The following is a 72,089-nucleotide window of genomic DNA, read 5'->3' on the forward strand; positions in this document are numbered from 1 at the left end:
TTCTTGTACGACACTCTGTAATAGAATTGAGCTTGCATGTCCGCAATCAAGACCGATACATGAATGATTGACATATCTTTCATCAGCGGCTTGATGCAGTTGTCAGGTTCTTTTGGCATCCAGTTTTTGGTGGTCTTGCATCATACGTACGACGGTGCATGTATGTCGCCCTTTATTTTCATATTTGCCACTGTTGAGTCCTCTGTATAAATGTAGATCTAACTTTCTAACCGCACCCTTTGTCAGTCCTTCAACATTCCCCCATGTATAATGTCGGTGTAGACTTTACGACCTTGTAATCAATTGACACATTCATACTGTATTTTTTTATGGCAAACATGCAGTCCACCTTGTTCTCGAATCGTTTCCCAACTAACAACTCTTCCAACTAATAATTTGATGCTAATCTATGAGCAAGAACTATATCAGCGTACTGAGGGAACTCGGGTGCATGCGCTGCATCTAGATTTATGCTCAACATGTGGGCCCCAGGGTTATTTCGTAAAATAATGTCACGACTTGGGTTTTCGAAATAAGTCATGAATATCTTCAACCTCCTATGGGTCTTCATCATCGATATCGTCCGAAACCTTATCAAGATCAGGGTCACTGAAATCTTCAATATCGTGATCAGAATCTTCATCATTGTTGGACCCTTCTTCGACGTCTACATTGGTGCCTATCACCTCCGGATGCATTTGTAGACGGGGATCCGGGTACATGGTTGTTATATGAACTCCCACCATAATTTGGACTTTCAGACATTTACGATGTTCCTCCACAGTCTGACTGATTTGTCCATCTAACATTAAGATCAAAGTCAAACCTGCGATGTTGACTTATTGGGCTGACATTCTCAGCAGGCTCGAAATTGGATAACTCAACTGGTTGGGAGGGGTTCTAATTCCTAGTCGACAACCATATTTTCATCATAGTGACCAAGTCATCATCATCTAACAGTTGCATCTCCTTAAATTTCCATGGATCTGTAGAGATTAGAAACTTGTAAAATAATTTGGACATCGCCCTTCCACAACAAATAGCTATTTTTGCACTGATATTTCTTTTTATTTGTTCCAGCTTCACAGTTTTATTGAATCACAACCTTACTCTCTGTCGACATTGAAATACACAACCAACATCACCTTCTACAATTTCTCCATAAAAAAGAATGTACACCAAAAATACTGAGTTATTCATCTTCACCATAATTTATGAGCTCTCCTACTAAACATAACAGTTTCTCTTTTTTCTTCTTATCTAGTTCAACTGTTACAAGAGTATCAAAAAAATTTGTATATATAGCACCACCAAGGTCGTCAAGCCAAAGAGAATGGCTCCACCAAAATAAAAATTCATTTTTTAATTAAAAACTAATTTAAAAAACTTCAAAAAAAATAATGGCAACTTGGTGTCACACCATTTTCTATAACTCCACCATAAAATAATAATTTTAGTTTTAAAATAAATAAAAATCACTTTAAAAAAATTCTAACATAACAAAGGTGGCAGCGCCAATCTATTTGGCTCACCACTATTATTTATTTTTTGTCAGCCAATGATTGGCTGACGTGGCAAGTGGGTGGCGCCAATCTCTTTGGCTCCACCAACTTTCACTATTTATTTCAGGTCATTTACGTACATAATAAAAAAAAGAGTCATTTTTATAATTAATAAAAAAATCAGGTTATTTTTATAAAATAATCACTGGACTTCTTTTTCTATTTTCTTCTTAATTTAATTTTAGAAAATTGCACCCAAGGTCATTAAATTATTAGTAAGTTTATGTTTTGGTCATTCCACTTCAAAAAAGTTATAAAATGATTATTAAACTTTTCGAAAGTTTTTATTTGAGTCACTAGAATGTTAAGTTTTTTTTTTTTAAGTTTAGTTAGTTAGCTTTAAGTGACGATTGATGATTGGTTCAGTGGATCAATATATATCGACGAATAAAAAAACATATCTTAGATCCTAGTTGATCTGATGGTTAATGTCGGAGATCAGAGAAGACTACTATTTGGATTTGGTTCGTAGATTTGTGACGTTCAAAACTATGTCATGAAAAAAAGTTGAACTATAAAATAGAAGATAAATGAGAGCTTTCTATTGGTGAAAGCAGTGGAAATAGAGAAAGCCAAACAATAGTGTTATTATCAACCCAATGACTTAAATTTTAAAAGTTACTAGATGGTTATTAAACTATTTCAAAGTTATCATTTGAGTAATCAAAACATAAATTTTCTAATAGTTTAGTCACATTGGAGTTTAAGTCCTAACCAAAATTATTTTTCAGCCACAATTTTATATCGGAGGAAACCAAGGGAATATCAGTAATTTATGTTATTAAATTTCTTAAATAATTTTTAAATTATCCATAAACTTTTTAAAATTTTAATTTAGAGGATATTATGCAATTTAAACCCACAAGGACTCAATTGCTATAACCTCTTGATTCAATGGCAAAAATATTATATTGTAAAAATGACAGTTTAAATTGGATTCTAAATCTCATTCCTCTCCCCTAAAAAAACTATAACAAAAAGGTGTTTACTGAATTAATACTAGCTATAAAAGTCATTAAATTATGATTGGTACCAGGGAATGATTAATTTTTAATTAATCTTATTTTAGAAAACAACCATGATATAAAACTGTATCACCTTGATGGCAACGTCTATGGAAGTCTTTCAATAAGAGAGCATTTGCATTGCTTTACGTCAAGGGGAAGAAGCTCTTTTCTTTTGGTAAAGTAATGGCCAAAATAGTGTCGTGTTGCGTGGCGGAAGCTTCCAAATGGCAGGAAGCACACGCGAAAGAGAAACCAGACACCTCCCTTTTTCTTTTTAAAAATTAAAAAAATAATAAACACAAACAAACAAACGTTGATGTACAAGGAAATTAATTAATATTTACCAATGAAAAGAATCTCATAACATCAATCATCAATATGTTTTGCCCGAGTATAAACTCCGTCCAGGTACAATATTACTGAATTTCCAGATTTATATGTTGCTTGCTTCCTTGCCATTGCCTTGAACTGAGTATCCATATATCAGAGACTTGCAAACACCATACTAAACTAAACTCTGCAAGAAGCGATAAAAAGGAAGTTATGAAGTTGCAATATCTGAAATGAAAGAGTAATTAATTTATAAAGGAAGAAGAGGGGGGGGAGTACTACTAACTGTTGGAATTCAATGTTGATGGAGTCCATGGGTATATTGGTAATTCCGCCAAAAGCAGTTTCGGAAAGGACAATGGTGGTGGATTGAGCGGAAGGTGGGGAGAGAGCGGTAGGAGCATAATCAACGATCTTGACCTGGATAGTTTGGTCGGGGACACAAGTCCCTGGCTGGGAAGCACTTATGCATCTCACCAGGTATTGCCTTCCGCATGATGCTCCATTGTCCCATATCCCATCTCCTGCTGCTGCGAACAGATTGCTTGATGGGAACTGGGTTTGATCTTCCCCAAAGCACGCCGTAGCTGCATCCCCATCATCATTTAATTAAAATTACAAACAGAAACTAGCACACACTATGATTTGTGTAGATCTTATTTTTCATGCTTGGGTTGGGTTGGGTTGGTACTCACGTAAATATGGAGGGCTGTACTGGGCAGCAGTCCCAACATCACCATGGCAGACGTGGAAAAACTGGGAAACTGAAAGAAAATAGCATACAAATGGAAGGAGTAATCGTTTCTTAATATCCATCTTCGAAACGGAAAGAAAGCAAGTAAAAAGGATTTTGTTTCAATAAAAATTTGGTAGCTCATGTCATGGCTTGACTCATATATATGAATTGTCAATCAATGCCAACTCATGACGCGGAATTCTATTGTTTATTTATTTAATATAGACGTGGATGGTGGGTTTTGACCATTGACCCATCCATAATTAAATTACCTTCTTGTGAGTGAGATCGTACGCTAGAAGCTCAGTTCACTTGCAATTTTCATGCTTCAAATTATGATGAACTGAACCTGTGATATTCCAGGGGTTAGCAACTTTTGACCACATTGTTGAATGTCACTGGCTGTTCAACTACCCCCAGTATATGTTTCACATGTCACAATTTGGTGCTCTTCTCAATACTTAAAATAAGATTCTATTTTAACACACATCTATAGAATCTTATAGTTATAGAGATGAACGTTTGATCGAATTAAATCAGATAAAATAAAAAAATTTTGAGTTAATCGAGTTGACAAATCATATTTTATCATCTTAATTTAATTTAAAATTTTCTTGAATCGAGTCGAGTGAGATGAAATTCGAATCGAATCAAATATATTTGTTCGAGTTAAATTTTAAAAAATAAGTTTAGGTCCTTCTAACCACTGTCACCCGTCGTAACAAAATTTGTCCACCTTAATCAAAATTTTTATTAACTTTCATCACCTCATAATTTATTTATTAATTTTTTTATATACTGGTTAGCTTCTTTGCTTGCTTAGTTGTTTCAATTATCTTCATATTCTTGTCACTATGTATTTTGAAATTAAAAAATATATTAAATGTAAAAATATAATTTTTTAATAAAAGTTATTTTAAAAATAAAATATAAAATTGATACCAATATAAAATTTTAACACAAATATTTTATGGCATAATTAATAACTCAATTTTAATATAAATATTAAATATGACTAAACAATTCAATAATATAAATAATATAAAATGTGAAATTTAATTTAATAATATAAATAGTAGATATAAATAAAATTATTACTATTTATATTTAGTGATTTTTTTGGATAATTTTGAGTTTTTATTTTAGAGTAAAAGGTGAAAAATAAAAGTTTACAAAAAAAAAAGTTTTTGGGAATAAAAGTTTGAGGGAAAATTATTAGGGGAATAAAATTTTGGAGAAAAAATATTTAAAAAAATTGAAGGGGGGAGGGTTTGAAGTAGATGAGAGGTGGGATCGAAAGAGAATAAAAATTTTAGGAAAAAAGTGGGAGGGAGTAAGAATTTTGGGAGAAAATAAAAAGTTTTGAAGGTTTTTAGGAGTAAAATTTTGAGAAAAAGTAATTAGGAGAGTAAAATTTTGATGATAAATAGATTTTGAGTAGATTGGGAGGTTGAGAAGGGAGTAAAAGTTTTGGAAGGAAAGTGAGAAAGAGTAAAAGTTTTGATGGAAAAGTAAAAAAGTTTAGAAATTTAGAGTAAAAATGTAAAATATTATAATTTGATATTTGAATTATTCAAATTATTCGAATTCGAAAACTCAACTCGATTCGAACTCGAAATTTGAAAAAAAAATTCGAGTTGATTCGAATAACTCGATTCGTTTAACTCAAAATTTAAATTTTTTTTCAATTTTTTTTGAGTCGAATCGAGTTTTACTCACCCTAGAATCATCTTATGTTACTACTTTAACGGAGTCAGTTGCCTGCCTCCATTGTAAACCAAGCGCTGTATGTATTATCCACAACTCTGCAAGTCAAACCAAGTTGTTCATTTAAAAATAATAATAATAATCCTCACCTAGCAACTCTGAAAGACAGCCTTGTCAAGAAAGCAGATGCATGGTACCAAGCATAACGGCAAATTGTGTACTAAATAGTCGATACATTGTGTTTTGAGTATTGGGATGAGGTTTACACATGTTCCATCTTTCCCCAAAACAAAAAAACGTAATCACTTCCAAAGCTTCCGTAAGGACATGTTTTTCTCGGTCTCCTTCTTCATCACCTTCGCCACTGCCATCTCAAAATCTTCTTGTGTTACATGGACTCTCCTTTCCCTCAATGCAAACATCCCTGCTTCTGTGCATACCGCCTGCCAAAATAAACAAGACCAATTCATCATAATTACAAAAGTTCCATCAAAGGCTTCTAGCATAACATCGAAACATATGAGATTATATTTCATAATGACATCGCTTGAAACATAAAAATCTTCAAACTGAATCTCTCTTTGCTTAAGAGGTTAGGGACCTAGAAGGAAAGATGCTATTCCCAGCTTGCCACAATATTCAAACCAAAAGATTATAGTTTCTGTTTATCCAGTAAAACCAGGCACCATTTAATTAACCGAGTATCTGTAAACATACCTTAAGCTCTGCACCAGAAGCACCATTCATCTTCTCCGCAATCTTCTTTAGATCAATCCCTCGCATCAAGTTCATTCTTCTAGAATGTATTTTTAAGATGTCCAGTCGAGACTGCATATAATTGGACACAAAACATAAGTACCAATAGCGCTGCAAGCTCTCTAAGAACAGAGAAATTCAAGTACAACTATAGGCAGCAAACCACTGCCATTATATGATTGCTCTTATTCCCTGCAGATTCTTCAGGATACCGAGAAAAGATTGATCACAATGACAAAAGAACCTTAACAACTACCTCACTGAAACTTTTGCCTGTATAGACAAAGTCTAAAATGTCAAGAATCTTCTATTTGGTCAGTGGCAGAGCATTACATGAGCAACAACACAATAAGAGATTAAAAAATCATTCACGTAAGGAATCACCAACTGCCAGAACATGACAGAGGAAGTTGCTAGACAGTAACTTTACTAGATCTAATACAAAACTTGACACATAACACAATAATGCAATAATTGAGAAATGAACTCATCAGAGTGCAATATTTTCAGTTCAAATACAACCCGTGCATACCTTTTATTCTTTAAAACATATGTAAGAACAAGGTAGCAATGAGGGAGTGGCCTTTCTATGGGCCTAACCTAAAAAAGATTAATGGCACTAAAATGCTCACAGGAACATAACAATGAACAGAAAATGCAATGTTAAGTACCTCCTCATTGGGATTTGGAAATTCAATCTTCCTGTCAATCCGTCCTGGCCTAAGAAGAGCTTGATCCAAGATATCTATCCGATTTGTGGCCATCAGAACCTGTTCATTAGAGTAAGTTAGGAAGTAAAAAAAATGTCAGTATGCAAACTACAAAATGGTCTCCCTAATTCATTACATTAGTACTTCAGTGAAGTAACTAATACACTACCTTGATCTTGTTAGATGCTTCAAATCCATCAAGCTGGTTGAGAAGCTCCAACATGGTACGCTGCACCTCGCTATCACCATTTCCACTTCCAGATTCCATTCGAGCAGATCCAATACTGTCTATCTCATCCATAAATATAATTGATGGAGCATGCTCTCTGGGAGAAAATGAGGAGGAATCACTTAAATAAATACAAAGCAAAACTATGACAGTTTGATAGATAATCAGACAGAAGCAACCCTACTTTGTGTTTCATGCTACAAAATATTTGGCTATTTGCTAAAGCATAATTCCAGATAATAAGTTTTGCCTTGCTAGTATCTATAACATGATCCGCATATTAATTTGTTTAAAATTAAGGACACCAAACAAGGAAGAACTTACCTGGCCATAACAAAAAGTTCTCTAACCATTCGAGAACCCTCCCCGATATATTTCTGAACTAATTCAGAACCAGAAACCCTGATAAAGGTACAATCAGTATGATGGGCCACAGCTCTAGCCAATAGTGTTTTTCCTGTACCAGGTGGTCCATAAAGCAGGACACCCTATAGTTTATGACAGGGAGCAAGATTTAGTTTTACAGTGAAATCATATGAGAAACAAATCAACATAAAGATATCACTTGGCAAAATAATAGTACCTTTGGCTGGGCTATTCCAAGGCTTTCAAACAATTCAGGATGTTTAATTGGAAGTTCAATAACCTACAAATTATACCAGAAAGTAGGTGTAAAAAATTAAACCAACCCACATCTGCATATGGGATTAATAATGAACCATAACACTAAAAAGAAAAAAAAAACAGAAAGTGATAATCCATAAATGAACAAATCAAGCAAGTTCAAAAGCAAACCTCTTTTATCTCTTTAATTTGTTGATCAAGACCACCAATCATATCATATGTAGAATCTGGAACTTTTTCAACTTTCATAAGGTTAACCAAAGGGTCTACTTTGCTAGGTAAGATCAGATGGAGAACATAGCTGTCATTACGCAAAGCAACTCTTGTTGATGGTGTGATTTTTGTGATATCAATATTCTTGTCAATATCGACAACATATTTTCCTTCTGGATGGACCTAGAGAACAAATTCAAAATATTGCCCAGTAAGATTGATGACACTCTAAATCACACCATAGATTGCTGAATGAGAAAATAATTAGTTCCAGGATTAAATACTGAAACATCAAGTTTTCTGCCTATAACAAGATATTGTTCCCATTAATTAAGTCAAAGAGAGCTAAAACTAGGAAGGATAAAAGGATAACATACCTTGACTAAAACCTTGTTTTTACCCATAACTTTCACAACCTCACCAACATAGGATCCAGGCTCCTGAAGCAGCTGCAGTTCCTCTCTAAGCATTCTAACCGTCCAATGTGCAAACATTTTAAGTACTTATATAACAAATAGACCATAAGAAGCAAATTTAAGAAAAAATTATCTTAAAAGTTCCACCCCTGAATATCAAGGCTCTACAAATGTGTGTTTCCAAGTTGATGCTATAATAAAGAAGAGGCTAAAAAGAAGGCCACATAACCACCAGCACAATAATTTCAGATGTATAAGATGCACCGTCAAGTAAAAATGCAATGATAGTCAAATACGCACACCCTTTCCAATCATAAGTATACTAATCTAGTAAACAACAAAGCATGTGGCAACATATATATAGATCATTACACATCAATGACAAATAACGAGCACTGGTATGAGCTTTCTATTTCAAACCACACATAGTTTCCAACCCTAGAGAAAAAGAAAATTGGATTTATGATGTATATTTTATTGACAAGATAAAATGACGCCTTTTTCTTGCAGTTTTTACTTGCAAAAATCGAGGCCTTCAAATTTCAACAAAAAATTTGCATAATCTACTATCAATTCTAGTTAACAATTTTAAAAATGTGCTGAATCAGAATAAATATTTCATTGAAATAACCAATAATTACTCTTACATCTAGACTAGAACAGAATTAAACAACCTCCAAGTCCTATATAATCCTTTGTTCCGCTGCTTTTTAAATTTATCAAATAAGACAACACAACTCCCAAAGTAGCAAGCAGATAGAATCACCGCTTTAATTTCTACAATTTACCAAATCAATAACATTCATCTTCCCTTACTAACCTTAATTCAACCATATATCACCGTTTTCTCACATATTAAACCACCAAGATAACAACATCCCATAAAAATCAACAAAACCCTCATCACATATCGACAATCTCAAACAAGCCAATTTGTTATTCTTTAAAAAAAACAAAACAAAAGAAGAAACTAAGAAAATAAATGGAGGCAAACCAAGAAATATTAGTATTAAAGTACCATGAGAATTGAGCTCGTTGCGTTGGGCTTCGATTCGGTTCAAATTGTGGGTTTTTTGGCGGAGATTGAGCTGGAGCTCGTGGATGTGTTGAAGATAGTATTGTCGGAGGCCCTCCCCTTGCTTGGCACCGCTCTTGGCGGTGCACATCTCTTCCGCAGATGCCTGTTGCTTCCTCTCGATAGCGACCGTCGCCATTTGAGTTTACTTCTAGGTTCTTGATTTTGGAAACTACAATGGCACTCAGATACTTGGTACAAGGGGATTTTTCTTTGACAACAAGTTTTGATTTGGAATTGGAATTAAAATGGTGTTTTTGTTTGGGGTTATATATGCAATTTACAAAGTCTTGCCTCAGTTTTGGGTGAAATATTAATGGGTTTCGCGGTAGTTGGGCCTTGTCAATTTTTTCTATTACTAAAGACTCGGCACCTGATTTTTTATTTTTAAATTTTTTTTTAAGATCGTTTTCGTAGTTTTATCATTGCTGTTTGAATTTAAAAATAAAAACTAAAAAAAAATCAGGTGCATTCATATTATTATTATTTATTAAATAAGTCCTTTTTTAAAAATAGATCCACTTATTATACCCTCAATGACTTATTCTCTATTATTATTACAATTAAAAAGTACTTCTCAAAAATACTTTTTAACAAAAATAGTTTTGAGAAGTGTGATAGAAAAATGCTATGAAAAATTATGATTTGTATAATAATTAACTAATTTAATATAATAACACATCAACTATAAATTTTAAATAGGTACATAACAATAAACGAAACCAGTCTGCATAGAGCTCCCCATATGAAAATCTGTAGACAAAAGCAAATATCAATACCATTAACCTTCAAGGCTCGATCCTCAGAAAGGCACACACCCATCCCGTCTCGATGAACCTGGCCAGCAATGCACACTCGAATCTCTTCGGTCCAAACAAGATCATCATCATCAGCTGAGACATCTTACTTTGAGAGAATGTGAGCCGCCTGATTTGCTCCATCACAAACATGGCAAAAGACGCAAACCCATCAATCTCAGGCCGTAGAAGAAAGCTTTTTAATGACCGTTAAACTACCACCTTCTAATATGACATCTTGGTCATAAGTGAAAATCATAGAACGGATGGCAAACATAGCCTCAGCCGCGAAAGGGGAATGCACATCCCATACACGAACTAGAGTCATCTCAGCCATACCCGAAGGGGCACAGAAAGTCACGTCAAAATTCACCTTGTAGATGCCAGAAGGTGGGGGAGTCCAACAGAGGGAGCAGTGCCAACAAAGGAATGATCCTGAAGGTGAGACAATATCAACTTAACAATCTCAATAAGTGAAAACCTTTTACCCTCGTGGACATACAAATTACGAGCTTACTAAAGACACCGAATAGTAACTGAAATCTTCAAGCATCTGAAAACCACCATTCTTGCAAACAATAGGCAAACCGCGCAAGTATGAGGGCATCCAAAGCAGATATGGGAAACTGTCTCAGAAGCGAATTGACACAAGCTACGCGAAATAATCCGCCTAGCAGACAGCGCAACTTTAACAGGTACAAAGCCCTTATAGAATCTACAAACTGTAAGCAGAATCTTCTTAGGGAGTTCTAAATTCCATAACCTGTTATAGAAATGTTGATCCATACGATCCTGCAATGTATTAGAACTCAAATCCAGAAGCACCTTGTAACCTGAACCAACACTATAGACCCCCGAGCTATCATGCTGCCATACCAGAAAATCATCCATGCCTATAATAAGGTTTGCCTCACTAGCATCAAATAGGTAAGGCAACAAATCCACTTTCCAAACCAGAGACCAAAGAAACAGAGAGGTCATGTTGAACTCTTTGCACTTTGCAGGTAGATGGGTGAGGGAGCCATTTATCATCATAAATATTTATAGGATGCCCAGTACCAACCTGACAACGAAGACCCGATTCCAACAATCCACGGGACGACCAGATTCTTCGCCATGCCAAAGAAGGACCACTAAATTATATCACTTTTGTCCATTTCTATACTTAAAATTTTATTTTGGCATTAAAAAAAAACAACAGCAGACTTGTTGCAACTTTGACAACATATCACATGACAGAGCCAATTAGAACAGAGGCGGATTCTCATTAAAGTACCCCAAAGTTTTTGAAAATTTTAGTTATACCCTTAAATTTTTTAGCAAATTTTAATTAACCTCCTAAAATTTTTAAAAATTATTATTAAACCTTTGAAAAATTTTAAAAATTTCTATTAGGCTCTTCAAACTTTTTATTTATTAAAATTTTCATAAAACCTCTAAAAATTTTGAAAGTTTTTACTAGACTTACCAAAATTTATGAAAATTCTCACTAAAGCCTTCAAAGATTTTAAAATTTTTAGTTAGGCTTAGAACATGACGTGGGTCATTTATATGTATTAAAATGATATATATATAAAGATTCAAAATAATTTATAAAAATAATTAAACACTTTAGAGAATTATTTACAAAAAAAATAATGAAAGCCTTGTCTATTTAAAAATATAAATATTTATATATCTAATAAAAATATATAATATATTGTATGTTTTGAAATTTCCTTACAAAATAAAACAATTTTGATTTAGTAAAATTTAATGCTTATATTTGAATAATTGATAACAACATGTTAATGAGGCTTTGACATATTTGGATTTTTTTTACATTATTCTATGTTTAATTTTATTTAAATCCAAATTTAGGATATATTTCTATTTTCAACTCATAGTCATTCATATTAAATTTATTCTAATTCTGATTCCTATAAACTTCTAAAATGAAGAACAGAGAAAATGATAAGTGGGAGATTTTTTTCAAAACAATGAGGGCGAAGTGGAACTTTCAGCAACCTTCCGCTCAGTGCGGATAAAGTATATACCATCTCTTTTCTACCTTAAAAATAGAAAGTTGGAATTAGTGGATTAAGTAAACTGGAAAGCCAGCCTATAAGATGACATCCATAGCAGGTTCCCCCTTGCGCCTTAGCCACGCCCCTTTTATATTCATTGCTCTGTGCCTGTATCCCATTTGTTTCATTTTTCCCTCTTAACGTTTTCGCATCAGAGCCCGGGATTCATTAATCATAGACTCTTCTCACCTGTATTAAACTACCGCCACTCCTTTACATTTTGATCCCCAAAAGAAAGGCAAAAAAAAAAAAACCCAACTTGTCTTTTTTTATTCTTTGGGTTTGTGTAGATTTGTTAAGGATTGTAAGGTTGTTCTCTTGTTTTGTTTTGTGATCAAAAAAGGGTTTTCTTTTCTTTTGTTTTTTCTCCATTGGTGTTTGGTTTGTAAGAAGTAAAAAAAGAAGGAAAATGGACAAGAAAAAGATTGCGGTCCCACTTGTATGTCATGGCCATTCACGTCCTGTTGTGGATCTCTTTTATAGTCCTGTCACTCTAGATGGCTTTTTTCTCATTAGTGCCAGCAAAGGTAATTACTATTTAGTATTTACTTGGTCTCTGATTTTTGTTCTTCTGTAAAATGCATTATGATTTTGTTGTTTATTTATTGTCTCTGGAAAGGGGTTTATATACAAGTAATTGATTGTCTTAAATCCACTTTTTAATCCCTTTCTAGGCTTATTTGTAGTGTATATTTGATTGATTTGATTATATAAATCATTATATGAATATAAGTGGTGGCTATTAGTACATTATAATGTTAAGACCTTAATTTTCCATAGAACAATGAAAGATATGTAGTTCTTTAGAGGGATAAATTGATATTGATCTCATGCTCATAAAAATGATGTTTTATTTGCCTGGTTCAGATTCCAGTCCCATGCTGAGGAATGGTGAAACTGGAGATTGGATAGGAACGTTTGAAGGACACAAGGGAGCAGTGTGGAGTGTTTGCTTGGATACAAACGCTTTACGGGCTGCTTCTGGTTCTGCCGACTTTACTGCGTAGTTATTCATTCTTGATCGCTGTTATTTGCTATATGTTTTTGTACTCTAAAAGTTGTTTGTTTGTTTGTTTATTGTTTGTGATTGCATATATATGCAGATTGTGTATATAATACGGGAGGTCTTTGAACATCTCACTATAAATTGCCAATTTGTATTGTTGCTTTTCTTGTGCCTGCTCTATACGATTTTCTATCTGCTGTTGCTTATTGATTCTCAAAAAATGTACTATCACTTAAAAGTGGACAATACTTTTAATAATGGTTTGCTTACCCTACATAACTGCTCGTGCTTCAATCTCCTGCTGCTATAGTTTGAATTGAGATATTTTAACTTGGAATCTTGGACAGTATATGTTGTTTCAACTGCTGTTTCTTTATGGGGTTGTTCATTGATAAAAGGTTGATAGATCTTGTGAAATGCCATTTCTTTTGTGCAGGAAAGTGTGGAATGCACTAACAGGTGACATATTGCACTCATTTGAGCATAAGCATATAGTTCGAGCTTGTGCTTTTTCTGAGGTAAATTCGGTGCTTTTCATTCCATTTAAGCTTTCACTTGGATGAACTAGTCTAGTTGATACATGGTGGAATATGGTAGGGCAAATTAAAGAAAGATATGGTGTTAGAAATGTGAACAGCTTATGTGGGTTCGTGAATCATCGTTCTTTTGATAAAAGGATATTTATACGATATATTAGGCAGGTTGTTGAACAGCTTTCTAGGTTACCCTTTTTGTCATTATTACTATGTGAAAGTAATTTTAATTGCTTACAGATAACCTCTGTGGTTCTTGTGAGTAGTACTGATTGTTTCTAAATGCAAGCTAGTAGTGCAACATTTAATGGCTTCTCTTGATCTTTAGTTTATTTGGTTGCCTTGACAAGGAAATTTAAACTATGTTTTGACTTCTGAAGGCCTGGTCAACATGCAATGAATTTTTGTCACAATTATCATAATATTTTTGTTCATTTTGTTATTCTTGTAAGGAATTTATTAGAATACGAAGGAACCTCTACCTTCTTTGCTATTACAGATATAGGTGGACCATTTCTCCACTATTAAAGCCGTAATTGTTGATACTATCATATTAACATGGAAAATCATAAATAAAGACATTCTGAATTGACTTGCGTAAATTTGTCCATATATGAAGTCATACTCATAGGAGTCATGGTGAATGTTGGGATTATTGAAAAGATAGTGCATTGTTCTATCTTATCTGAAAATAGCACTAGTTTTCAGTTTTTCTTAAAGGCCTTTTGCTCATCATTAGTTAAGTTCTGTTGTGGAATTGTTGATTTCTTTGTACCCAATATTAAATTTTGGCCAAGAACTCTAATTGTTATTGCCTGTTTTACTTCTTGCTTGTTATTCACCTCATTCAAGGGTTTCTGATTTTGAATCAGGATACACGCCTTCTTTTGACTGGAGGAAGAGAGAAAGTCCTCCGTATTTATGATTTGAATCATCCAGAAGCACCTCTGAGAGAAGTAGACAAATCTCCTGGATCAGTCAGAACGGTTTCATGGATGCATAGTGATCAGACGTTATTAAGTTCTTGCACTGATATGGGGGGTGTCAGGTATCCATCTCCCTCGTTTAGAGGTTCTTTCATGTAACTTCTGTAGCATATGTAGTTCATTGTTCTTTAAAAGAAAGCATTTTGCTTGCTTTTGTTGTTATTTAGTATCGATTCCTATTACCTGTTTGGATACCATGACACTTTAGTTGGAGGGTTTGAGACCAAATCTGTAGATGCATGAATTTCAGTGGACAACAGTTTTAACTTTTGTATGTAAGCTTATTTCAGAGGGAGGGAGAAAGCTGAATAGCACACGACATATAAGTAGTTGCAGTCCAGATGCCTGCTTGTTGATTCAGTAAATTTTTAGTTAATTTAAAGCATTTTTACAGGGTATATAACTGTGTCAAATTTATCTCATATGTTGTTATTAACCTAGTGTAATGTTTGTCATGGTTATGGCATCTTTGCCCTCTCCTATTTCTGAATTTCTTACTGGCTGTACAGATTATGGGATGTAAGGAGTGGTAAAATAGTTCAAACACTAGAGACCAAGTCACCTGTGACCAGTGCTGAAGTGAGTCAAGATGGCCGATATATTACAACTGCAGATGGAGCTACAGTTAAGTTCTGGGATGCAGGCCAGTAAGTTCCAACTTCAACTGAGATTGGTCTGATTGTTGTGCGAGAATATCTACTCTTAATTGATCTTTGCATTATGCCTTTACTCAGCTTTGGGTTGGTAAAGAGCTACAACATGCCTTGCACGGTTGAATCGGCTTCATTGGAACCAAAATATGGAAATAAATTCATTGCCGGAGGAGAAGATATGTGGGTTCGTGTTTTTGATTTCCACACCGGAGATGAGACAGGTATGTTCTCAAACGTAATATGTGGCTTTGCACAATAGATTTGGTGCTTGAATCCACATGTCATATGTGATCTCATGTTTTTAGTTTCCATTTTTTCCCCATGACTGATTGACATCGGGGGTGTGCAGCATGCAACAAGGGTCATCACGGTCCTGTACATTGTGTACGTTTCTCACCAGGAGGGGAATCATATGCCTCAGGATCCGAGGATGGAACTATCAGAATATGGCAGACAGGCCCTTTGACTGATCATGAAGAAACCAAATCACATGCAGCAAACGGATCAGTTGGAAAGGTGAAGGTATCAGTGGAAGAAGTTTCGCGGAAGATTGGGGGCTTCCATATTGCAGAAGAGGGCAAGACCAAGGAGAAAGAGTAAACAAGAGGGTGATAATATCGAGCAGTCTGCAGGCATAATTGCATTCAGCCAACATCTTCAACATAGTTTTTCATATCAGACTTTCTTTTCTATTTTTGCATAAATTCTAGTTTTGAATTTGATATATATGTAAACTTGGACTAATGTTTTGTAAAAAGTAGTAATGACATCTATACTTTAAATTTATGGTGTTGGTGTGATCACTCACATCCACAAGTCATCCAAGGACTACACTATAATGTCTTACTGCTTGCCAAGTCTATCAGAAAGCAATGGATTTATTATTAGCTCAGGGAACGTTTTATGATAAAATTGCATGTTCCACGGTCAGTTGGCCGCAGCCCCTGATGAGTCCAAAGATCAAATTTTAGAGATGATTATCGTTCCAAGGCATGTGGAGGCTAAGTGTGGGTGCATAAGCTAACTTAATCAACCACAGTTAATAATCAAAGCGTTGGCTACATAAATCAATTGAATTGAAGATCAACCAAATTTGAGTTATTTCTCATTCCAATTCAATCTCTGGATCATACGATGAAATCTTGATACATATCCCAGGCCTCTCATGCAGTGATATTGGTAAAAAAAAAAAAAAGCTCTGATGGTTTTTCCATAACACCCTCAAATCAATGCATCCCTAATTTGTTACACATTAGTAATCCCACTCAAGCTATACTTGAAACCAGATATCTAAATGCAAGATTTACTTAGTCAATGCTGAAACTACCACTCATTATGTTATGAAAATTTTACCACAACAGCAGCAAGTCTCGAAATTAGATGGATGATACCTTTGGAACATCAACTGGGAAATTCTGGATCTCATCCATCCATGGGTTTTTCTCCTTTGCTGGATTTACGGTCCTCAAAGCTTTCCATACAGCACTGTTGCATTTGAATCCAGAACCAAATGCTATTTGCCATGTTCTGTCCCCTTTCCTAATCCTACCCTTAGCTTCCGAATATGCCAATTCATACCACAGAGAACTGCTTGAGGTGTTGCCAAATCGGAAGAGAGTCATTCTTGATGGTTCCATATGCCATTCGGAGAGCTGCAAATTCTTCTCCAGTTCATCCAAAACAGCTCTTCCTCCAGCGTGAATGCAGAAATGTTCAAAAGCTAGCTTGAAATCTGGAATGTAAGGCTTGATCTTCATTTTGAAAAGCTTCTTTCCAACCAATGTAGCAAAGAAAAGCAGCTGCTCAGACATCGGAAGAACCAGAGGCCCCAATGTGGTGATGTTGGTCTTTAGAGCATCACCAGCAACTGCCATGAGATCCTTTGACAATGTAACACCAATCTTTCCTGCAGAGTCTTCTTCCTGTGTAACACAAGCAAAGCACTTATCATCCGCACCCTTGTGAGTGCGAACAGTGTGAACCAATTGGTATTTGGATCTTCTTCTGTCAGAGCGTTTGTTAGAGAGCAGTATTGCCGCCCCTCCCATCCTGAATAAGCAGTTTGAAACAAGTTTTGAGCGATCATTTCCGAAGTACCAGTTCAAGGTGATGTTCTCCATGCTGATAACCAGTGCATAGGAGTTCGGATGGGCTTGAAGTAGATTCTTTGCAAGATCTATTGAGAGCAAACCAGCACTACAGCCCATTCCTCCCAAATTGTAGCTTTGAATATTCCCTCGAAGCTTGTAATGGTTGATAACCATGGCAGACAAAGATGGCGTTGGATTAAACAAGCTGCAGTTCACAACCAAAATTCCAATGTCTTTGGGTTTTACGGAGGTCTTAGCCAAAAGTTCATCAATAGCACCAAACATAACAATCTCAGCTTCTTTTCTGGCTTCTGTCATTGATGGGTTAGGTGGAACATTGAGGACAGCCTCTGGAAGATATGTCTCCTCGCCAAGCCCGGACCTTTCAAGAATCTTACGCTGAAACTGAAGATTTTCCTCTGTGAAGGTACCAGCCAATTGAGACCGATCCATGAAGATCCTTTTGGGGCATTTCCGAGATTCATCTGGTTTATAGCAAGCAAAGTTGACAAGGTAAACAGGACGAGGACGAGTGAGAAAGTAGAGGGTTGACAAGAAAACAAGAAGAGTCGAGCAGATGATGACAGATATGAGATTGTATTGAAGATGCTCCCAAAGATCATAAAGATCCAGGATAGAAAATGTTGAGAGTTGTGCAGTGATTACAACTACAAGAGGGGAAAGGAAGAGATACATTCCATGGGTGATCAAGTAATGGTACCCAAGCTTCACATATTTTAGCTTAACCGATTTCTTAAAATCAGGTAGCTTCCGAGACGATGATGGGATCAATGGTTGCAATGGTTTTGAATCAGTCATATTTTACCTGTTAAACACTGAACTCACTGTATTACATCAAACACAAAAACGGGAATCAAAAGGAAAAGACAATTCAAAACCAACAAGAAAGACAGCCGGCAAAACAAATAGAAGGTAAAATTAACCAACAAATGTTGGGTGTAATGGTAAAAGCACAATACACTCCGAGGAGAGAACATGGGTTCAAAACTTAGAGACGATATTATTAGGAGGAACGGCCACAAACACCAAACATAGACCATAAAATGGCATGAAAGATTACCAAAAATAATATAGAAGGTAAAGTCGAACCAGAACTTTTTACATGGTCTCTCTCCTTTCCTTTTCCTAAATAGTTATTGATTTTATCCCTTATTTTGGCCAACGATTTTAACCCTTCTAAGAGATTAACTGGGTTTTATCAGCATTATGCTTATATAATAATTATTCGCTTATGAACTGCGGAAATCATATTTATGAATGACATTAAAATTATCTGGGAAAGTAATGGATAGAAAAATAACGGCGGATCCTTAACCCGGAACTTTACACCCTAAAAAGCTTAAAATTCTATGTTCAGTACGATAAAGTGCATGCATTACCATATCAAAAGAATTTCACATCAAATCCAACTACGAGTTCTGCAAACCCAGATCAGAATTTCACATCAAATTCTTAAAATTGAACAGAGACAAATGACAATGGGGAAATATAAAAAAAAGTACAGCAAAAAAGAAAACGAAATGCACATTGAAACAACATTAAAAGAAAAAACAACTATTAAAGGAAGTTAATCGAAAGAACCCAGATCAAGAAAGCTGACCTTAATCCCCAAAACCCAACCAAGGTCACTCAAATCTATACAGGAACGGCCTTGGAGAGAGAGAGAAAGAGGAATGATAAATATAAAAACGACTATATAAAGTACCGGTATTAAGCTGTGCTTGGTTTAAGAAATTTAAATATTTTTAAAAAAATTCATTTCAAATTTATTTCTTACACTTTTATTTTAATAATTTTAACCTTTAAAAAATGATTGGGTTTATAATAATAATTTATATATATATTTACTTTGATATAATTGAACTTCAATCATATCATACGATAATTAGTTGATATAAATATTAACTATATTTTTAGTTGAGATAATAAATTGAGAGAATAAATTTTACGATATTTTGGATTCAAATCTCATTACATGTATACATTTTTTAGATTTTATATAGAAATCTTTAAAATAATATTTACTTCTCTATAAAAAAAAAAGAAACTTTTAGTAAATTCATAATTGAGTTAAGATCAAGCCCAAAGTGAAATTAAATAAATCAAAACTTGTATAAATTTTTAGATGAATTTTAATGTAATTTTTTAAGTTATTAATTTGTGGGATCAAATTCAGTCAAAGTATAGATATAAATATACCTATCTTATTCGCCTATGTATTAATAATTTGTTTAATGATGAGTGTAGTTTGTTTTGAGCAAAAAAATAATCACAAGAAAAGAGTTCCATAAATAAAAACCAAGGGCCATACGAATTGCATGTTACCCCGTGCCAAATTGGCTTTGTTTGTTTTTTTAGATGGCACTTTCCATAAGGTTTTGGTGACATAGTTCCCAAGTGGAACCCGCATTTGAGTTGTTTTTTAATTTATTTGTATACTTTGAGACATGGTTGTAATAATATTTTGAAGGCAAGCTTTTCATCCATGCAACAACTAATGGCTCTCTTCACCATAGGTTTTATTAAAATGCTCTTTTCACTATTGCTACTTGAATGTGGAGGGTGGGGTGAGTTAAAAGAAAAAACACTATATCAAGGGAGGCATCTAACAGTTCTAAAATGTCTTTCAAGCAAAAAATTGCTCAATTTTTCAACAATACCATAGTCTATCAATAATTCTTTTGATTGTGAATGCTTCTGTAACACCCTTAACCCGTGTCCGTCGCCGGATTGGGGTTACGAGACATTACCGGACACAAAGCTTATTTTAAATTTTAGTTAACTTATGAATTTTTTTATACACAACCGAATAATGCACTATATATAAAATATGTTTTTATAAAGCATAAACAAAAATGAAACAAATCAAGTATAACAAATTTACATGCTTAATAATTAATTCAAGTACATATACTAATCATTCAAGCAAATTAAAAGTGCACATTTTACCATTTCAACCTAACTCAAATAACCTAGACATATTCAGCCATCCATATTTCACCATCCCCATATAGTCAACATAAGCATATTAGGTCATTGCATATAAATTATTTAATCCTTAGCACATTATAAAAAAATATAACCGAACTTATTTTAATCAAATACTATAACCGAATATGCTAACCAAGTTATAAATTTAACGAGTTAATAGCTCACTTAACCAAATATACAAGCACATAATAGCCGAATTTGGCAAATACCTATGAGGCCAAATATATATAAATATATTCAAACTTAAACTTAACCTAATGAAGCTTAGCTATTATAAACATATACATATAATATACCATCCATTACAAATCAAATAATTCAGCTAGTGGCTTGACACTTTCACATTTCCATGTAAGATTTATACTTATTATATTCGTAACTTAATTCATCACCCACTGTCAAAACATAATAACAAGTTAAACATAAATTTACTTAACCAAAATTTATACACACAAACATAATCACGGCAATTTTATTACATGTATAACAAGCTAAGGCTAAATTCTTAAACCAAATTCAATATGCACATATATAAAAACTCATACCATAGTCGAATATACATAATTAACAATATCATTTCAAACTAATTATCAAAGGTGTATGGATTAAACATAGCTCTATACTTATAAATCATAACCGAATCTATATAATACCAAAAGCCAAATTACACCATACAAGTATAATATACTTGCTAGTATCTATCCACACATATATTTCATTTAGCAACAATATATATACATTCAGTAATTTAGTTCAACACATAACCAATCAATCTATCGTCCAATGCATAACAAGTATACATGTACTAATCATTTAACCAAATTTAATATGTCCAAACTATATATATATCACATTTATTTTCATATCACAAGCTTATACCATAATCAAATATGAATAATTATTAACTCCATTTCAATGACCATAAAGACCATATACATAAACACCAAATTTGATCAAAAGAAGATGAGCCATTTTCGCATGGCCATTTATATACATGTTCCAAAACTAACCAAAAACATAAGCAAGCCTATACATGCCATAATATCATAATATCAAGTTCAAAATTTTTTTTATCAAAATACCCAAAAGATGTCGATAATGTGATAGACTTTGCTGACGATCCCCGAGCTCGTATCGTGACTTCTAAATCTATAAAACAAAGGTAAACAAGAACACATGCACAGTAAGCTTTTGCAGCTTAGTAAGTCGTAAACAAACATTATTCATTTTAACATTAATATCAAACCACTTTACCAAGCCAACCAAATCAAATAAAAGTAAACATTTAACTTTATAAGCTTATTGCACAAATACTCAAATACTTGTATACTTAACGATTTATAATTCAAAAACTATAATAATAGGCCAAATCTCCTTATACTACCGAATCACTTATAAGCACGAACATGCTCACATATTGTTCATATATCAAATAACTTTGTATCATCAATTCAATATAAAATTTACCTTAATTCCATAGCATGATATAAATACATACCTGAACACTATTATTATTTCGATTTCACTTTCGGTCTTCACTTAACATTGCCCGTTGAACCGTTCGGAATTAAAAAAGATACACGAATAATTAGAAAGCTCGTACAATGCCAACGTCCTAGACGTGGTCTTACACGAAAACACATACCAGAATCCTATGTCATGACATATGTATCCTAACTATTCCTAGGGTTCGTACGAGGCTTTTGGACAACATATCTCGATCGAATCGAACACGAAATAAAATTTCCTGGCTTATCACACATTCGGCCAATACACATATATATCCAAAAAATTCAATTCAACAAATAACATTTATACATTTTCAAATTTAACAACATTTATGTGCTTATAGACTTACCTCGGATATCGACGGACGAAATCAACTACTCGACTACTTTCGACTTCCCTCGATCTAATTCTATTTTCTTCAGTTCTTGATCTAAATAAGTTCAAAATTAACTAATTTAACACACAATTCACTCAATTTAATCCAAAAAAACATAAATGGGAAAATTACCATTTTGCCCCTGATATTTTACACTTTTTTACAATTTAGTCCTTATTGCATAAAACACAAAATACACAAAATTTCACAACAGCATAGTTAGGCCGAATCTTCCTTGTATTCATACAAGTTCATGCATTTCATTTATTTCGCATTTTAGTCCCTCAAAAATTTATTTTCTCAATTTAGCCCTAATTACTCAAATTCACCAAAAATTCAAAGACAAAACATGTTAATCTAACACTTATATTTCATATTTTATCAACTAACATCATGAAACTCAAACATTCATCAATGTGACATATCAAAACCATCCACAATTCACAAAATTAAGACATGAGTTTTGAAGTATTCAAAGCAACGATCTCAAAAATATAAAAATTATTAAAAACCCAACAAAATACATACCTTAATCAAAACTTGAAAGTGTCGAATACCTAGCTTGTTTCTTAGTTTCTTTCTCTTTTAGTTTCGGCCAAGAATAGGTGATAATGGCCTCTTTAATGTTTGTCTTCTTTTTTTATTATCATTATCATAATAACTTTATAATATAATATAATATAATATAATATAATATAATATAATATAATATAATATAATATAATATAATATAATATAATATAATATAATATAATATAATATAATATATATATTATAAGCTTTATAAATAATATAAAAACTATACATATTATAACATAATGTCATCCACTATCTAAATAAATGGCCAAATTTCCTATTAAGGACTTCACATTATAAAGACATTAGCAAGGTAGCACTTTACATATTAATTAGTTAATTTCACATTTTACGCGATTAAGTCCTTTTATTAAATTAAACACACAAACAATAAAATTAATTCACAAACCTTTCACACATGTAAATTCACACATGATTAACAGAGAAAATAATATTAAAAATATTTTTTAGACTCAGATTTGTGGTCTCGAAACCACTATTCTGATTAGGGCCAAAATCGGGCTGTTACAACTTCAAACTAAAGGATGGGATGTGATAATTGGAATTGAGGATGGAATCTCATCCATAAATTTCTCAAATAGGGTCCATGGTTAATGGAGAAGAGTATGTCTCAAATAGACATTATCAAACTATTGTGGAGAAAAATCAGTCTCAATGCCTCATTGATCAAATGCTACACCCTATGGAAGCTAATCCAACACTTCCAATTAATGGATTTAGAGAACAAATATTACTTAGCAAAGTTTTGATTGAAAGAAGATTTTATGAAAGTGCTTTCAAATGACCTTGGAATGATCTTTGGTCAAATATTTAACAATGCAACCATAGGCTCTATTATGTCTCAACCATATTCGCATTAGCTTGGATTTGTTTGTCAGGTTTATCGAGAGCTATGTACAAGAAAGCATACTTGCATACTTAAGGCAATTATTGATATTACTAGAAAGGTAATCCAAATTGACTGTGTTGGATCATGGTTGTGAGTTCAAGAATGAAGATTTTTTAAAATTTTGTGAAGAAGGAATTGATCTGCCATAATTTTATTATGGAAAATTAAGCTCTTTTCACTACTTAAGGAGCTTGTATTCAAGTCATTTTATATCTTTTATGCCTGTTTTTTAGTTATTTAGTTTTAAGTTTACGTTGAATAAATTGAGATTTTGTATTGTTTTATAACATTTTAAGTCGATTCGGGCCTAAGGAATAACTAATAAGTTGATTGAGTGTGCAAGACAATAACCTAAGTTGAGGAGTCAATGGACTACCATGGATGATGCAACATTCAAGGAGGAAGTCGCGATATTGAAGCAAGCCTTAACACTTAGCCAATTTTCCAACCCAAACCCATGAGGCAAGCTACTGGAGACGAAGTTGCAACATTCATCCTGGGTCCTAAAGGCCAAGCATCCTACCAACAAAGTCGCAACACTGACTATAAGATGTCATGACACCAGCTCAACAGACCCAATAATTTTGCAAGGGTGTTTCGTCTGCACAACCTCAATTGACCTATCAAACAACTTGTAATTTACCTAATTAGGTCATAATACATTAAAACTATAAATATTAGCTCAAAAGAACAGATTAGGAGGTCATTTTTAGTTCATTGTTAGTTCTTTTACAAGATTGTTTAGGGTTTTAAGACTAGATTTCTAGATTTCTTTATTTGTTCAACACTTTGTTATTTTCAATTCAAGTTTCTTTCTAGTTTAATTTGTTGTTTCGTTTATTTTATTTACTATTTATGCTTTCACTCCAATCAACAATCAAAACATCGTTCGTGGGTTCAACCACCATTCATCAAATCGCAACTCTCGTATCTTCTGATTCTTGAGCAAATCTTTGCCTTCTCTTTTAATTTTACATTTAATTTAATGTGTTGTAATTGGGTAGGAATTTCTGCAACTAGAATGATGGTAACTAAAATGTTAGGAAGGTTGATTGATCAAAGTGGGAGTGGTTAGCTTGGGTTTAGGGTTCGTACATTGGTTAGTTGAATTAGGTTGAATATGATCAAACCCTAGAATTGACGACTTTAGGAAGTAATTTAGGTAGATGAGATTGAAAGGGTATTCTACTTAGCACCAGTTCAACTTAGCTCGATTTAATTCATCAGGTTGAAAGATAAGTGAATTAAGTCGATTAATTAATTTAGTTATAGGCGGAAAGATATTAACTAGGTTAGTTTTTAATTAATTAGAAAAAAAACCCCTGAATCTAAGTTAATCATGAACACGAAAGTTAATCACTCTTCTGTCTGCTTAATCTGATTGTTAATTTGGTCTTTCGTACTTTATGCAATTTAGTTCTTCGTATGTAATTTCTCAAATTTAGCGTTAACTGTAATATGATGAGTAAATCAGTAGCTATTTAGACTTAGGTTAGTGTGATTTCGTCTTTACTGTTAATTTAGTTTAAATAAACCTCCCTTGGGTACGATCTTTGGAATACTTTCGAAGTATTTCGTTGTAAAACTATATTAAAATTTTACCTATTCACTTGCAGGTATCTCACTATAATTCTAGATTCAATTGCATATTTTTCAACCCTAGTGCACGCACACCGAGATGCAGTAAGGAATTAGGTATGAATTATTTGCACTTAAACTTTATAGTAAAAGGGAGTGGTCGAAAGTAAGAATCGAACCATACAGGAGATGGCTCAAGCCATGTTGAACAACAAAAAGATTGCTCACAGATTTTGGGCTGAGGCTGTGAATGCAACATTTTATGCTATTAAAAGGGTTCTTCTAAGGCTAAAGACTCATATGAAACCTTACAAGATGTAGAAAGGAAGGAAGCCAAATGTCAAGTACTTTTATGTATTTAGAAGCATCAGTTAATTCTTAAAGATTGATTATACCAATGCAAGTTCGATGCAAAGTATGAAGAGGGATGGGATACTCAAATAATAACAAAGCTTTCAAAGTCTACAAGACTTGACTCAGAAGATAATAGAGTCTTTTAATATTACAATCAATGATGGTGTTACTGAACTTGTTGCTAAAGAAGAAGATGAAAGAGTGTCAAATGCAGTTTCGAACATAACGGCCACTACTCCTAACAATGATGAAGATACTCAAAAGTTTGTTGAAGAACTTAATAAACTTAAAAAATGACTTAAGAAAGGGGAAGAAGTTACATCTAGGGCTATAAATGTAGAGGTGATGAAAGTATAACTATCTGCTAGGACAATGCAAGTCATAGAAGAGATCGATTGATTGTTGGATAATCTACCATTTTGAAACATATTCCCATGCCACAGAAAAAATAGAGGCTTTGTTTAATATCATTACCCATCAAGGTACTACCAATGCTTTAATTCATGATTTTATTATTAATGTTGTTACAACTAAAACTACCATATTTGTGACTCTTGCTAATGATGCATTTAAGTTTGTTACTAACATTATTGAGCATGCACTTGATGTTTCTGAAAACCTTATTTCTGAGCTTGTCAATGTTGGTGAGTCTACTACACCTAATAAAAATAAAGAAGAAGATCTAGTGATAATAATAGTGACCATTGTAGAGGCCACTACTCCAATGGTGCATAGGAGAACTATTTCCTCTATGACCAAGGAAATTGAATAGCAACATGCAACTATCAAGGGGTCTTAGATCAAAGTTGCATAGAAGCCTCCTAATATAGGTAAAACCCTTGTTGTTCCACGTGCCTTACGAGATTACGAACTAGTTGGGAAACATATTTAGATTCCTTTGCTTTTAAGTCTAATAAAAGTTGGTATGAAAATGTTCTACTAAAATGGCTAGTTTTTTTTTTGGAATGGCTAGAAAAGAAAAAAGCACAATATTCATCTCTCTTCCAAGTAAAGGAATAAACAATTAAAAGAGGTTGGGGTACTTTCAGTGCTTGATGAAGCCATTACCAAAGCAAGAGAGGAAGAAGTTGCTCTTCTCAAACTGAAGAAACAAACATTTGTTACTCATTATTGTACCAACAAGTATTTAGCCTTCTCTAAAAAATGGTTTATCGAAGGACAAAATATAGATGAAAAAAGCTTTAAAAATCATATAATTGATGTTCTATTAGAAAACAATGATCTTGTGGGGACTATCTGTTTTGTCAAGCCTTATGTGTTTAAGATTTTATAGGAGGTTTATGTAAATCTTTTTAGAAGCGTTAACATTCCATAAAGTAAGTTTTTTCATAAGGTTTTCTTAAGGGGGATCGTGGTATACTTTTTGTAACACCCCAAACCCAACCTAGACGTTATGGCCGAATCTGGTGATGTCACATGGAAAGGGATTTGAAAACAAGATTGTCGAGTTTAAAAACCGTTATAGTAAGTTAGCTTTTATTTAATTCGAAAAAAAACTAGTTGATTTGCTTTAAAACTTGTCTCTTAGTGGAAGCTTCTGTAACTAATTAATTTAGGGAAAATATTTTCTATTTACAAAAAACCTTAGTTTTTAGAAAAAAACCGTGTTTTTGTGAAGTTGTAGTTTTAGAAAAAAATCCATCAAAACAGTATAAAGTCCCAAATTTAAAGCCAACTAGTCCATGGTCTAGAAGATACATCAAAAACCCCAACTAAGTAATAAATTCTAGGCATTAACGGAAAACAGTCTAAAATTTTACGTGTGGCCACTGTCGAGTCCTCTTCTTCACTGACCGGTTAAGTTTGGGGATTACCTGTACAGATTAAATAGAGAAAGGGTGAGTTTTCGCAAACTCAGTGTGTAATCCCCACAGAAAACATGCATACAGATAATCAACAGAATTCAGTTAGATACATTCTGGGGCCTGTGCCCATCACAGAATCAGTTTGGGCGTTAGCCCATTCAAATACAGTCTTAGAAAATACATTAGGGCCTTTACCCATATCAGATACAGAATGCAGATACAATAAATCAGAATTCTACCCACCAGCCTCTACACACCATCTCCGTCCAACCCTACACACCATGTGGGGATTAAATCAACCCACCCATCCCTACACACCATACTGTACCGAAATGCGGCACATAGTCAGAAGGTTGCAGCTGAGCTACCAGATAACAGGCTTAATAGCCTTTCAGACACTTCCTCCAAATATCATCAACCCACCCCGATGTAATGCAACATACAAAATATGTCATGCCATTATGCAATTAATAGTACATACATACAAATTTCATAAGTCATGCTCGGTATAGAAATCAGATTGACAGATCACACATATAGGGGTCTAAGTAAAGCTTACCGACCCTACAGTAGGTCCACAGTCGACTTGGTCGACCCGTGCAACCTTATAGAACATTTCAGAAAAATGGGCTCACATGCCCATGTGGCCCACTCGGCCCAAATTGGCCTTGGTCACGTGATCTATTTTTAATGTAACCCGTGCTAGTTAATTATTCATATATGTTTTTTACTATTTACTTATATGTTCCTTCAAAGCTATCTACTTGAGTCACTGTTACTAAATTATTTATATCTTGAGCTACAGAATTTTTAATTAAGATTTGCTTGATTTTTTTTGAAACTAAACTCAAATACCTTTTTACCATAAAATTTTCAAAATTTTTGGTTCAACCAATAAGTACAGTAAAATCTTCAAAGTTACCCTTGTTCTGCTGTCTGACAGCTTCGTCCCTTCTTTGCTAAAAATTAATTATATCTTAGTAAAAAATTTGGATGATGTTTCCATTTATTTCTATTGAAAATAGACTCATTAATAATTTAAGCATGTAAATTTTAACCCCTAATTATTTTTATCCAATTTTTGATGATTTTCCAAAGTCAGAATAGGGGAAACAGAATTCAATCTGACATTGTCTCACAAAGTTTATTATAACTCACGATTTACATTTCCATTGCTTACACTGTTTCTTTTATGGGAAACTAGACTCAATAAGCTTTAAATTCATATTTTTTCCATCCTCTAATTCAATTTCCACAAATTATGGCGATTTTTCAAAGTTAGCCTACTGCTGCTGTCCAAACAGCAAGTAATTTCGGCTTTTCGTTGAATCCCTTTTTTTTACGTTTCGGGTACACACTTGGTTTTTTTTATGCTAAAACAGTCCCCGAGCACTTCAAATCCTATAATCAAGATACTCAACATCAATTTAATGGATTTTCAAGCGAATTGACAACCAAGAACGAACAAAAACCCAAGTTACCACCACCAATAGCCCTCCGTTTAACTATTGTTAAGACGAGAACACTGAATTCACCAGTCTGAGCCTCCTTCTACGCCCAAATCGTAGAGAAAAAACATTATCACTTCAGTCATTAAGAGATTCATGACAGAAACGAAGAGAAACACTTACCGAAACTAAGTGAGCACTAACCGCGTATGAAAACGAAGGAAAATAAATGGATTAGGGAAAAATCAAGAAGAAGAAAAAGAAGATAAATATGGAAAAACTCAGAGAATTTCGACAGGAGGAGAGGGAGAAGAATATATGGTAGAATTTTTTTTGGAAAAGAAAGTCAAAATTCGGTTATGAGAAAAAATAAAATAAAATCCCGATAACCCCCAAAATCCCTTAATCTTCTCCCCTAATTCCCACTACACCACCATTACTCAGAACCCCCTACTACACAACTCTATCTCGAAATCTGAACAAAAGAAATAATACCCTTGCCTGCATAGGGATTCGAACAAAGACCTCCACCATAATAACACACCATTTAACCACTAGACCAGCAGGCCCATTCTGATGTAATTTGCCCAACAATCAAATAAAAGCCTACTAAAAAAGAGTAAGGCTTAATTCATTCAAAATACCAAAATTTGCCCAAGGCTTGAACTTGGGACCTCCCAAACACTCCCAGAACACATAACCACTAAAGCTAAAAGATATTTGTGTCATATTTTCACAATAATAAAATTAAAAATTTTGGGGTGTTACACTTTTGGCCCCAAGAAAATTAGAAATGTCCTCAACTTCCACCATGTTTTAGATGAGTAACTAGTTAATCTAATGATGTTATGGCCAACACCAATACTAATGGTGGTCACCCAACCTGTCTAATCAAAGGTGATATTCATTCATCATCCCTTTACACACCATATGTTGCACTTTGTGGAGTTGCTACTAGAAATTGGATCCCAAATAGTTAGAGGTATATCGTTTAAAGAAAATGGCTACACTATTGAGAAATATTGTAAAGGTGATTCAATTTGATCTAGAGAATATTGATTTTCCAAACGATCCTTAAGTATGCAAAGGCAAGTCACCCTAGATATTTGTTGCCTTTTCCTTCTTTTATTTTTGAAATTATCTTCTCTCAAAATCCCAAGATTATTTGAGCCATAAAGAAGTATGAGAAAGCTCCACCTGAGTTAAAGTTTCCTCAAAGGCGGCTAGAAAAGAAGAATACCTTAAGTGACTCTATTAGCTTTCTCGATGAAGAACATTTTGATGTTGTACAAGTACCAGAGCCAATGTTTAATAAGGTTGCCACTATGAGCATTTCTCCTGGTTTCAATCAAGGTATAATCCAACATTTTGAGGTCAAATTGATAACAAAGACAATGTGATTGTATGACTTAGAGCTCAAAATAGAATAACTAGGTAGATTAAGGATCGAGCAATGGCACTCAGGTATCTTTAATCCAAATTTCATCCTTGATTTGCTTCATAACTTTTTTTTATCAAAAAGAGGAGAATGGTGTAATAAGGTGGTTGGTGCTGAATGGTCTTATATTTTGTTTTCCTTATGTTATTGTTTTTGTTCCTTTACTTCTTATTTGGTTTGTTCGATAGTTATTTTATGAATTATTTATAGTTTTTGGGAGTTTTGGTTGTACAAACTCCTATCAATCTCCTTATTTTAATATAATTATGGTATTTTGATTATTGATGCACAATTTCAAAAGGCATTAATGGTTTATTTTCTTGGTTATGTTATGAGTTAAGTTTGACTGATTAAGGGGGGCGTATTAAGGGGGACTAATTATTGTATTTTTGTTATTGTTTCCCTGTTATTTAGTTTTGTTAAAAAAATTGCTAAAGGGGGAGAAACTATAATATAAGTAATAGCTTTAGAGGTTGTTTCTCTTGGATGGTTTCTACATTTATATTAGAGTTCCTCTAATCTAAAAAAATCAAAATTGATGGAAATATTCAGATAGTTAAATACAAAGCTTTACTAAACGTTTACTTTCAATGTAGGCATTATATTCATATAAATGAGAGATACCTCTCTTTGGTTTCAAGGGAGAAAGGGTTTGATGAATCGATAGTGGCAAAGGAATCAATGGATAACACCGGTTTCCAAGTTCAAAATAAGACCCACGGCCCTTGGATGTTAGTGTAACGATGCCCATAGAGGCTAAACGAAAAAGATAACAATGGAAAGGTAGTTGATACTGACACTAATTATGAGAAATCAAGATTTCACATTATAGCATATTTACTAAAGGATATTGTAGATGAAGGAGTGCATAATGGAATTTCTATAACGACGAACAATGAATTGAAGGGTAGCGACAATTTTGCTTATGAAGCAATTGGTCAACTATTGTGAACAGGCCTGCTACCTAGCCTAAAATTAGTGCAATTTCAACAAATAAGACAAAGATCTATGGAGGGGTGTTAGTAGGTGTTCTACAAAGGATTTCTGCAGTAATACTTTATAGAATAATCTAATAATATTAGAAAATGAAGGAAGAGAAGAAATAATATTAGAATTTGTTGATATATTTCCAAATGAAAACTCATTCCTATTTATGGGAATTTTCTTGTCTCTTCATAGAGACATCTTTCAATAGGTGTCTTTATGAATAAATAAATAATAATAATTATTCATTTAATTTTGTAACTATTCAAATAATACTTTTTGAATAATTATAATTCTTTTTTAAAAAATCAAATGATATAACTTTTGACCAATGACCAAAAGATTTATCTTTTGATTAATTACACCCATTCATTTATAGTTATTGGGATACTATAAATATTTGAAAATGTTCCAACAATCTCCCCCCATTTTCAAAATATTTAGATTTTGATATTCTTGGAAATCAATTTGCATAAATAAAGGTGTCTTACGATTGAACCTTCACTTAGTGAAAACATGTTAAAGTTAATTGAAATTGCATGGTAGACTAAGCTTTGAACCAACTATTCCATTTGATTAACTGAACACATCTCACACAATGATTTCAACATCAGTCAATGCATAGTATCTAGGGACACTATTATGGCCATGTGTCTATGTCCTCTTTTCATGAGTGCTGTCAGAGCCAAGCCCTTAAGCTCTTAGAAGCGGCCACACTTCCACTCACATAGGTAGATCCCATCAAAAGTGTTCCCGTAATTATAACACTCTAACATATTTATGTTATGGGTCCATTAAGAGTATATTACTCATCCTTCCCTTATCATTACGGGTACCTAGCACTTTAATCTTAGGATGAATTTATTTATAGTGCTAACAGTCACATACTAATGATGTACTTTGTCTCATTGAACTCAAGACTTGACGTTATACCAAGCTTTGAGTCAAGTTTTCATCATGGGTGACTCTAATTAATAGGCTTGAGTCCCATCCCTTTTGAGGTCCTTTTTACTGCATCTCTAGCAAGACTTTTTGTCAAAGGATCTGCCAAATTTTCACTTGACCTCACATAATTAATAGTGATCACTCCACCAGAGATTAATTGTCGGACATAACTATGTCTTAATCCAATGTGTCTAGACTTTCCATTATATACTTGGCTATATGCCTTTGCTAGAGTAGCCTCACTATCACAACGGATAGAAATAGGTGAAATTGGCATAGGCCATAAAGGTACATCATAAAGTAAATTCTGCTCCATGGTGGAATCAGTAATACATGTTTTTTCTTGGAACCCCAAGAAATGACTCCTCCACCAAGAATGAAGATCCATCCACTAGTAGATGCATGATCTTCCAAACTTGTAATCCAACTAGCATCCGAATACCCTTCTAAAACTGGAGGATATCCATTATAACACAATCCATAGTTAATAGTTTTCTTTAAGTACCTAAGTACTCTATTCAAATCTTGCCAATGCAAACTACTTGGATTACTTGTGTACCTACTCAATTTTCCAACAGCATATGCAATATTTGGTCTTGTACAAGTCATTATATACATAAGACAACCAATTAGACTTGCATATTTCAATTGATCAATTTTCCTACCAGCATTAGATACTAATTTTAATTGAGGATCCATGGGTGTAGATGCTGGTATACAGTTGAAAAGATCAAACTTTTTAAGCACATTTTCAATGTAATGTGATTGTGATAAAGCTATAGTGCTTTCATCTCGGGTTATTTTAATCCCAAGAATAACATCTGCTACACCCATATCCTTCATAGCAAAGTTGTTTGACAAGAATTTCTTTGTGTTTTCTATTTGTTCCAAATCCGTGCCAAAAATGAGCATGTCATCTACATATAAGCAAATTGTGACACCCTTTCCATTATCAAATTTGCTATATATGCACTTATCGAATTCATTTATTTTATAGCCATTAGCTAAAACAACCTTGTCAAACTTTTGGTGCCATTATTTTGGTGCTTGTTTAAGCATATATAAATATTTAACAAGCTTACATACCTTATGCTCTTGTCCTGGAACAACAAATCCTTCCGGTTGCTCCATGTACACTTCCTCTTCCAATTCACCATTTAAAAATGCAGTTTTAACATCCATTTGGTGAACAACCAAATTATATATAGAGGTAAGTGATATTAATAGTCTAATTGTAGCAATTCTTGCTACTGGAGCATAGGTATCAAAGTAATCAATACCTTGTCTCTGTGTAAAACCTTTTGCTACCAACCTTGCTTTAAATTTATCAATGGTTCCATCGACCTTCATTTTCTTTTTGAAGATCCATTTACAACCTATTGGTTTGGAACCTGGTGGAAGATCAACTAAGATCCAAGTTTGATTTCCCATTATTGAATCCATCTCATCATTTATTTCTTCTTTCCAAAAAGCAAAGTCTTGAGATTTCACTACCTCTTCAAATGTAATAGGATCAGATTCGGTATTATAACAATAAGGTATCTTATTGCATATACTTTCACCTTTTCTTTCTAGAAGAAACATAATGAAATCTGGTCCAAAATCTTTGACCTTTTTAATCCTCTTACTTCTTCTTAATTCTTGACAAGATTCATCATTATTATCAATTTGTTTCAATGGAATCTCATTCTCATGTGAAGAATGAATCAATTGTTGTGGTTGTAATTGTCTTGATATAGAATTAAATATATTTTCATCAAAAATAGCATTTCTTGATTCAATAACAGTATTAATTGAAATTGAATCATTTGGTTCAATTACCATGAACCTATATGCCTTGCTATTATGTGCATAACCTATAAATATACATTCAATTCCTCTTTCACCGAACTTTTAACGTTTAGGTGTTGAAACTTTTACAATAGCTTTACAACCCCAAACCTTCAAATAATTAAGGTTTGGTTTCCTTGTCTTCCATTGTTCATAGGGGGTTATTTTAGTTTCCTTATTAGGAACTTTATTTAATATATGACAAGCTGTTAGAACAGCTTCTCCCTAAAAACCTTGTCCAAGACCTGAATATGATAATATTGAATTTACCATTTCAGTCAAGACTCTATTTTTTCTTTCAGCTACACCATTTTGTTGTGGTGTGTAAGGGGCTGAAACTTGATGGACAATTCCAGTGAGTTCAAAATAACTTGGATTATAGTATTCTCCACCTTTATCCGATCTTAAGCACTTGATAAATGATTCACACTGAAGTTCAACTTCAGATTTATAAACTTTAAATTTATCAAGCGCTTCATCTTTTGAATGCAATAAATATACATAACAATATCTAGAACAATCATCAATAAAAATAACAAAATATTTCTTTCCACCTAATGTAAGAGTATTATGCAAGTCACATAAATCACTATGTATCAAATCAAGCAATTTTGTTTTCCTTTTAACCTTAGGGAAAGGATTTCTTGTAATTTTAGTCAACATACAGGTGTTGCATTTTCAATATTATTATTAAAAACAGGAATTAAATCTAATTTATACATGTCATTCAATTTTCTATAATTCAAATGACCTAATCTATAATGCCACAAACAAAAAGATTCAACCATATAAGCAGAAATAATATTTTTATTCTTATTAATAATATTGAGTTTAAACATGCTCTCATACATATACCTTTTCCCCACAAAAATTCCTCCCTTAGACAAAATAAACTTATCTGCCTCAAAAACAAGTTTGAAACCAAACTTATTCAATAGACTTCCAGACACTAAATTTTTCCTAACTTCTGGTACATAATATACATCATTTAAAGTTAAAACCTTTCCAGAAGTGAATTGTAGTTCAACAGACCCTTTGCCTTTAATTACTGCGGTGGAAGAATTTCCCATATACAAGACATTGTCATTTTCACATTGTGTGAACTTTGTGAACATGCTTTTGTCTTTGCACACATGTTTGGTTGCTCCGGTATCAATCCACCATGTATTATCATCTTGTGCCATATTAATTTCAGATATCATTGCAACGAACTTTTCGTTATTATCGGCCTTAGAAGATGATTTCTTCTTTAAAAATCGACATTCATTCTTGAAATGTCCCGGCTTTCCACAATGATAGCATGAGCCCTTTTGTTTCTTTTTGAACTAAGGTGCTCTATCAGTCTGTTTGAACTTTCTCTTGAATGGTTTAGTAGTCTGTACTTCCTCCGTAACATGTACTTTGGCATTTTCAGAATTTAGGTTCTGATCTTGTTTTCTATACTCTTCTTCAATACGAAGATGATTTGCCAAAGCCTCAAGAGATTTTCCTCTTTCTTATGTTTTAGAATTCTTTTAAAGTCTTTCGAAGATGGAGGAAGTTTGTCTATTATGGAGGATACCACAATCATTTCATCCATTTTCATATCATATTGCTTAAATTGATTCAGCATCTTTTCAATATCACGAAATTGTTCCATAACAGAACGACCATCAACCATTTGATAATTATTGAAACGACTGACAAGAAATTTCTTACTTGCAACATCTTCGGTCATGTATCTTGCCTCCAATTTGTCCCATAATTCTTTAGCGGTGACCTCGTTTTGGTAGGTGTCGAACAAACCATCAGATAAACCATTCAATATATGGCCCATGCACATGTAGTCAGCATTGTCCCATTTTTGTCTTTCTCGAGTTGCAACAACAGATTTGTTTTCATTCTCTTCAGGTCTTGGAGTATCCAAAACATAAGCAATCTTCAAAGTTGATAATAAGAAGTGCATCTTTGTCTGCCATCGTCGAAAATTGCCACCATTAAACCGATCAAGTTTAACAAAGTTGGAAGCCAACTCCCTTAGAGTTCCACTTTCATGTGTTGTGGTAGTCATCATGTAATATAACCTTAAAATTGTTAGTAGGTGTTCTACAAAGGATTTCTGCAGTAATACTTTATAGAATAATCTAATAAAGAGTTTTTGTTATACATTACTCAGTGCATAGTGGACTATTCTCGTCAGTGCAAAACGCAAATAGTCATTGGCTTCATTGTATCCTCGAGGTTAATTTGCTTGGAACTCATTTACACATTGAAGATAAGTGGGGGCGAATATAACCTTAAAATTGTTAGTAGGTGTTCTACAAAGGATTTCTGCAGTAATACTTTATAGAATAATCTAATAATATTAGAAAATGAAGGAAGAGAAGAAATAATATTAGAATTTGTTGATATATTTCCAAATGAAAACCCATTCCTATTTATAGGAATTTTCTTGTCTCTTCATAGAGACATCTTTCAATAGGTGTCTTTATGAATAAATAAATAATAATTATTCATTTAATTTTGTAACTATTCAAATAATATTTTTTGAATAATTATAATTCTTTTTTAAAAAATCAAATGATATAACTTTTGACCAATGACCAAAAGATTTATCTTTTGATTAATTACACCCATTCATTTATAGTTATTGGGATACTATAAATATTTGAAAATGTTCCAACAAGGGGATTATTTTAGCTAATGGGAAGCCTAAACTATTACACTTTAATGCCCATAGATTGGATTTTTCTCTTATTAAATCCAACAATCATGTAACTTAGGTGGATGACTGGAAACATGAAAATATATAGACTTTTTCATGCCCTTTTTAACTCAAATTCATGTAGTTTCGGTGTAATTCTTGTCGAAAAACATATAACAATTATAAAATAATTAAATTGTACTTAAACTATTAACATATTGAATTTTAATTAATTTTATAATAAATTTTGATTAATTTTTATTTATTATCAAAAAATTATCACAAAAGGCGAAGATTGGCTCGGCAAACACTACTAGAAGCACAAAACCGAGAAGTAATTTTTGAAGCATTGAGGCGAATTAATTTTTCAGCCTAGGACGGTCCAAGTTATGAATATTAATTCATGATATAATTAATTTTAAATTTAATCCAATTTACTTTGGGTTAAATAATTATTATTAATTAAATTATGAATTGAGGCTCAATTGTGCTAAACTTAGAGACTAATCCAACCGGGCAAATGGGCTGCCCAAAACCATCCCACATGCTACCCAATCAGCTTATTTAGCTGATTATTTGGCTTGCAAAACAACCCTTGAAGTTTTCTTGAAATTGCATTCAAACCCCTCCACTTATCAAGCTTTTGTAGATTTTCCCCAAGCTAAATTTAGCAAGTTTGAAAGCTTCAAACTTGCCATATGTGTGGCCGGCCATGGGGGGAGTTAATGTGTAACATCTGCGTTTTAGCTTGGGGTTAGGTACAGTGATGGATCGGGTCAAGAATTAGTATAAAATTTTATTTTGAAATATAATAAATAGGAAATTTGAGATTAAATTAGGAAGTATATAGATCAAATAAGAAATTAGAAAAAAAATCTTTAGATAAGAAATTTTAAAATAGGTACATTGATTTAGTTGAAAGAATAAAGAAATTGTTGTGGCCAAAGTAGGAAAAATATTAAGTTAGGAGATATATAATAGTAGAGGAAAGGAAGGAATGATTAAAAAGAAATTTAACCAAAGTGTTGTATGAGTCATACTAGGAAATATGAAAGATGAGGAAGGACAAAGTGGTAATTAGTCAAGTGTATATTTATTAGGTGTAATGATGATGGGTAAAAGTAAAAAGATGGATGGCTTAAGGACTTAGTAGCAATTTGACCATTTTAATTAAAAAGGTGAGATATTTTAGTGGAATGGTGTAGAAAAGTGGAGAAAAGACCACTTCTTCTTCTCCTCCAAACTTTTCTTTTATTTCCCTACATGTCCTTCCATCATACTTGAACCATCCAAGCTTCAAACTTTCATTTTTCTTTAAAAATTCCTTAGTAAAAATCAAAGAGCTAAGGTAAGAAATGATGAAATTATCACACCATACATGTTTATTTTTATTAAATAGTAAAAGGAAAGTCACTTGATTGTTGTTCTTTTTTAACATATAAATGTTATATGTTTTATATGAAATTGAAGTGAATGAAAGAAAGGATTGAAGGAAGAATAAAATACATCATCTCAATCTTTTTGTTGTAAGTATTACAAGATTTTTAAATTATTTTTATTTAAATACTTATATTGTAGCATGAAATTACTTAGAATAGAAATGTAAAATATATATTTACATTTGTAAATAGATAAAAAAAAATTAGATTATGAAATCATGAAATTTGTAAAAAAAATTATAGGTGGAGAATATGAAATGGTATATTGTTTGAACACTAAGCAATGATGTTGTGGTAAAAGTATATGTGTGAAAAAGGTGTGATATTTGTGATTTGTGAAATGGGGACTAAATTATAGATTATGGAGAAATGAGAAATATTTTTCGAAATATTTATGTAAAGTATTTAAATGTATGAAATTCAACTTTAATGACCAAGTAGACGGGATTTAGAACTACTAGGATATTAGTGGCATGCCATTAAGGGACCCTAGCGCACTCTTTAATTATTAGCACATTAGTGCTCTCCGTTTAGCACATTTGTGCTCTCTGTATAGCACTTTAGTGCTCTCTGTTTAATAGTGCATAATAATGCACTTCTGTATTTGTTTCGTATATCCGATGTGTTCTATAAAGTCTACTTTGGACTAAGAATATGAGTTGTGAACAAAAGTGAATTATCAATGTGTTGAGGTAAGTTTGATAACTTACAAAAGGTAAGTTAAGTTTCATTAAAGTAAGGTATAGTTGAAGAAACCTGTATGTGTGTAAATATGTATTAGTTGGATAAGTTTAAAATATTATGTTATGTTTCATTTATCTATTTAATCCTTGTAGTGCTTACTAAGCCTTCACCGGCTTAACGCATTTATTTTTAATGCGTAGGTACAATTAGACTCGAAGAGGTAGAGTCGGGTTAGGAGATCTCTCATCTCATCACATCCTCAAGAGCTTCAAGAGTAGGTACCATATTTTGAATTAAAATGGCATGTACATAGGTAGACCAAATGTGTTCCCATATGTTAGGGACTAAAATGCAAACTCTTGAAATTCTATCTATTTTGAGTTACTTGAAGTATTTTGGTCTATATGAAATGAATTAGTGAAACTATAAGTATGTTTGCAAATGTGGTTTGGTAAATTAAAATATTATGTATAAATGTTTAAATTAAACAGTATCTAGCCAAAATTGTTTTGGCACAAAATGTAATAGTCTTATATCGGGTTCGTACGATTGGACCGAGTATAGGGGTGTTATTGCAAAATCTTGTTCATTCCTTGAAAGTTTAATTTTACAAACATATAGTTATTAGAGTTTATTAGTTTAATCACACACAAAAATAGAGAGGTTTTAATTGTGCTTGGAAAAGTAGATAATGTTTTCTCTTAGCCTTTGTAAGAGATAGAGAGTTGTAAAGATTTACTTTTTCTTTGAAATGTAACAATTTATAGTATTAAATTGAGAAAAATTTTAAAGGTTAAGGCCGAACCAATATTTAAATATTTTAATTCACTTGGTACTTTTAACCCTAACATATTTAATTCTAACATCATTTTTCAAAGAATTTTAAAAATTCCCAAATCACTTCCTCTCAATAGTTTTGAGCCTAACATTTTTAATTCTACTATCATACTATCATGTTTCACATTCAATTAATATTTCAATCATTAAATATATAATATAAAATGGATATGGTAAAGATATTCGATACATACCATTTTTTTTTTCACTACATTTACAATTATACTAAATTTAATTATCATCCTATTAAAATTTTAATTATATAAAAGGCTTAAAATTAATTTGGAACTAATATAATAATTCCCTCTCTTTTTTAATGCACGGGTAAGTATATTGTATTCTTAAAGGAAAATACATTTTCAAACTTTGAAGATAACATGGTTGGGAAGAGTAATTACAAACCTCGAATATGGATAGTAAAACAAACATGAATGATAAAAAAGAAAGATTTACTCACGAATTGGTACCCAAACTATACTCTTTTTTCCATCTTAGTATCTATTTTTTTTGTCACAAGTGGTACCTAAATCATTTTTTCCCAAGTTGGCACCTAAACTTTTTAATTTTTTTTAATTCATGCATTTTCTTTTTTTTTGTTCTTTAAATTATTTCTCTCTCTCCCAAGTTGGTATCATCAAAAAAATTCTAACCAATAATATATTGCCACATCATATAAATTTTATAATGTACTTTTTTAATTCTTTCATTTTCCTTTTTTCTTTTACATTCTCTCTCTCTCTCTCGTGCCTATTTTTTTTCTTTTTTTCTTTCTTCTTCCTTTATAATGTATAGCACTGCCAATAATGCTTGAAATCTACCCTCTTAAGACCGAGACGTCTATGATTAATTTTGTTTTCAAACTTCTCCACCTGCTTGCTTGACTTGACATGATCGAATAAGTTCGCGTAGTGGTCCTAATAGAGGGGTTGAATCAGTTAACCTGCGAATTGGTATGGATTGATTTAACTGAGCTAAAAAAATCAGTTGAATTGGATGTTAAATTGATTTTCTCTATTTTTAACAAATATTTATTGATTTTATGAAATAATTTATTTGATCGAATCAGTCGAACCGGGAATCAATGGCCTGACTAATTCAATCACTAGTCAAATTTTAAAAATATTGATTAAAACCATGAAGTGTAAAATGATCATACTTGAATAAGAAATCCAAAATGAGAGGAAGAAATAAATAATAAATAATCAAAATATACATATAAAAAAAGAAAATAGTATGTTTTGCCTTCTTCTTCTTTTTTGCGCCACATGGCATTTTTTAATTGGTTATTATTTTTTAAATAGACTTAACGGTTGAATTAACAAATATATCAATTTGAGAAAAAAAGTAATAATTTAGATACCAATTAAAAAAAATTAAGTATCAAAATAGGAAAAAAAGATATAGTTTAGATATCAATTTTTAGGTTAAGCCAAAAAAATTGGCATAATAACTTATTTGGTCCTCCAACTTTACAAAAAAAATTATTTTAGCCCTCCATTTAATTTTTGTCTCTTTTAGCCCTTAAACTTGCATTATTTGTCAAATTACCCTAAAATGGATGGAAAAATTAACCTTTATTAACTTTATTGATATGGCATACATATGGATTGCCACGTAAATATCATGTCAGAAATTAATTAATTTTTTAATTTGAAATTTTTAAAATTTAAAAATTATAGAAAAATATTTTTAAAAGTATTTTTAGTTTTAAAAAATTAATTAATTTTTCATGTGTCATGCAATGGCTAAAGGCTATTTTGAGCGTGTAAGTTTAGTGTGAACTTCCTTCATCATGGCTTCTCCTGCTCAGGTTAACCTCGAACCCACTCTTTAAAACACCATCTATATTCTTTCACCAAGTATATTCACTAAACGCAAGGCTGCCATATCCCTAAAACCTTCCCCTGAATGTTTTTGCTAGAAAGCAATCGACTAAAGCATCATACGACTCTGCCCCCTTTGGCTTTTAACACTCTGATGTGCACCTCACCTGATTAGGTTAACAAACCACCCTATATATCCTAGGTTTAACTCAAACATGAAACACACCTGCTGTAAACATCAGTAAGGGACAGTTTTGCTGCACAGGTCGAAATCAAGCCCCCATCTATTTCACTCTTCGTTATTGTCTTTCCTAATTTTAATAAACTTGGCCGACCCACTAGAGTCATAAATTTCACATTCAAAACTAGATTAAAAAAATAAAAAAAATGAGTCGCATCAGGCTGGGGCTGGCAGCCACGCACGCCTCCCTTTCACCACATCGGCAGCATGACTCACCTCTCCCAAATAAGTACGCTATTAAGTGCTACCCTTCTTCACTTAGACGTATACTTACTGCCCCACATTGAAGCTTAGTTCCTCATTATTTTATACACTCACGACAATCAAATACGTCGACTTCCAAAACAATTATTCAAAGTTTTTTCAACCCTCCCCCCACCGTCCATTTGTCCCACCATGACGCTATCCGCATGGGAATCATTGCAGGAGTGTTTGTCTTTTATGTATTAATCTATACACTCACCATCATCATGCCTGAAACAGAGTACTCTTTGTACATATAAATTTGTAACACTTTGAAAGCCCAAATTATTGTGCTGAAACCATGGATGAATATCACAGTTCAGACACCAACGCCCTTGGCTTCTGTCTTCTTCCTTCCGAACTCATACAAAGCATCCTCTTCTCTCTGGCTTTACCGGAAATCCTTCGCATGAAATTAGTCAACAAGTTCCTTTCTTATCTTATATCCGACAAAGATTTTATCCGGCAGTGCAACCTACGATCAAGGTCAGCCACTTGGTTGTTTGTCTACAAGAAACGCTGGCGTCGCGACGCCATACTCCACGGGTTTTCGGATCAATCCAACCGTTGGTTCAAGATTTGTATCGAAGATTTGATTAAGCAAGTTGTTTTTTATCCGGATGAAGATATATATTTATTGACAGCAAGTGGGAATATTTTTCTGTTTGCTTCCAATTCTCAAAAGGCAGTTATTGCCGTTAATTTGGTTAGTAAGGCAGTTAAAAAGATCCCTCCATGTCCATTAGGTCCACGTGGTACCTCTTCCTGGAGGAGATCCGGGATGAAGCTAGTACCCGAATCATCGGATTCGGGTCATTTCCGGTTTTTGTTTGTCGAACTAGTGGGGAACAGTCCGGTTGTGTTCGAATACAATTCAGAGACCGAAAAATGGCAGTGCAGAGAAGCAAGAGAGGGGAAGGGGAACTTCGCAGGGAATGATTGTATGTTTCTCAATGCACATAATGCACCTCAGGAGAGTTTGGTGGTTGCGATTGGATCTGAATACATCCCACCACTGATCCTACGACCAAGATTCGGAAACAGAGAGCAGCAGGCAAGCTGGGTGAACGTAAATGACCGGAGACACGTGTATGGTGATGGACACGTGATGATAATGAGATCGCGGGATCAAAGGAGGGCAAAGGTGTTGTGCAGCATAGAAGTGTGGGGGATAAGCCTAAGGAGTGGGAATTGGGAGTATGTGTCAAATGTTCCTAGTGAGATAGTGGAGCAAATAGGGAAACCTTACGGGGTGATGATAGGGTGTTTAGAGGCGAGAAATGGGAGAATTCGGGTGGTGTTAATGTCGAATTGCGAGGGCTCATGGGACATTATTTGGCTGACTTACCATCAACAGAGCGGCGTATGGAATTGGGTGTTGTTGCCTGATTGCAAGATGAAAGGGGCTAACTTGGCTGGAATCACATTCTCCTCAGGCCTTTCTTTGACATGATCTTATTATATGTATTAGACTTGGAAGATTTTTGTTTTCTTTGGTTCTGTGAGATTTTCAAGTTCCTGAAATGAGGAAACTTTTGTTCTATACCCTTTTAACTTCAAAAAGATTTAATATAATTTGATTAGTACTTTCAAATGTTTAGGGTTGCTCTTGATATTCCACAATGCTTTTACAGTAAAAAAAAAAATTGCTTTTGGCAAATGCATTGTTGTGAATAAATAGCTAAAAAGTCTACAATTTTGTTAATGACATCTTCATAATGTTAAAGTCTGCATATTTTGATTCTCTACATTTAAGTCCTAAATACTCGGAATGAGTTCTTTCCTTGATTCAATTTCAACTTTAATCTATTTTATGTTTTAATTATTCGATCTTAAATGCATTGTGCTTTGTATTGAGTTGTTTCTATTTTAATTAATCAAATATATATGATTTGTAATTTATATTATAATCATAAATTAGTTTGTATATCCTATGAGTTAAATATATATTATTAAATTGTTATTTGTAAAAATAAATTGATTTTAATAAGTTGGCATGTCCAAACTATAAAAATATTAAAATTGTGATCATAATTTGAGATTAATGTTTCAGAATTTAATAATTTGCCCATGCAATTGAAACGATTTATGGTATGTAGTAATATGATTATGAAATTCAAACATAATAATAAATAAGTTAAATCAAATAATTATCAATCATCATTGTTGGATAATTTCTTTCCAATTTTTTTTGTATTTAAAAAATAAAATATAGGATAAATTAGTTTGTATACATGTCTATTTAACAAAACATGTTATATTAGGTTATTTTATTTTATTTTTAATAATTTAAATTAAGAAAAGATACATGTAGGTTTTTTTAATTAAAATAATTAAAAGTGTTAGCTATTTGGAATAAATAATAACATTGTAAAAGTAAAGTAGAAGAGTAAAATTATGTCAAAACTAAAGTGTAGGAGCTTAATCTGAAACAGAATTATGCAAATAATGACTAAATCGAAATATTGAGAGATATAGAAATGACATTAACTCATCTATTATATTTTATTCGGTTATCATAAAATCCCTAAACTTATACATTTAAACTATGAATAAAAACAATACATTAAAATTCATAAAACCAAACCAATCATGTTAAATATAGCAATAATAATTCAAAATTCCTAGAAAAGAAAAATATAACTTTAACTTCAACCATAAGTTAAATGAATAAGAATTAAAATGCATTCTATTAGAGTTAATTTAGTATTGAATTAAAACAATTTAGAACGAATTATAACTAAATTATAAGCTCAATACAACTTGAGGGACCTCTTACGAAAATACACAAAAAAATAAAAAAAATATTATAATTTTTTTTTCTCCATAGTTTGTCTTCTCTTCTCCCATCTTCTTCTTTACATTCCTTTTAAAATAACACCGTAAATGAAGAACATGTTTAAATATTTAGGTTTGACCCAAATATTCAAATCTTCTTTATGCTCTCATTGTATTAAAATTTTAAGAAATCCTTCACCAAAGCACAATACTTCAATTTATTTTGGTTTTCTACAATAAAAAATATACAAGTGAGAGTTTTTCTCCGAAAATTTATAAATAAAAAAATGGTATTTAAAAATAATCTCTTCAAAACAGAATATTTTGAATTTATTTAGTTTCTAGAACCCAATGGAAGAAAATCTCATCAGGACTCGATATTTGGAATATTTCCTCTCAATAAAAATATTTTACTTTTGTTATTTGAAATTGGCTACTTTTTTAATAGGAAAATATTTCTAAATTTTTTATGTTTACTTATTTTTAGATCCATTGCATGCATTTGATGATTTATTATTAGCACAATAATTCAACTCGAAATCATCAAGAGGGAGGGGTGAGTTGGCCTCTTAAAAGTTTGTTGTTGCTAAGAAAAGGATAAAGACAATGAACACTTTAATTTATAGTGGTTTGGCCCCAATTGCCCACTCCACTACCTTAGCTTTCCATCATTAAGGATTTCTCAAATTTACTAATTTGATAACCTTTGAGGACAATGTTTAACCTTACAATCTCCCTTAAGATTTCTACCGAAAATCTTAAGATTGTAACTCCCTTGAGGTTTCTACCAAACTTTAAGACTCAACCCTCTCAAAGAGTAAATACAAATAGCAAACTAATAAGTAATCCTTACAAGATTAGAATGTTTGCCAATTAAGCACAAATAAACAAGAATACACTTGAGCTAAGAAGAACAATGAAGGCTCACAAGTGTATACAAGAAAAGTATGAAAGAATTAAGCACTAAAGTTATATTGATTGATCTTTTGGCTAGATGATCTCTTTAGTTGTTGTAGGACCTTTGGAAGATGGCATTAATACCCTCTAATTCATTTCCAACCATTGTGGTTGTTGGAAACATGAATAGAGTCGTTGGGGATGAAACTGTTAGATCATTAAATTCACCTACAACAAAAGGAATTGATACTTTTTCTATGAGTATCAATACTATTAGCATTTAATGTCTGATTCAGTAACCGTTAAAGTTAGTTTACAATGATACCAAAGACAATTTATCGATACCTAGTAAAAGGTATCGATACTTTTTGAAAAGGTATCGGTACTTTTTGTAATTGATTGAAAACAAAATGTCAATTTGGAATTGATTTTAGAATGGGTATCAATATTTTGAAAATTATCAATACTTTTTGGCCTAAAGCAATACTGACTTGTTTTAAAATAGTTTTAACTTGATTAAAAATGTTTAACTCAGTTGAAACCATTATATTTTGGTATACAATAAAGGTAATTTAAAACATTTTAAAATATTTGTAATTAGAATGGGGTTCCTACACTGAAGTTCAGTCTAGTTAGAGGCATCCGACAGGGGTGTCCCGTTCCTCCTTATCTTTTTGTTCTTTGCATGGATTGGTTGGGTCAAAGCATCAGTTCATCTATTAGATCAGGCCTTTTGTCTCCCATTCGTTTATCCAGGTTAGGTCATATTCTCTCTCATTTATTTTTTGCTGACAATCTTGTTATCTTTGGGAAAGCTGATGTCAGACAGGCTAGGCTAATTAAGGATTTGCTAGATACCTTTTGTGGTTATTCTGGACATCGGGTGAACGTTCAAAAGATGAACACTTTCTTCTCCAAAGGAGTGGATGAAAATATGGTGGGGCATCTTTGTGATACGCTTGGTTTTCGTAAGGTCCATAATTTGGGTTTGTATCCCCTCTTTCATGATAGGGCTATCATCAATTCCTTGAAATTTGTGGTGGAAAAAGTCAAGTTGAGGCTGCAAAAGTGGGATGTAAGGCAATTGTCTCTAGCTGACAAAGTTACTTTAGCTCAATCGGTTCTTCTTACAATCCCTAGCTATTACATGAAATCCTTGAAGATCTCATAACGAATTTGTGATAAAATTGAGAGAATTGTGAGAAAGTTTATATGGGGATCAACTGGAGGGAGTAAAAAAATGGCCCTTCTTAGTTGGAACTCGGTTTGTTAGTTGAAGGTTTGTGGTGGGCTTGGGTTTCGATAGCTTAAAGATCAGAACACCTTCTTTTTTATTGATGTAATACCCCGAAAATTACTATAGTAAGAAAGCAAGATATTATCCTTAATATAGTAAAATAAGGAAATAAAGTGACAAAAAGGGAAATTTTGAGTTATGTCAACATTGGCAAGTATATTATGACATATTAATTCAAGAAAGGATTAAATCGTAAAAGTGAAAAAATTTTGTTACCCAAGAGTAAATACTCAAAATTTGATGGGTTAAAGTGTAAATATAAAAATTTTGAAGGACAAATAGTGCAATTATTTTAAGGGTGGAATGATCTAGAAACTAAGGAAAATGAATGAATTAGGACCAAATTGAATAGGTGAAGAATTACGAGGGACCAAATCATAATTTTACCAAATTAAGGGATGACTCAAGGATGGAATTTTAAAAGATCATAAAGGGAAAAATGGTCAATTAGAAAGAGAGAGAACTCTAGAAGGCAATGATGATATTAGAGATATTTTGATGATATTTTATAATTATTTAATTAGATAAATATTATTTTATTAATATTTTAATGAGATATTTTATTATTTTATTTAGTATATAAAGAAAGAAAGATGAAGAATTTTCATCATCTTTCCATGCATCCATGTGAGAAGAGAAAAGAAGAAAGAAATTTTTCTTTCTTTATAATTTGGTCCTTTTACCAAAAATTCACCATTTTCACTTAGAAATCAAAAGAATTTTCATAGCTACCAAGAGAGAAAAATAATAAGGAGACTATGGGGAGATAGAATATCAAGTTAGATTCAAGAAATAGAAGCTTGAGGAGAGACAAAATCAAGTTAAATATTGAAATCAATAGGACAATATAAGAACATCAATATTTCAATATATTTTTTAGTTTGATATTATTGAAAAAGTATGAAAATGATGTTAAAGTAGAGTTTTATTATATAAGGTTCTATGTTATTGATATGTTAGTGAAGGGAAATAAGAGGAAGTGATGGTAAATATTATAGAGAAAGGAAAGGAGGGTGTTATAAATTTGGTTATCAACATTCTACACTAAAATAGTTTTGGACAACAGCAGTAGTCTGACTTTGAAAATTCACAAAAAAAATTGTATAAATTGAATTAGAGGTTAATTAAAGTATTAAATTAAATAATATTGAGTCTAGTTTTACATAGAAGAAACTTTGTAAGCAAAAGAATTTCATATTATGAGATATATGAATTTTTGTGAGATAGGGTCAGATTGATTTTGGGTTCTCTTGTTCTGACTTTGGAAAATCATCAAAAATTGCAAAAAAATAATTAGGGGTTTAAATTTGTATTTAAATTCATAATGAGTCTATTTTCAATAGAAACAAATGGAAACATCATCCAAATCCCGTACTAAGAGATAATTAATTTTTAGTATGGAAAGGTCGAAATTGTCAAACAGCAGAATAGGGATAAATTTGAAGATTTTACTGTACTTATTGGCTAAACTATAAATTCTAAAAATTTTATGGTAGAAATATATTTGAGTCTAGTTTCAAAAACATCAAGCGGATCTTAATTTAGAATTCTTTAGCTCAAGATATAAATAATTTAGTGACTATGACTCAAGTGGACAGATTTGATATGAACATATAAGTAAATAGTGGAATTATAGATAATATTACATATATGCATGTTATATACATTAAGGATGTGGAATGGAGAGGAGGAGGAAGAAAATATATATATGATTATTCAACTAGCATGGGTTTTCATTAAAAATGACTAGTTTGCATGTTTTAGGCTGAGGGACTAAATTGAATAAAAGTAAAATTTTAGAGGCAATTTAGTAAAAATGTCAAAAATGACAAAATTGCATGAAATGAATTTTTTTATTGTCTAAATTAATATATTGAAAGAAATTATTAATATCAAGTGGGTTTAGAGCATTAATTTTGTTGTATGATGATATTATAAAGTGATTTTATTAAATATTAATGTTAAGATCAAATTGTGAAAATGGTTAAAATATTAGGGTTTGGTATTAAATTTTTGTTTTATTAAGGGTTGTATGATAGCCTAGAATATTTTGATAAATTATTAATTGAGAAAATTTTGTTGATTTGATAGATTAACTAGTTAAGGGACTAAATTGTAAAAGTTGTAAAAGTTAGGGTAATTGTGTAAATTCAAAAAATTGAAAGGTATAAATTGTGAAATGAATTGGAACTGAAATATATGCTAATGAATGAGTAATTATATATTTTAGATCAAGATTTCGTAGATATTTGTGAAAAAAGAAAAATAGCGGAATAGTCCCTGAACTCCTGTAATTATTACAATTCAATTTAGGTAAGTTCGTATCGTTAAAGTTTAATAATTATATTGAATTGACGAATGATGTTACATATTTAATATATTGTTGAAAATGGAATATTGTTAAATTATTATGTATTTAGCATATTGTTAAAAAAAATGAAATATTGTTAAATTATAAATTGAAATGAATAACTGGTTAAAGTGGAACGCGGGATTGAGTACAATCATTCTATGGCAAAGGATGAATTGACGGCAAATTATGCAAGTAAACCGAGGTTCATCATTTGTTACGAACTTTTGTGTTTACTTTCCATTTAGCTTTCACGAGCTTCTATTAACTCATATGAGTTTCAGTTTAACCCTTATGGATTTTCGTTCAGCTCTTTTGATTTTCAGTTTAACCCTAATGGGTTTTCGTTTAGCTCTTTTAAGCTTCAGTTTAACCCTTATGGGTTTCCATTCCGCTCTTACGAGCTTCCGCTCAACCCTTATAGGTTTCTGCTTAGCAGTTATGTGCTTCTATGTAGCCTTTGGGCTTCTGAATATGATGTAATCATATCCGTAAGTCGTTCCCCGATTTGGTAAGATATGATAAGTGACATATGAAATTAATGTTTGAAAACTTAAGGTTATTATTGGTGTTGATCTGAAATAAGTGTATTCATCGATCGAAGTCGTGATGAGTAATAAACTCAAGTGTGATTTGTTGATAAAATAAGTTTACCAATGTTGAATTTATATGAAATATGTTCAAGTATGATAATAAATGTTGTTGTTGATGCTTAGGCAAGTGCCAAGCTACTGGTTAAATGGTAATATGTTTATTTATATGATGCGTTGAAAGGGTAAGTGCTCAAATGAAAATATACTTGTGCTTAGGAAAGAGTGGCAAGTTTTAAGTTATGCAATTTCTTATAAAATAAGTTATACTATGATTAATTCGAAAAAGGTCTATGTTTAAATACACAAGCTTGTAGCTATGTTGAATGATATGCTTATGACTGGTGTGTTATGTATATGGAATGAGTGTCTGAAGTAAAGAAACGCAAATGAAAATAAAGAAATTTTGGAAGGGTTAAAGTTGTTTAAAATCCTACCATGCTAGGAATAATATGTATAAGTGATATTGTAGATTTGTTCATTTGGTGAGTTGTTAAATATAACTTTATGAGTATTATGGTATCAATATTAGATTATTCTTGATATGTATAAATTTCATATTTGAAAAGAAGTATTATGATTAAAGTTTATACGAGCTTATTAAGCATTCATTGCTTATGTATTTGTTTTCCTTTACTTTTCAGATTATTAGAAGCTCGATTGGGTTGGAAGCTTGTCAGAGTTGTATCACACTATCTATTGGTTCTATCGGTACTTTCAGATGTTTTGATTTTGGTTATAATGGCATGTATAGATTGACATAGAATTGGGTGAGAAATATGGTTTGTAAAATGACTTATTTTCGTCCACACGGTAGAGACACGGGCATGTGTCTCAACCGTGTATGACACACGGCCAGGTGACACGGCCGTGTGTCCTATGTATCTTATATTTGCACTAAACAGAATGCTCACACGACCTAGCACACAGGCGTGTGACTTGGCCGTGTGATCCAAGTCAGTATACTTACACGAGCACAGACACGGGCTGAGACACGACCGTGTGTTCCTATTTCGAATACTCACATGGACTGAGACACGGGCGTGCCTCCAAATCGTGTAACCCCTACAATGTTGAAAATTTTAAAATATTTTCGAAATTTTTTTGAGTTTTCGACTTAGTCCCTATTTGTTTCTAATGCATAATTTGGGCTTCGAAGGCTTGTTTAAGTGACAATATATATGATTTTAATTAGTTTCTAATATGAATACTAGATGAATTGAAATGTCAGATAATTAATTCGTAAACTCCGATAATGTTCCATAATCCTATTTCGGCAATAGATTCAAGTTAAGGGTGTTACAATTGAAGTTGGGCCTTAGTTTTCTGACAAACCCAGAGGCTTTGTGGGTACGGGTTTTGTGTGTGAAGTATGGAATTAAGGATGGCCTACCCCTCATTATCTCTCGCACCAATTGATTTTTTCTCTAGAGAGCTCTTTCTAAAATATGGCCTTTGCTTAGAGAAAACATTTTTGGGTCAACGGGAGATGGTAATACCATTAGATGTTGGAGGGATAATTGGATTCCGGAGGTTGGACCCTTGATTAGTTTAATCCCTGTTAATGCTAACATTGCTATGGATTGTTGTCTTAAGGAGATGATTATAGAAGAGGGAATTTGGAATCTATATTTATTTTGGGTTTGATTACCAGAAGATTTAATTGGATGTATTACTAGCATCCCACCTTCTCATCTTTTAGCAAGCCTTGACAGATTTGCTTGGATGGGAACCTCATCAGAGTGTTTCTCTATTAAAAGTGCTTATCGTAAAATTAAAGAGAGGTCATGGAATCCTAGAGAGGATGCTTGAAAATTTCCATAGAAGGTTAGGGGTTCTCAAAGGGTTCGAATTTTCCTCTGGCCAACTCTTAAACAGAGGTTGCTTACTCGAGAAAAGTGGCTAAGGCATGGTGTGAGTAGTGACGCAAGATGTTCAATCTGTGGCCATGGAATAGAGGATGTTCTTCATGCTATAAGGGATTGTGATGCTGCGAAGAAGGTATGGTACCGAATCATTCCACCTCATAAACTAACTACTTTCTTTTTAGGTAATTTGTAGGAGTGGCTTGAGTCCAATTTGGAAAGTCGTCTTAATATCCACTGGAGGAATGTTGATTGGCCGTGTTTCTTTGGCATTGCTACTTGGCGAATTTGGAAAAACTGAAATATATGCTCTTTTCAAAGAATGTCGTAGAGTATAGAGGAGATTGTCAAAGGTGCATATAGTTGGGCTAAACAATACATTTCTACTCGCAAGGGAGTGAGATCTTTGAAACGTGCATCGAGGGAGGAAATGGGGGAAACAGAAAGGTGGATTCGTATACGGTCTAATGGAATTTTTAAAATCAACACAAGTTCTGCTTCGGCAGGTGGAGTTTTGAGAGACCAAAATAGTGAATGGATCCTTGGTTTCAATTGCAAACTGGGGATATGTTATGTTTTTTAAGCTGAATTGTGGGGCATTTTTGATGGTGCGATATTGGCACAAGGAAGTCTTCATGATAGAATCTGGATATAGACCAATAATATGGAAGTTATTAGGGCTATCAAGGAGCACTTATTGAAGGGGTCAAATTCTGCGTTAATCAGGCACATTATACAACTCTTACAGAAAGAGAAGAACTGCTCCATAGATTATGTTCCTAGAGAAGATAACATGGAAGCTGATCAAATCACCAAGTTAGCTTTTGATAAAGAGGAAGACTAACAGTTATATGTAGTTTCTCCTTTAATTTCTTTATAGTTCTTTGTAATGTTTCCTTTTTCTCACAAAAAAAAATTGTATCATTAACTCGTACATGACGAGTTTCCATTTCTAATTACAAATATTTTATATAATGAATATTTTATTTGAAAGGTTTTAATAATAAATCTTTTATTTTTATATAATGGTCAAAATTACAATGTGTTATAAACTTATAATATCATATTTTATTTATAAAGGTTTAAATAATGAATATTTTATTTTAAAAATATATTATCAAATGCTTGCTTAAATAATAACTCTAAAATTGATATAGTTTCTATTTAAGATATTAAGTAATAAAAAAATTAATTTAATTTCAGATTTAGATTTAGATTTTTCTTATATCAAATATATCATTTTATATAATAAAATTATATACAGATATTATAGCAAAATTATAGCATTATAAAATGATATGTTAATGTGATAATTAATGCACAGTTAAGTTGCTGAATACTATTATGATGTTTTTGAATTATTAAGTTAATTGATTCTAAATCATTAAATTATTTTTTAATATTAAAAATATTTGTAACATATATATACTGTTACTTTTACAATTTCTTAAAACTAAAAGTTGGTATTTATGATTGAGTTTTAATTTAAATGAGATTAGATGATTTGTAAATTTTGATTGTAAGGTTTACCCAAATAATGCATTGATACTCTTCATGTATTTTTGAAAAAAATAACTTACCATGATTGACCAAAATAAAACTAATTATTTCCACAAATGTGTTTTTTTCTAAGAGACGTGTAAATAGTATTTTCTAAAAGCCTTTCTTAAATTGCCACATAAGAATTCTCAAATCTTTCAAGGAATATCATAATTAGGGGCAATTATGTTCCCATAACGGGCCTAAAAATATCAAAGGGAGGAACTGAACTTGCAAACTATTGGTTTTAATTATTTGGTATTAGTGCAACATTAATATATATGCAGGGTCATTAAAATCTAGAATAACTAAACTAACGAAAGTATGAGGATTAAATGAGAATATTTTTAAATTTAGGGGCATTGCTTGAGACTCTGGTGGAACTCATCAAGTGAAATTTTTTGAATTGGTTGAGTTGATAGTAACTCGATTTAAAATCTTTTTGAATCAAGTCGAGTGAAATTAAATCGAGTAGAATAAATTTATTCGAGCTAAAGTTTTTTTTTAAAAAATAGTTAGATGACTATTCTTATAATTTATCGAAAAATAAATAGTAGGATAAACTTAATTTGATAAATTACTTGTTTAAAGCCCCAAATTTTTTTGTTTTGAACTTTAAAAAAAACATATATATATTTTAACATTTTTTATATAATTTCAAGGTTTTTAAATAATTTTATATCATTTTTTATTTTTTTTTGAATTTACATATATATAATCATTTTTATAAAATTTTGGGAAAAATTATAAATATTTTGTATATTAAGTTACTAATTTTGAAACTATAAAGGACTTAATAGGGATTTGATTAATTTGAAATTCAAATAGTTTTTCTTAACGCAATTTTGTTTCATTGCTTCACCAAATTAGTAGAGACTAGTTTAGCAAAAAAACTTAAAGAAAAGAAAGTCGATTTCTTAAAGTAGTTGAAGTTGCTTCTGCTTTAGATTTAGATTTAGAACAGGTTCAAATCTCCTTCTTCTTTTTGTTTATTTTTTTAAAGTCATTTTTTATGGCCCTTGAAATGGGAAGATTTTTGCAATTATCTTTTGTTTCGACATTGTCCTTTCTGCATTGAAGCTGAAGAGTTATGGATTTGAATGCACTTGATTTTTTCTTTTTCCTATTTGAATTGTTGAATGCGAATGCTGCAATTTTTATGTTGAGATATTGTTGTGGTTTAAGGCAAAAAAATAACAAGAAATTTAAAGGTAGAAGCTGTTATGATCTAAACATTTTCAGACTCAACTCTTTGATTGGAGGAGGATCCATCACGTAGAGCTACCTTAGAGCAGATGCTACATGCTGAAGTAGTTAGAGGTCTTCTATTTTTTAAGCATGAAACTCGAAAGCTTAAAGATAACACACAATAGAGAAATTGAAGAATTGAGACATGAGATTGTTGTACTAGAAATTGAGTTTGGTTGTAACACCCCTAATCTCTTTCTATCGCCAGATTAGGGTCACACGTATTACTAACCAATTCTAAACATTTAATTCCATAATCATATCCTATATAATTTAATAACGATTTATTTTATTTCATTCAAAATCACAATAAAATTCACGTTTTAAACACGAGTTTTCGGTACTCTAGAAATAACCTAAGAACAAACATGGGCTAATTTGAAACAATTCAGAAAGTTTAGGTCCATTTTAAAAATACCTAAAAACAAGGGGCACACAACCATGTGAAATGCCCTAGACCATGTAGCTCTCGACGTTGGGACACATGGCCGTGTCCCAGCCGATGTAACTCACTGACTTGAGACACATGGCCGTGTTGCAGGCTGTGTGTCAACCCATGTGGAAACTACACCTATACTATTTTTTTCAACATGCTCAGGGCACACACCCGTGTGAATGCCCGTGTGTCTCACACGGCCATGTGACAGACCGTGTCTCAGGCCGTGTGCACCTAAATGTACCTTAAAACTCAAGTTTACCAAATTGTGATTACTTGGACCCTAAGCAATCATTTCACCAGCAATTTAACCTATTCAAAACACGATTAAGCATGATCAAAACAAGCCAAAACAACCATCCTAAGTGCCTAACCAATGTACCATCATTGGTACCACATTATATATCATCAAACACACAAGCAAAGCAATAAACCATTCAAACTTCTATTCATACCATATTTGTCATAATTTAACTAACTTTTCACTTCTTAAGCTACCAATTTGAAGCTAAGCATATATCAAACATTAGGCTAACCTATCTTACCAACATTACCTCAACTAGAACTATATATATATAAGTAGTCACCATTTCACTTTAAGCCAAAATAACCTTACATTTACAAACCAACTATCAACCAAAGACTTCCTAAACATATGCCATTGCAAAATTAAGCATCACAACATTTGAGCCCGAGATTTGTTGTTGGATGCTGAGTTGACGAGAAGTTGAATAGTACCTAACATGCGCACAGAAAACAAAACCCTACGTTGAGTATAACATAATGGTATTTCTATAATCCGAACAATATAAACTTGATATAAGTAATTAAAATGTAAAAATGCAACAAGTAAAGATATGTACATGTGTTTCAAATCAATAATATAACTTTGCTCATTCCTTATTCACATCTACTAAAATTCCACATGTTCAATCACATATCAACGGCATTTCATGTAGCATTTGTTAATCTTAACTCATGCAATAGAATGATTCAACTCTTTAATCAATATTTGATTTCATTTCCAAATTCACATCTCATTTCATCATTTCATATTTCATTTCTCACCTTTACCATATCAATATCAAACATATAAATTTAATTATTCAATTTCCCCTATTAACACGACTTAGACTCGGACTCGGACAGATACATGGATCCAACCAACACACCAGTTTGGCACCCAGTTCTTCATCGGATAAATCCGAAGTAATATCTGCACCTAGTGCTATATAAGTTGACACTCAGTGTCTCATCGGTTAAACCGAAGCAAATTCGCACCTAGTGCCTCATTGACACGAGGTCGAAGAAATCCCTAAAATATTCCTATCCTATGGCATGCCATCTATATCCGAGTTAGCCTGAAACAGTTGATAGGGTTCCATTTCATTACAAGTACATCCAATGTCCAATTCTCATATATGCACATTATCACATTTAAACATATATTCAATTCAATCTTCATATAATCAATACATTCATAATATACCAAATCAATCCATTTCAATCAACTATGAATTCAATTCAATCTCAAAGTACAAAAGTACTCACCTCAAATGCTTACCATATGCAACAATTCAAAATGCAATAATTTTGAACTTAGTTCGAATTATAGAAATACAAATTGTGAATTCCGAGCTATTTGACATCGATTTTATCATTCCCCTTTTTACTCGAGTATTCTGGTACGACGTTAGCTACGGAATAAGACAATTAAAATGCATTAATATTACACAATCCAATTTCACATTGAATTTTTAACTTTTACACTATAATTGCTTAAACTTCAATTTAATCCCTAAATCGAGACAAATTTTAATATCCATATTTAACCTCAAAATTTTATACTAATTTCACTCTAAGCTAAAATTAGCTCTCTATTTTCAATCTACCCCATAATTTTAAAAATTTCATAATTTAGTCTTTATTGCTCAAAATTAACATTTGACTTCACAATTTAGTCATTTTTCACATCTAACTTAAAAATCTATCAAATTAATTCCTAAAGCTTTAACTACTCAACAGTGGTAACATCTAAAATATTAAGCAGTACTCAAAATTGCAATATAAGTCGAGTAGCTCTAAGTACTCGGATTCCAAAAACATAAAAATTACAAAAATAAAAACTAAATTGACTAAGTGATTGAAGTTTGAGCCCGTGAAATATTAGTGAGTACACCGAAATTGCGAGTCATAGTGAAACGAGGAAGTGGAACCTAAGTCTATGGGCCCACAGATAAAGGTTTATCGAAAATGAATAAGTCCACAAGGGCTGCCTTTGGAGAACGACCCGCCCAGAAGTAGCGGGGATTATGGTTTGAAGATCACAAAAGACTGAAACAGGGCAAACTAGTAGCTTAAGGCTAACCGAAAGGTATAAGTCTGCTAGGACGATAAGGCACCTGCGCAGTCGGCATCCAATATATATAGAACTACAGGTTGATGAAGTTGTGTGACAGATCAGAGTCAGAATCCGAAATCTAGGGGATCGTAGGGAAAGTCAGTAATGGGTAATGAATTTCTCGTTCAAGAGGATGGGTAAATGTGAGAGCTACTATCGTAAAGAACAAGCTCACACTTGAGATAGAGAATAAGTCCTCCATGGGTAAGTTGAGAAAAAGAGGGCAAGACAGAGATTATGCTGGTACAAATTGCGATAAACAGATGATTAAACAGGGAGTTGATGACTCTGATTTACATTTTGTTTCTTGAAAACTATGAAATATTGCTATTGTACTGCTTCACAGAATCTCACTATGTTAATTTGAACTTATGAAATTATACGTTTTCACAGGGTAAAGGGTTTTGACTCGAAAATGGAGTGGAGGGACCAAGCAGACACTGCTAGTCATGGGAAGGGCATGGATGTCGTTTAGGATATAGAGGGGCTCTCATTTAAAGGCCACGCCTTGGGGGTTTAGTCGAAGTCATTAAAAAAATAGATTTAAATTCAATGTTTTAAATAAGATTGTAAGACAGTATCTTTTAGATGTTGTGTAGGACAATATAGTTTAAGGTGTAAATGAAATGTTTGAGAAAGTAAAAAGATTTGTTTTAGAAATATCATCAAGTCATTCGGGTCTTTGTATCATCAGGTACTCAGACCTAGTAATCGGGTCGGGCCTAGGGTGTTAGAAGAACTGAAACATGAGATTGTTGCACTAGAAATCGAGTTTGGTAAGACAAAATCAAAGCTATATGAACTAGAGATAAGAAGGATGCAGATGGTGGAAGCTTTGAATTTTTTCTATCATCTCCACCATGAAGAGAAGACACACAAAGTGATCACCGGTGAATTTGATTTTCAACTTTGAGAACTCATCCACCATCACAAGGTCTACCGTGTAAGAAATAATAAGAAGCTGAAATGGTTTCAAAAGATTAAGATGTATTGTTCCTCCATTGATGAATGGAAGGAGTTGTTGGTAGAACTCGTGAAAAGTGTCGAAGAAACTAGCACGATGTTGCGTCCTCAAGAGGATTGATTTTTCAAAGTAAGTATAGTATAATGCACTCTTTTAACTTTTCATCTGAAATATTATGACATCTTTGTTAACATCTTGCTAAGTATTTCTTAATATTTGGAGTCGAATGGCGACTCTCCTTTTCTCAAAGTAGTTAAAGTTGCTTCTGCTTTAGATTTAGATTTAGAACAGGTTCAAATCTCTTGTTTTCTGTTTATTTTTGAAAGTAGTTTTTTATGGACCTAGAAATGGGAAGAGTTTCGAAGTTATCTTTGGTTTGGATATTGTTCTTCCTAATTCCTATATTAAAGCTGAAGAGTTGCAATTTTGTTTTTAATTTATTGGTGTGGTTTAGGGCAGAAAATAAGAAGAAATTTAGAGTTAAAAGTGATTGTGATCTAAACATTACCATTATTAAATAATTTTTGTGATGAATATTTTTACTCTCCCTCAAAGAAATAATCTATCTTCTTCAACAAAAGATGGTCCTAACTAGTGTCTGCAATTCTTGCTGTTAGCGGTAGATGATCAGAACTCAACCCCCCCCCCCCGATTTTGTCATCTCTCTCGCTTAACTCCTTCCTTTTTCCTTTTAATTTTAAATAAGTTGGCTTTTAATCCCAATGTATCTGGCATTGATAGGAAGTTATTTTCAAATTTTGCTTTTTCCTACTATTTAAATTCTGGTTTCTTCAAAGTTCATTTCCAATTTCTAGCTTCACACAAATTGTTTTTAAACTCGGCATTTGATTTTGATTTCTCTACAACTCTAAACAGAACGAATAAAAATGAACAATAACCAAGAGAAGTACCGAGACGGTACAAACATTTTAACTCTATTTTGCGTAATTTATGTTGTTGTTGCACTCTCCTGGAACTGTAAAGTCAGTTTAGGTGTGCAAAAGATATGTGCAAGATGAGTAACGCAATTGGTGTAAGTCTAAAATGAGATTGGAATAAAAAAGTTCTCCTCTCCATGTTTTTAGCATCTACAAATATAAACGATTCGACCAAGTTTCTGCAATTTAATTTTATTTATTTGAAAATTTTTACTCACTAAATTTCTATTTTAATGAAAAATGAGGAAAGAGAAAGTATCTAAAAAGATGGATACGCTGCTCATTTCGTCTACTCTCTCACTTTCTCTTTTTCATCCATTTCCTACTCACTCTGTCTCCCCCAACTCTGGGCCATGCTAGATCTGCCCCTTCTTTCAATATTTGAAAACCAAGAAGCTAATTTTAATTTGAATCATGTTGCGGTACGACTCCACCTCGTCATCAGCGGGAAGTAGCAGTGGCAGCTTATCATCCTCCTCCTCCTCCTCCTCCTCCTCCAAGCCACCGCAGCAAGATATTGATGGTTATAAAGTCCGGTCGTCGGAGCTACGACAAGTAGCTCAGCGACTGGAACGACTCGAAACCGCCATGGGTAATTCGCCTGCAGATTTCTCTCAACTTGCCTCCGATGCTATACTCTATAACCCTTCTGATCTGGCCTGCTGGGTCGACTCGCTGCTAACTGAGTTCGCTGAGCCTCCTCCCACTTGCTCCTCCGACTTCATCGTGGATCCTGTAAACAATCAAACGGTGGTAAACAGCGCGTGGACCGCCGCCGAACCTCATACACCGCAGGTGCACCAGAATATTACTTACGACGAGCAACAGAGTTTGGATAATCAGTTGACGGTTGTCACGGCCATGGAAGAAGATTCGGGTATAAGGCTGGTCCACATGTTGATGACTTGTGCTGAGTGCGTCCAAAGTGGAGATCTCTCATTGGCTACTTCATTGATCGACGACATGCAAGGGTTACTGACTCATGTCAACACCATTTGCGGTATCGGTAAAGTTGCCGGACATTTTATCGACGCTTTAAGCCGACGTATTTTCCAAGGAATGGGCGGTGGCTCTGTCAACGGTGGTTCGGCTTTTGAGAACGAGATTTTGTATCATCATTTTTACGAAGCTTGTCCATACTTGAAATTCGCTCACTTCACGGCCAATCAGGCGATCCTCGAAGCTTTCGACGGTCACGATTGCGTACACGTGGTGGATTTCAATTTGATGCACGGCCTACAATGGCCAGCTTTGATACAAGCCCTGGCTTTACGTCCTGGCGGACCTCCTTTGCTCCGTTTGACTGGCATTGGACCGCCGCCACCAGATGGCCGTGACTCACTTCGCGAGATCGGTTTACGACTCGCTGAGTTGGCTCGGTCCGTCAACGTCCGCTTTGCCTTCCGTGGAGTCGCGGCTTCCAGGCTGGAAGACGTTAAGCCTTGGATGCTTCAGGTGAATCCAAAAGAAGCGGTGGCAGTTAACTCCATCATGCAGCTTCACCGTTTACTCGGATGCGAACAGACCCGGAATTCTCCTATCGACACCGTGTTGAGCTGGATCCGGGGCTTAAACCCGAAAATTATGACAGTGGTGGAACAAGAAGCAAACCACAATCAGCCCGGTTTTCTGGACCGGTTCACGGAAGCTCTTTATTATTATTCAACGATGTTCGATTCTTTAGAAGCTTGCAGGATTCAGCCGGAAAAAGCTTTAGCCGAGATATACATTCAGAGGGAAATAGGGAACGTAGTGAGCTGTGAAGGGTCGGCTCGAGTGGAAAGGCACGAGCCATTGGCTAAATGGAGGAGACGGCTGAGTGGAGCCGGGTTTAGGGCATTGCGTTTGGGGTCCAACGCGTTTAAACAGGCTAGCATGTTACTCACATTGTTCTCGGCGGAAGGGTATTCAGTGGAAGAAAATGAAGGGTGCTTGAGTCTTGGTTGGCATAGCAGCCCTCTCATCGCGGCTTCGGCTTGGCAAGCCGTGCCAGCGTGGGATAATCATATGTCATCTTCATAGTAGGGGCAGGGTAATAGTAACTAAGATCTTGCTGTAAATCCAGAGTAATTTGGTTATCTTTTGAAATTTTTATCTTTTTTACCTTTCAATGCATTTCACCAAACCATTTTCTATAAAATTTTATTTCAGGAGAATCTGTTCGTAGCTATTTAGGAATCATTTTTCTCGATCTATCTTTAAATTGGGTAATGCAATTAGTAGCAATGTATTCGGTTTTCGGTTGGATTATTTTAGTAATAAATCAGAATAATTATTTTTTCCGATGTAAATTTTGATCCATATCGATTACATCGGTTGATATATGAATAATGTTCAAAATAGATAAATTTAATTTTTATCTATAAATTTTTTTATTAATCAAATTTAATAAAACAACTTTAAAATTTATAATAGAAAATTAATAAATAATGAAAAAGTAAAGAATTTATATAAAATAATTAAAAAACTAAATTTCTAAAAATTTTGTTAACACAACTTTATGTGCATTTTTTATTATTAAATTTTCATTTTATATATTTAACATAGAATGATCTTATTATAGATTTTTTTTAAAAATAATTTTGTGGGCAATTTTTTTTGTTTAATTTGTGGATTTTTTTTGCTTGTTTAATTTACACTTGTTAAATGATAAAATTTTATTTGTGATGTTTATTGATGAATATTTTATATAATTAATTAATATTTTTATATTTAAAATTATTTAATTTGATTTATTTAATATATTTAAATATTTTATATATTAAATATTTTTTAAAAACGTTGATAAATCTAAAATGACACATTGAAACAAACTGGTTCCAGTATGTACCAATTTCAGTAAAATAATAATGTGTCCACTTATGTTATACTAATTACCATAAGTAGAAATTAAGCTAGAAATTGTGTTATAAGGTATCAAGATTTGTTTAAAAAATAAAACTTAATTAAGCTAAGATTTTATATTGAAATGGATTGAATTTATTTATTTTTTGGCTTTAAAGAGGGATTAAACTATATTTTTATTTAAAAAACGGGTTAAAAATAAAATTAAACTACTAACATTTAAAAAGGGATTAAAAATATAGTAATGCCATAGGCCTAAGGCCTACCCTTTGATTATGCTTTGAATGCAAATAACAAAATTTAAACTGTTAGATGGGTTTTAAACTAATCTATTTTGATTAAATTAAATTTTTAAAAAAAATTGGATGCGGAGAAGAGTAGGGTGATTAATTTTTCGGGGACAATAAGCATAAATACATTATAATAATTACACGTGTTGCCTCACTTATTATATAAAATTATCATTTTGCCCTTAATTGCAACTTATAAAAGAGTAAAAAATGTATTATAAATAAACATATGTTTTATATTTAAATATTTAATTGCCTTTAAAAATATTGAAAATATTATAAATAACTAGAAAAAATTAAATTAAAACAAAGTTTACATACATTCAACATTGATAAAAGTGATAAAGATTTTCAAAATTTACATCTATTATAGAGTGGAGCAAATACTGATGCAAAACATACCAACTATAAAACTTCGCAACGTCTCTCCTTTATCATTTCCTTCGATGAAAAGAAAATGATTTAATTTAGTATATACTTGTTAAAAAAAAACTAATACTTTTAGAGGATAAAAAAAATCCAAAGGAGAGGTGATTTTGTTTTCAGGTGTTAATACTACATTTGGTAATCATGTTCTAGTATAATAAATTAATTTTAATTGGTCTTTTTTATTTACTCGCATGACTTGTTTTGAGAAAGAGAAAGGGTTTTTTTTTCTTATTTCGAAAAAATGTCTTATATTTTACTAGAGATTTTATTTTTATCTTTTTAGTTTTAAATTTAAATTTTTATTAATTATTTTTTATTTTATTCTAATTATTATAATACATAAGTAACAAATAAAATTTTTTTCTTGTCTTATTACGCTAGTAATCAAATTACGTATAAATGTTAAGTGATGTTTGGGTGTTGGAATTCATAATGTGTGTGGAACTGGCATGCAAGTGTATGATTGTGAATTTATGTATGCTGTTGCGAAAGGGTGAGGGGTACCTCACATTCAGTTTCTAAATAATTGAATGGGTCATTGGATAGGCAATTAAACACCCAAATCCTTCTGCAAAGTAAAGAACAAATCGCAGCTGTTATTTGGTCACACCCACACAGTTAAAAACAATTCAGTATCAAAATAGAAAGTTGAAAAAACCTAATGTAAGTTAAGTAGTTGAATATATGGCAGTGGCAGTGGCAGTGGCAGTGGCAGTGGCAGGCAGGCATATGATAGTCACACGTGAATGCTATGCCTTGTATGTGTTTGGTAGAAGCAGGGAGAGGGGGGAGGGGGTCCATAGGGATATGGGGTTTGATTCTTGCTTCATTATAATTATTTTCATGGCTTAGGTATTTAAAGAAAGCATAGAAAGAGAGGAAGATGATTGATGATATATGCATGCATGTGGGTTTCACTTTTCGTGAAGCAAATGAAAGCAAAAAGGCTATGAAATTAAGGGGGAACGGGGGACCCCCTTCACCCAAATAATGAGACACAGGCAGCAACCACAGAGGGCAGACATATTATAAAAATAGGTGGCAATGAGAGGATGAGTGAGTTGACTACTCACATGCCTGACCTGTCCTTTCTCTTCCCTTTCCCCACCTGCAAACTGTAATGTCCCGTTCCCTTCACTCAACTCACTATAATTTCCCTTTACTAATATAATTTCACCTTTCTGGTCATCCCTATGCTATCAGCAAAACTAACACCTTTTATAAAACCTAATTTAATAACTTCTTTTGTTTACACTAAGTACGCAATTATCAAAGAGGCATCCCAGTTGATGGAATGTAAGGATTCCATTCATCATTCACGGGTTAATATAAGCATTCCGATCTTCGCAAATCAAAGTGGGCCAAATTTTTTAAATTAAAAAAAAAAAAGAAAAAAGAAAAAAAGTAAGGTGGGTCCTCATAATGCAACATCTTCACGTGTCAATTTCTTCCCACGTGTCGACAACGACCTTTGTCACATTATTTTCCCTCTTCCATTTCTTCCTTCTATTCCCGCCATCACTTGCGACTTCGTGAGAGGCATTAAATTGGTCAATTTATTATTATGTTTTGGTTTAATTTATAATTCGGTACTTAAACTATATCAAATTTTCAAGTTGGTACTTAAACATTTTTTTTATCTAAACTATTATTCTGTTACCTGCTTTATCCCAAAATGTTAATTCCATTAAAAAAAATTTCTTAACCAATAACAAGTTGACAAATCATTTTTCTTCTCTCTTTTTTCTATTATCCTTTCTTTTCTCTGAGAAAAAAATGTAGTTGAGAGGTTGGTTCCAAGAGAAAATTATGGAGATGAAGGGTACAAAATATAATAGGTTGTTTACGGGGAAAAGAAGAAATAAAGGAGAGGAAAGAAATAGGAATAGAAAAAAACGTAAATAAATAAAGAAAATGAAATATAAAAAAAAATACTTTTTAAATGATGTGTCAAATGATTATGGACCAAAAAGGAAGTTAAGATTTTGGTTTAAAATAAAGAAATCATCAAATTGTCAATATATATGTGTATATTTCTTTATTATAATTGTGTTTAGATGATTGGGGATTTGTGTATGTTAATCAATTATGCAATATGAATGATACGGTTTTAAAATATACACGAAATATACATAATTAACCCATCAATCATTAAAATGCATCAATTAAGCTTTTTAATTAATGAATTATGTTATTGACCATTAATGTAGGTGCTTAATTAAATGTTCCGATATTAACCTCATCATCCATATTAACAAAAATTTAAAAAACTTGAAAAAATTCAAAAAATAAATTGTACGAAAATGGTAATTTTTCAAAAAAGGATATTAAGAATTATTTAAAAATAAAAATGGAAAAAAATTGTAAAAAAAATATTAAAAAGATATTAACAATTATGAAAAACTTTAAGGAACATTACATAATAACTAAATTATTAGGATAGTAATTATATTATTCTGTAATTATAATGAGTTCTAATAACTTTTATAAAAATATTTTTATAATATTTTTCCAAAAATTTATGAGTTTTAAAGTTTTTATAATTTCATTAATTTTTAATTGTTAATTTTTTTTTACATTTTCAAACTTCTAATAATTTTAAAATTTTAAATTTTTTATATATTTATAGTTTTTTAGTTTTATTTTATTTTGCTAGTGAGTGACTATTAAAAACACGATGAATGAAGGAAATAGTTAGTCAAAAGATTTAATTGATGCGTTATTGTTATTATTATTATTATTATTATTTTATATATTAGTTATTTTTCATGCAATAATTTGACACTTCAAACTAAATTAAAGATTTCATGATGAAATTGGGGGTCCCGCATAAAAGAGGAAATTATAAGAATGCCAATTTGTCATATTCTTGACATCATAATCAATAAAAAAGATATAGTGCTTTTCAGTGAAGAATTTGCGAAAAAAATTTAGGTGATAGGAATTAAATTGTTTATATCTTTATAATTTTTAAAGAATTAAATAAAATTTTTATTATTTTTAAGGGGTAAAGTGTATTTTTATTTTTACTAATTTAAAATTTTTAAAAATTTAAAAAGCTAAAATGGTAAAATTTTCATTTTAAGGGGCCGGGTCTTTGTCAACCTCCCTAAATCCCTCTTCTGCTTTTGAAGAAATCAAAACTATTTAACTCTTATTTATAATATTTATATTGGATATATAATTATTTTTATTAAAATTTATTTTGATATCTAATATTATATATTTGAATTTTTAATATCTAAAATATAATTTATATATTCAAATTAAATTTTATAAACAATTTATATTAATTTCTTTAAAATATTTAAAATTTACATTTCATATATTAAATGTTAATAATATTACTTTTATATTTTTATTTTTAAAAATATTTTTTTGACAATAATATTAAATACTTAAAATCTTAAAACAAACTTTTTAAAAAGACATTATCTACTGTACTTTTCAAAAGAAATGAAGAAATAGCTCGAACAAGATTTCAACCTTAGTTATCGGAATGCCGATAAATACCTTAATTACTGCTTCATTATATTATTGCAAATAAATAACTTACAATCTGTTTGAAAAAAGAAATCTTGAGGATTTGGTTTTGATGTAGGCTTGTTAACAGATCAGAGTAGTTGGACTAGTAAATTTAACTCTTTAGACTCGAGTTAATATTTTTTTTTAATATTTGGTACACTGTTAATAAAATTTTTAGACTTCACAAGTATAATTAAAAGGTTAACAAGTGTTTTATAAGAGTACTGGTAAAATATTAGGAAAATAAATATTTAAAGAAAAAAAGATTGGTGACAATTTTTTATGAATACTTGTGAAATAAAAAAATATATATTATCAATGTATTAAATATTTACTTTTTTTAACTCCAATAAATTATTTAAGCTTTAAAATATTTTTAATTTAATTATAAATATTAGTATAAAATTATATTTTAATATTTTATATTGCAAGATGAATTAATTAGAGGTAAAAAGTAATTAAAATGGAGGCACGACTCTCTAAAAATACCTTTAATTTGCATATCCCACTTTTCTTTTTCCTCATTAATTTTCATTCAAATATCATTAAAATTTTGTGTTGACAGTTCTAATTTAGATATTTGAAATTAAGGTTGACATTAAGAGAAAGTGAAAAGACGTTTGTTTTAAGAAATGTTTGATTTTTGTCCACATTTGAGTAGAGTGGAGCGTTCCAAAAACATTTTATATAACTTCTCTCATACTTTTAGTAGTGAGTATTCGATCGAATCGAATCGAATCGAAAATTTTTGAGTTAATCAAGTTTTCGAATCTCATTTTATCATCCTAACTTTATTTGAAGTTTTTTCGAATCGAGTCGAGTGAGATGGAATTCGAATCGAATATATTTGTTCGAGTTAAATTTTAAAAAATAATTTTGGGTCCTTGTAACCATTGTCACCCATCGTAATAAAATTTGTCCACCTTAATCAAATTTTTTGTTAACTTTCATCACTTCATAATTTATTTATTAATTTTTATATACTAGTTAGCTTCTTTGTTTGCTTAGTTATTTCAATTATCTTCAGATTATTGTCACTATGTATTTTAGAATTAAAAAATATATTAAATGTAAAAATATGATTTTTTAATAAAAGTTATTTTAAAAATAAAATGTGAAATTGATACCAATATAAAATTTTAACACGAATATTTTATGACATAATTAATAATTCAATTTTAATATAAATATTGAATATGAATAAAAAATTCAATAATATAAATAATATAAAATGAGAAATTTAATTTAATAATATAAATAGTAGATATAAATAAAATTATTACTATTTATGTTTAGTGATTTTTTTTGGATAATTTTGATTTTTTTATTTGAGAGTAAAGGGTGAGAAGTAAAAGTTTAGGGGAAAAATAAAAAGTTTTGGGGAATAAAAGTTTGAGGGAAGGTAAATAGGGGAGTAAAATTTTGGAGGGAAAATATTAAAAAAAATTGGAGGGGGGAGAGTTTGGGATAGATGAGAGGTGGGATGAGAAGGGAATAAAAGTTTTAGGAGAAAAGTGAGAGTAAAAATTTTGGGGGAAAATAAAAGGTTTTGAGGGTTTTTTGGAGTAAAATCTTGAGAAAAAATAAATGGAAGAGTAAAATTTTGGTGGGAAATGGATTTTGGGTAGATTGGGGGGTTGGGAGGGGAGGGGAGTAAAAGTTTTGGGGGGAAAGTGGGAAGGAGTAAAAGTTTTGAGGGAAAAGTAAAAAGGTTTGGGAGTTTGGGGTAAAAATGTAAAATATTATAGTTTGATATTCGAATTATTCGAATTATTCGAGTTATTCGAATTCGAAAACTCAACTCGATTCGAACTCGAAATTCGAAAAAAAAATTCGAGTTGATTCGAATAACTCGATTAACTTGAATAACTCGATTCGTTTAACTCGAAATTCGAATTTTTTTCGATTTTTTCGAGCCGAATCGAGTTTTGCTCACCCCTACATACTTTTAACATTTTTCATCTTTTCATTTTATTTTATTTTATTTTATTTTATTTTAATACTTATATTTAACCATTTTATTGATTTGATATTATCCCGTTGTAAAATTATAAAAATATTTTTTAAAAATTATAATTAATATTTGTCATAATTTAAATTTTAACTCTTCATATTTATATTTTTTTGTCAATTTGACCCATATTCTTTTTTTTAGCTAAATTTGACCCCGATCTTTAAAAAAAATTGAATTTGATTATCAACCTTTCAAAAAATGTTAAGTTGATGTCTTTTTAACGAAAATATTTACTAAAATGTTAATTTTTTAAACATCATAGCTCGAATGACAATCCATATGTACTTCATGCTTTTTTTTATGAACTTTTTATAATTTTAAAATTATTTATTAACATGTCATGTAAGACAAATAGTGTCGTGTCATCATGAATGTACACGTGGACTGTCATGCGGGTTGCCACACCAATATCGTTAAAAAATTAATGTTTGAAAAAAATGATTTGACTCTTTTTTGAAAGGTTGAAAGCCAAATTTTGGCTTAAAAAAAGAATAATTGCCAATTTGACAAAAGATGTAAACGTTAATGGCTAAATTTGACATTATGCCTTAATAGTATTATAATTACACTTTTGTCTTTTCATACTTTTATATAATCTCTAAACAAAAAAAATACAAATTACAAATTTAAATATCAAACACACATTCAATAATATTATTTTTCCAGACGTACTGGCATATTGTTAGTCAGGATGTTAGGTTTTATTGTCTTGATGTTCTCAATGGAGGCACGTCTTTAGCGGAAATAAATAATACTGATATTGTTCTAATTCCAAAAATGGCTAATCTTACTAGTATGAAGCATTTCCGCCCTATTAGTCTTTGTACGGTGTTGTATAAGATTATCTCCAAAATAGTGGTAAACCAATTCCAAAAAGTATTAAATTGTTGAGTCGATGATGCGTAGAGCGCTTTTGTTCCTTAAAGGTTAATAACATATAATATCCTCATTGCGTATGAAATTCTAGAGGTGTATAAGCGGAAAAGGTTTGGAAAGAAGGGGCATCTTGCTTTTAAACTTGACATGAGCAAGACATATGACAGGGTGGAGTGGGAGTTTATAAAAAAGATGATGTTAAAAATGGGTTTTTCGACAGTTTGGGTGGATTTTATTATTCAATGTGTGAGTATAGTCCTGTACGCTATTATTCTTAATGGTAAAGTGGGGAGGACTTTTTCTCTAGGAAGGGGTTTTCGGCGAAGGGATCATCTTAGCCTGTATTTGTTCTTAATATGTAGTGAAGGGTTGTCTTCTCTAATATGCATGTCAAGCCAAGATGGATTGGTTATGTAACACCCTTAATCCGCCTCCGTCGTTAGATTAGGGTTACGGGCATTACTAACAAATCAGAACATTTAATTACAACATAAGCAAATGTGCAAACTAACCATTAACATCATATTATATAGGAAGCAGTACATGCTAATTTAATATTTCCATATAATTATCTTGAACAACTAAGTGATGAGATATGCCATGCAATGCTAAACTTGGTCTTCCACTATCTACACTCTTATCACTATTTATCCTCTATTGAAAGCTAGAAGTTGGATACATAACAAGACTATTCCAATTATTAGCATCAAAGTATTGAACTATACTCCGACTACTACCTTCGATGATATTAGTAGAATGACCTACGTCACCTAATTTAGGTTCCCTATTTCATTAAAAATCAAAGTAAAAATGCTTTCACAATCTTTAACACAAGTTTACGGGATCCTAAAAATAGTCTAAAAACAGATAGGGGCTAATTTGAAATAATTCTGAAAGTTTAGAGAAAATTTCAAAAAAACTTAGAAACATGGGTCATACGACCGTATGGCCAGGCCGTGTGATATGCCCAAGGCCGTGTGACTTTTGAAGTTGGGACACACGGTCGTGTCTCAACCGTGTTTCTGCCTGTGCAACTCACTAACTTGTGTCACTCGGCCGAAACATTACGTGTGATAGTTCATGTCTCAAGTCCTGTGTGCCTAAATTTACCTTAAAACTCAAGTTTACCAAATCATACTTACTTGAACATGAAGCAACTCATTTACCAACCATTTAACCTACTAAAAACACAATTAGACATGCTTAAAACATGCCAAAACATTCATCTTAAGCGCTTAACCAATGTACCCTTATTGGTACCACATTTTATAATTGCAAACACATTAGTAAGGCATCAATCATCCAAACTCTCATTTATATTAAATTGCCATAATTGACCTAATGTATTAACTATTTAGGCTACCAAGCTTAAAACTAAAACACATGCAAAACATTAGCTTGGCTAACATACCAAAACATAGATTTAACCGCAACCATATGAACTCATAAATACCATTACACATGGAACTCAAAATAATATCAACCAAAAGACCTTTTAGGTACATGCCATTATAAAATAAAATATCACCACACTTGAGTCCAGGATTATTGTTGGATGCTGAGTCGATAGTAAGCTGAAAAGTACCTAACCTGTGCAAGGAAAACAAACTGTACGTTGAGTATCACTCAGTGGTATTTCTATAATCCAAACAATTAAAACTTGGTGTAAATAATTAAAATGTAAGATGTAATTAAGAAATGATATATAGAATATCAAGTTCATTATGCTAATTTATTCATTCTTGTTCACATCTAACAAATATTGCACATTTTAATATATGGCAATAGCATTTCATAAGGCATCTAATAAACCATCTCATACAAAGGCATTATTCATTTCCATCTCCAACCCATGAGTTCATACTCATAATTCATCAATATTCACAACAAAATCCACCATTTCATATTTCATTTCACATCTCATTGCCATTTCTCATCCTTTTCCATTTCAAATATCAAGCACATCGATTTTTATAATTTATTTCTCCCTTTTAACATGACTTGGACTCGGACAGATATACGGATTCAACCAACACACCAGTTTGGCACCCGGTGTCTCATCGAATAAATCTGAAGCAAGTAATTGTGCTCAGCACTATAATAAGTTGACACCCAGTGTCTCATCGATTAAATCGAAGCAAATTGGCACCAAGTGTCTCATCGAATCGAAGTCGAAGTAATCCCTGTACTCTTCCTATCTTATGGCATGCCATCTATATCTGACTTAGCCCAAAATAATTAATAGGGTTTCATTTTACTTTTTAATACAACCAGTGCCTCAATTTCATGAATGTATATTATCATATATAAGCATGTATTCAATTTGATGATAACCACATTTTCTCAATACATGTATTCAATTCAACAATCATCAAAACACCACATTTCTTGCTATTCATAGTCGAGTCATTTTAATCATCATGTGATTCAATTCAACCAAAAAGTACAAGAGTTCTCACCTCAATTACTTACCATACACAAACAACTCAATTTGTAATAAGTCATAATTTAGTTCAGATTATAGAAACACAAACCATATATTCTGAGCTACTCGACGTCGACCTTGTCTTCCCTTT

At 32.1% G+C, this 72,089-nt stretch overlaps 6 protein-coding genes across 12 annotated transcripts; 3 read left to right on the forward strand and 3 right to left on the reverse strand.

Moving 5' to 3' along the window:
* Positions 1 to 2,888: 2,888 nt before the first annotated feature.
* LOC107901190 (EG45-like domain containing protein) lies at positions 2,889 to 3,823 on the reverse strand. 2 transcript variants are annotated; one of them, XM_016827090.2, is made up of 3 exons: positions 3,595 to 3,823; positions 3,186 to 3,486; positions 2,889 to 3,086 (listed from the first exon to the last, which is right to left on the reverse strand). In XM_016827090.2, exons 1-3 carry the CDS (start codon positions 3,713 to 3,715, stop codon positions 3,080 to 3,082), a joined length of 429 nt encoding a protein of 142 aa, XP_016682579.1. In that variant the 5' UTR covers positions 3,716 to 3,823; the 3' UTR covers positions 2,889 to 3,079. The 2 variants fall into 2 exon arrangements, with proteins under 2 accessions (XP_016682579.1, XP_016682578.1); XM_016827089.2 differs by having other exon boundaries at positions 3,179 to 3,486; positions 3,595 to 3,813.
* A 1,618-nt stretch (positions 3,824 to 5,441) lies between these two features.
* Positions 5,442 to 9,611, reverse strand: LOC107901192 (26S proteasome regulatory subunit 8 homolog A). Of its 2 annotated transcripts, none has more exons than XM_041095258.1 (9): positions 9,309 to 9,611; positions 8,252 to 8,349; positions 7,833 to 8,057; positions 7,621 to 7,683; positions 7,362 to 7,525; positions 6,978 to 7,134; positions 6,770 to 6,868; positions 6,060 to 6,170; positions 5,442 to 5,785 (listed from the first exon to the last, which is right to left on the reverse strand). In XM_041095258.1, exons 1-9 carry the CDS (start codon positions 9,502 to 9,504, stop codon positions 5,645 to 5,647), a joined length of 1,254 nt encoding a protein of 417 aa, XP_040951192.1. In that variant the 5' UTR covers positions 9,505 to 9,611; the 3' UTR covers positions 5,442 to 5,644. The 2 variants fall into 2 exon arrangements, with proteins under 2 accessions (XP_040951192.1, XP_016682580.1); XM_016827091.2 differs by having other exon boundaries at positions 8,252 to 8,345; positions 9,309 to 9,495.
* Positions 9,612 to 12,119: 2,508 nt separating this feature from the next.
* On the forward strand, positions 12,120 to 16,192 carry LOC107901194 (serine-threonine kinase receptor-associated protein). 2 transcript variants are annotated; one of them, XM_041095260.1, is made up of 7 exons: positions 12,120 to 12,755; positions 13,096 to 13,231; positions 13,671 to 13,752; positions 14,640 to 14,815; positions 15,263 to 15,400; positions 15,488 to 15,627; positions 15,712 to 16,192. In XM_041095260.1, the coding sequence occupies exons 1-7, from the start codon at positions 12,638 to 12,640 to the stop codon at positions 15,729 to 15,731; spliced, it is 810 nt and encodes a 269-aa protein (XP_040951194.1). In that variant the 5' UTR covers positions 12,120 to 12,637; the 3' UTR covers positions 15,732 to 16,192. The 2 variants fall into 2 exon arrangements, with proteins under 2 accessions (XP_040951194.1, XP_016682585.1); XM_016827096.2 differs by having other exon boundaries at positions 15,756 to 16,192.
* A 290-nt stretch (positions 16,193 to 16,482) lies between these two features.
* On the reverse strand, positions 16,483 to 19,226 carry LOC107901193 (3-ketoacyl-CoA synthase 11). Of its 3 annotated transcripts, none has more exons than XM_016827093.2 (2): positions 19,118 to 19,226; positions 16,483 to 18,322 (listed from the first exon to the last, which is right to left on the reverse strand). In XM_016827093.2, the coding sequence occupies exon 2, from the start codon at positions 18,313 to 18,315 to the stop codon at positions 16,783 to 16,785; it is 1,533 nt and encodes a 510-aa protein (XP_016682582.2). In that variant the 5' UTR covers positions 18,316 to 18,322; positions 19,118 to 19,226; the 3' UTR covers positions 16,483 to 16,782. The 3 variants fall into 3 exon arrangements, with proteins under 3 accessions (XP_016682582.2, XP_016682583.2, XP_040951193.1); XM_016827094.2 differs by having other exon boundaries at positions 16,483 to 18,332; positions 19,118 to 19,224; XM_041095259.1 differs by having other exon boundaries at positions 16,483 to 18,935; positions 19,118 to 19,223.
* A 23,259-nt stretch (positions 19,227 to 42,485) lies between these two features.
* Positions 42,486 to 43,826, forward strand: LOC107901195 (uncharacterized). The gene has a single exon (XM_016827097.2). It carries the CDS (start codon positions 42,534 to 42,536, stop codon positions 43,683 to 43,685), a length of 1,152 nt encoding a protein of 383 aa, XP_016682586.1. The 5' UTR covers positions 42,486 to 42,533; the 3' UTR covers positions 43,686 to 43,826.
* A 13,713-nt stretch (positions 43,827 to 57,539) lies between these two features.
* Positions 57,540 to 61,691, forward strand: LOC107901197 (DELLA protein GAI-like). Of its 2 annotated transcripts, XM_041094823.1 has the most exons (3): positions 57,540 to 57,837; positions 58,027 to 58,726; positions 59,981 to 61,691. In XM_041094823.1, the coding sequence occupies exon 3, from the start codon at positions 60,124 to 60,126 to the stop codon at positions 61,555 to 61,557; it is 1,434 nt and encodes a 477-aa protein (XP_040950757.1). In that variant the 5' UTR covers positions 57,540 to 57,837; positions 58,027 to 58,726; positions 59,981 to 60,123; the 3' UTR covers positions 61,558 to 61,691.
* Positions 61,692 to 72,089: the final 10,398 nt, after the last annotated feature.

Source organism: Gossypium hirsutum, chromosome D06 (assembly GCF_007990345.1).
Source record: "Gossypium hirsutum isolate 1008001.06 chromosome D06, Gossypium_hirsutum_v2.1, whole genome shotgun sequence".
In the NCBI taxonomy this organism is placed as follows: domain Eukaryota; kingdom Viridiplantae; phylum Streptophyta; class Magnoliopsida; order Malvales; family Malvaceae; genus Gossypium; species Gossypium hirsutum.

Bases quoted from the DNA above. Each gene is read 5' to 3' on its own strand.
- LOC107901190 (XM_016827089.2), bottom strand. From the start codon at position 3,715: ATGGATATTAAGAAACGATTACTCCTTCCATTTGTATGCTATTTTCTT. The intron at 3,487-3,594 runs GTGAGTACCAAC...ATGGGGATGCAG, and splicing joins GTACAGCCCTCCATATTTAC to CTACGGCGTGCTTTGGGGAA.
- LOC107901192 (XM_041095258.1), bottom strand. From the start codon at position 9,504: ATGGCGACGGTCGCTATCGAGAGGAAGCAACAGGCATCTGCGGAAGAG. The intron at 8,058-8,251 runs GTATGTTATCCT...TTTGTTCTCTAG, and splicing joins AAAACAAGGTTTTAGTCAAG to GTCCATCCAGAAGGAAAATA. The intron at 5,786-6,059 runs GTATGTTTACAG...TTATTTTGGCAG, and splicing joins CTTCTGGTGCAGAGCTTAAG to GCGGTATGCACAGAAGCAGG.
- LOC107901194 (XM_016827096.2), top strand. From the start codon at position 12,638: ATGGACAAGAAAAAGATTGCGGTCCCACTTGTATGTCATGGCCATTCA. The intron at 14,816-15,262 runs GTATCCATCTCC...CTGGCTGTACAG, and splicing joins ACTGATATGGGGGGTGTCAG to ATTATGGGATGTAAGGAGTG. The intron at 15,401-15,487 runs GTAAGTTCCAAC...GCCTTTACTCAG, and splicing joins AAGTTCTGGGATGCAGGCCA to CTTTGGGTTGGTAAAGAGCT.
- LOC107901193 (XM_016827093.2), bottom strand. From the start codon at position 18,315: ATGACTGATTCAAAACCATTGCAACCATTGATCCCATCATCGTCTCGG.
- LOC107901195 (XM_016827097.2), top strand. From the start codon at position 42,534: ATGGATGAATATCACAGTTCAGACACCAACGCCCTTGGCTTCTGTCTT.
- LOC107901197 (XM_041094823.1), top strand. From the start codon at position 60,124: ATGGGTAATTCGCCTGCAGATTTCTCTCAACTTGCCTCCGATGCTATA.